The 72089-nt window shown below is 37.0% G+C and overlaps 3 protein-coding genes across 8 annotated transcripts; 1 reads left to right on the top strand and 2 right to left on the bottom strand.

Moving 5' to 3' along the window:
- Positions 1-21725: 21725 nt before the first annotated feature.
- Positions 21726-43325, top strand: LOC107796618 (uncharacterized). 6 transcript variants are annotated; one of them, XR_012709698.1, is made up of 7 exons: positions 21726-21894; positions 25358-25535; positions 34229-34383; positions 34485-34641; positions 38409-38625; positions 39794-39884; positions 43201-43325. XR_012709698.1 is itself a non-coding variant. In XM_075253916.1 (6 exons), the coding sequence occupies exons 2-5, from the start codon at positions 25508-25510 to the stop codon at positions 38606-38608; spliced, it is 540 nt and encodes a 179-aa protein (XP_075110017.1). In that variant the 5' UTR covers positions 21726-21894; positions 25358-25507; the 3' UTR covers positions 38609-38625; positions 39794-40163. The 6 variants fall into 6 exon arrangements, 5 of the variants coding, with proteins under 5 accessions (XP_075110017.1, XP_075110016.1, XP_075110018.1 ...); XM_075253916.1 differs by lacking the exon at positions 43201-43325 and having other exon boundaries at positions 39794-40163; XM_075253915.1 differs by lacking the exons at positions 39794-39884; positions 43201-43325 and having other exon boundaries at positions 21729-21894; positions 38409-38940.
- LOC142181300 (uncharacterized) lies at positions 31873-34221 on the bottom strand. The gene is made up of 2 exons (XM_075254312.1): positions 32484-34221; positions 31873-32414 (listed from the first exon to the last, which is right to left on the bottom strand). Exons 1-2 carry the CDS (start codon positions 32986-32988, stop codon positions 31873-31875), a joined length of 1047 nt encoding a protein of 348 aa, XP_075110413.1. The 5' UTR covers positions 32989-34221.
- Positions 40559-51070, bottom strand: LOC107796617 (B3 domain-containing protein At2g36080-like). The gene is made up of 3 exons (XM_016619412.2): positions 50365-51070; positions 48801-49072; positions 40559-41168 (listed from the first exon to the last, which is right to left on the bottom strand). Exons 1-3 carry the CDS (start codon positions 51017-51019, stop codon positions 41118-41120), a joined length of 978 nt encoding a protein of 325 aa, XP_016474898.1. The 5' UTR covers positions 51020-51070; the 3' UTR covers positions 40559-41117.
- Between the last annotated feature and the right edge of the window lie 21019 nt (positions 51071-72089).

The following is a 72089-nucleotide window of genomic DNA, read 5'->3' as shown; positions in this document are numbered from 1 at the left end:
CAGAATTTTGAGGAGGATCCTCAAAATTCCGAAGTAATTTCAGCCGATCATCGCAAGAAATAGTCAGAAGCGTCAACCCATCAAACTGGGGTAGAATTTTGAGGAGGACCCTCAAAATTCCGTAGCAAGAGAGGTTGCAATGTCCTGAACCACGTCACCGTCGTCGGTTCATCTAAAAATTATTTTAATTATGCACTTATGTTATATTTTTACAAAATCGTGCATGTTTATTATCGAGACTTCTTTGTTTAGCAACTCTACCGCAATGATACATACAGTGTCACCAGATCAAAGACGAACGAGTCAAGCAAAGCTAGTGGGGATACGAACTAACATCCCCCTTTAAAAAACTGACGATTTTTCTTTGGATGCAGGCATTAGGATTGCAAAGTCATTAAACATACTGAACGCCCACGGAACGAACACTGTTCAAAGATACGACTCTCCGAACTGTTGCACTTGCAAACATTCGCTATCAGCATATACCAGTGATGTCCCGTACGTCACAATGCTCCCAGTAATCACAACACCACGATCTGCTATCAGTTAAGAAAACTCTACTTCCATTGGTTATCTTATTTTCCTGCATAAGGCTACTATTCTGCCTTTCGAGGCTAAACGTTGTCTCCATCTGCATTCCTACATAAGGCTACCATTCTGCCTTCTGAGACTAAACACTGTCTCCATCTGCATTGCATAAGGCTACTATTCTGCCTTCCGAGACTAAGCATTGTCTCTATTTGCATCTGCATTCTTGCATAAGACTACTATTCTGCCTTCCGAGACTAAACGATGTCTCCATTTGCACTTCTGCATAAGACTACCATTCTGCCTTCGAGGTTAAGCTCTACCTCCATCCGCATTCGCTTTTTTTGCATAAGGCTATCACTCTGCCTTCCGAGGCTAAGTTCTGCCTCTATTTTTCTTCAATGCTAAGCACTATCTCAAGCATAGTTTATTTTATTTCTTTTACGGGCTAAGCTCCACCTTTCAATTCGCAAGACTAAGCTCTATCTTGTCTGCATCTACTGTACCTTTCATGGGCTGAAATATCGCCAACTCATCCAAAGGCGTCATCGTTCGAAGGCACCATCCTCATAGCCCGAGAACATCATGTCATGGCCTGAGGATCTCTTTCAATCTTTTGCATATCATTATTCAAAGGCATCATGGTTCAGAGGCACCATCCTCATAGCCCGAGAGCAGCATTTCATGGACTGCGAATCCTTTATCATACGCTTCACGGCCTAGGACGTCATGGTCTAAGGACATCATCCTAACCATCCAAAGACGACATTCATGGTCCGACGGGAATTTGCATCATGTTTAAATTTATGCACAGAATACGCTTGTATTGTTTCATTGCAGGTAAACTGGCGAGCAACGGCCATCCCGGCATGAGCGACCGCTCCAGTTCCCGCAGCCATATCAAGCCTTAACCATTCCCATAAACCTGCCACTCACCCGACCTTAGATATTGCGTCCGTTCTTGAAAAGTCTTAATCGGCATACTCCGCCGACGGATCCTGAACTACATATGGCCTGATTCCTATAAAATCAGGGATATGTAGGTAGCTCAGAAGCTAGGGTGCGGCCTAAACCTCTTCAAACCGTTTCGCTCGGTCAAAATTGGCCATCATATCTTTACCCGAGAACTCTTTCATCCTTCCCGGGTAAAGAGGGGCAGCTGTTGATACCCAATTTTTCCCATATATTTTCAATATACAAAATACCTTCAAAATAGCATATATACGCATATATAAGCATGTCCAAATGTTTTATTATTTTTCCATAATTTTTAAAGGCTTTTTATTTCCCCTTTTTATCCATAAAATCCCAATAATTAGTTCCAAATTATTATTTTTAGTAATTCATCTATTGGATTTTCATATTTATGCCAAAATATGGCTAAAAGAATTTTTACAATTTTATTTAGTATTTTTCAAAAGCTAATTGCATATAATTGCAATATTAGCCTTTTAAGGTTTAATTGTGTTTTATATTCATAAAATTAAGTCCTGTATTTTAAATTTTTAATTATATATTATAAATCATTTTAGTGCTTTCAATTTATTTCCAGAAATTTATTTACTATTTTTTATAATTCAAAAAGGGGGAAATTGGCTATTTAAATAACAGCCCATTTGTGTTTAAATTTTAGCCTAAATTGAACCCCAAATCAGACCCAATTTCCCAACCCAATTTCCATTTTAACCTGACCCCTAACCCGATTAAACCAACCCAACCCGGATTCCCCACCTACCCTTTTAAATCTAGGCCGTTGATCATTCAGATCAACGGCCACCATTACCCCTTACCATTTTTAACCCTGAACGACCCCTAAACCTAACTCATTTTCCACCACCCACCATCTCTGAATCCCTTCCCTCTCAATTCTCTCTGCAACCTCACATGAACCCTAGCCGTCGCCGTCTAATTCCACCCTAATCCACCTCAATCCTTGCCTTGTCCATGGACTCTCATGGCCATTTGAGATATGTATCGGCCTCCTATGGCTCCTGGGTGTTGATTTCCGTGATTTCATGACCGAATCTCAAAGAGATCTGGTCCAGTCCTTGCTCAACCTTTGTCTCTGGTCTTTCTCCGGCCATCCATGGTCGCTCAAGGAAGATCTTTGACCTTTCCAGCTAGATCGGTAACTTTTCAACGTCTCTCTCACCTTTTCTGGGTTCTTTAAAACCCTAGCTTTAAGGTCTTTTGATTTTCTTTCAGATCTATCTTAGATCTGTGCTTACTGTGAACTTCTTAAGTGTTTTCTTGAAGGTTCTTCGACTTTCTTTCAAAATAACTCTTCATTTTTCACGATTAGGGTTTCTGTTAACCTCTTTTTGAAGATCTCTTCTCTGATTTTTGGTGTTGTTTCATGATTTTACTATGTTCAAACAACTTGTTTATGCTTTCCTTTTATTCGATTCAGCATATTGAAAACCCTAGTTCTTTTGGTCTTATCCGAGTTCTGAACTTGTCCTTGTTTGTCTGAACTTGTCTTTGTTTCTGATTCTCTTTTCTTTGTGTGACTTATTTGATTCTTGGTTCTTATCATCTCTTAAACTCGACTACTGTTGTTAAAACCCTAATTTCTTAAAAAAGTTTTCCTCACTTGTTTGTTTCTGACTCTCTTTACATGTTACTATGTTTTCTTCACTTTTGATTCTGCATAACTACATGACCTTGTTGACTACTGTGCTTCCAATAGATCTCTTTTACTACTAAATCCTAGCTTATTCCTGCTATTGCTGAATGTTTGTGTTATCTCTTTTGCCAATGTGTTTGGCCCTGCATGTCTGATGCTTCTGTTCACTCTATTTATACATTGAAGTGCAGAATTATGTTTCTCTCTTGATTGATTCTGACTCCCTCAATGTTGCGACTGACTGCAAAAGTTTTCTTGTAAACCCTAACTTTTTACTCATTTGTTTAAAATTAATTGATTCATTTCCTTTACTGTGATGTTTGATCTTGCTGAATCCTTTCCCAAAACTAAGCATATTTTGAACTTAATCTCAATTATTTACTTCATACTTTTACTGCCCCTTATATGGCAATAATCAATTTGTCCCCAAACTGATTTCTTTCCTTAATTAAACCTGTTAGTATCTGTTAAGCAGCGATTCCTTAATTAAAAGGAGTCACTTGGGTTAATTGATTCTGATTGTGATTGTTTCCATGTTTATGTTAATACTTTACTTATTACCTTATTCTTCACTCGTTTTCAAAACTATAAATACCCACCCTCTTTTCTTTCAAAGACTCGAACAATTTGAGTTTAGAACACACACATACACTCAAAAACTCTCTCTTTCTTTACTACTACTTGCGCTACTGCATTGTCTAGCCGACTGAAAGCCAAGGCTAGACTGTGGAATCTTGCTTACTTTTTCTTTCTGCTCTTTGCTTCTCTACTAGTACGTCCTAGTTAATTTTTAAAGTCTCAACAACAACATTTTTCTTTGATTGTTCCAATTTATCTCATTCTTGTCTACTCCTGCTTATGTTCCTGCAGTTAAGTTATTTACTAGCATGTTGTAATATGTTCCCTTCCCCTTTAAATTAATGTTTCCCTATGTGTGTACTCTGTCAGTCACTTGTTATGTGTTTTCTGGCTTATGAATCCCAAACCCCCATATCCCCTCTATGTGTTTGTGTTCTCTAGTTGGTTTGTGACCATACCAGCATCAGCTATTGCTGTGCATGGCCAAACAAGACCCCTGCTGGGGTCATGTGCTTACAGATAGTGTATTCCCAAAATCCCTTGCCCCTTTGAATGACTATTGATTCTGTGTCGTTTGAGTTTTACTACAACTGTTTTCAAATCACCCTTACCACTTATTATTTTCAACCCAGATTTAAATAAATCTCTTTCAACAAAGGTTCTACACTTCCACTATATTCTTAGAAATTAGGTTCTGCCCCCCTTGTGTGAGCCTTGCCTTAGGACCCTTGAGCTCCCTCTGAACTGGGACACATAAGGGCTGGCCCTTCCACAGTACACTCATTTCTGTATGGTTATGCAAACCTGGGTGTGAGTATCGCCCGGGATCCCAAGAGGTCCTTAGAGAACTCTGACACACCCAGATATGAGAAAGGCTTTGAAACAATAACGGCATTTGAGGTGGTTTATTCCATAACTCAAAGATGAAGTCAGAATCAGGCTTCCTATGGTTGTAACTTCTTGTTTTACACTTTTTCTGATGTAATTCAGTTATTTGGTCTGTAATAATTTGTAACAAATATAGGGGCTGTCTAGTGAAAAGGATGGGGTGATTATACATGCTTTAGCTGTTAGAAGGATAGATAATATGTCTATAGGGTGTATCTCGATATGATCTGTTAGAGAACATGCCTATAGGATCTGCTTTGGTTTAATAAAATCCTGCATGCTTTACCTTCACAAATAGAGATCATGCCTATCGGATTAAAATCAATTCTAATAGAAGTCATGCCTATAGGAATTTCACTTTGATCAAATAAATCCTGCCTACTTCACTGCATGTTCAATTAGATACCATGCTTATAGGACCAAAATTAGCCTTTAAATACTTAGATACCATATCTATAGGAATTAAAATCAGCTATAATAGAGATCACGCCTGTAGGATCTAAAATCAGTTTGGTTAAAATCAATTTGATTCATGCCTGTCTAAATCGTATTAAATAACTCACTCTTTTCGTGTTAATTAATACGATTTAGAAAGCATGCCTATAGGATCTGAATCGCCTGTTTAAAATTAACCACTGCTCTATTGCATTCCTAATCAGTAATAGACATCATGCACATAGGACATCACTATCACACCTAGGCAAGCCTTAGGTAATAATGATAAAACTGAACTCGCCTTTGTTTAATTAGCATTGCTACAACCAGCAGGCAAGCCTGATTCGGACTTCTTATCTGAGTTATGTAATAAATATGTGCTTCAACAATTTAAACACTCTGCTTTAGTGTCTTATAATTCAGACCCTAATTGTGTTTAACTCATGTTATTTATATGCATTGTCTGCGGAGGTATATATGAGCCCTTTAATTGTTTATATGTTCCCCTTAAAAATGCAGTCCTACGTGTTTTTGTTTGTTGCCTTAGCCTTTTACCTTTAAAACCTAAGAGTTAGCCTAAAATCCTCCCCCTTATAGGAATAGTAGTCCTAAATTCCTCCGGAACTGATAGGAATGGGACGGGTAATAGCATGCAATAGAGGTCGAGACCAATCCGCGCTTTAATACCTTAACGGGGTGGGAAGGGTAGATATGGATATGATGACTGGTGCGCTAATACCATGTGTATCCCCTCTTCTAAGGAGTGTCATACCGGGTATCGCATTGATGTGATCCATATTATAAACAAGCCTAGGACCCCCCTCCCTTTTACATTCTCAAGTATTTGTAAAACTGTAACTCTTTTTTTCAAAATTCGCCTTTTAATAATTGTTTTAAACTCTTATGTGTTTAAACTTAAACCCCTACTATTTGAGCCTATACTTGTCTATTTGCTAATTGTAAAAATTCACAAAACTGTCTTGCCAGGAACCACACTAGTGGATCCTGAGGGGTGCCTAACACCTTCCCCTTAGGATAATTTCAAGCCCTTACCCTATCTCTGGTTATCAAACAAACTCAGAAATGAACCCTATAGGTGTCCTAATGCACCTTAAATCATTAGGTGACGACCCTTCAAATGCAAACACAGTTCCCAAAAGGAATGAGTTGTCCCATACCCAAAATGTCATAAACCCGATTTTTCTATGTGAAGGGGGAAAAAAGGGGCGCGACAGTTTGTTGACTCGGCAGTTGGTTATAAACTTCTACACATCTCTTCCATCGTGGCGATATTGCGATAGTTGGAACAAGACTTATATATATCATGAGGTGCATTGTGAGCGTCAGATTCGGGGAATGTTGGTTATTATGATCAGAGAATCTTATTATGGTCCTACGAATGATGCGGTGCATGGTAAGGATTTAACAAAGGTATGCAGTCATGTTCTAGTACCTCATGTAGTGATTAATACGGTGTTCATATATTAGAAGTAGGCCTGGCAGAGAATTCCGGATGTTGGAATTGGGCTCTAAGCTTATTTGCTTGAATAAAAGGTAATATCTTCAGAATTGATCGAGCTAATGTGCTCAACTAGGTTGCAGTAACACAGGTAGGTGTACGAGGTGTTAAACAGTGATTTCAGACAACTCCAGTGCAGTTCTTAGCACGTTCGAGGACGAACATATGTTTAAGTGGGAGAGAATGTAACAACCCAACCTGTCGTTGTGAGCTCTAGCACATCGTTCAGCAGTTTGGGGCCATGAGCAGCTTCACTTCAGGTATTATGCCTTGTACGCATGGTCGAAATTGAATTTTGGGAAGTTTGGAGTTTATTTGGAAAGAGAATTCTCATTTCGAAAGCTTCAAGTTGAAAGAATTGACTAAGGTTGGATTTTTTGAGTAAACGACCTCGTAATCGGGATTTAAAGGTTCCAGCATGTTCGTATGATGATTTTGGACTTGGGCATATGTTCGGATCAGGTTTTGGAAGACCCGGGAACATTTCAGCACCTATTGTGGAAGTTATCATTTTTGAAGAATTTTATAAGTTTGGGGTTGAAGTACATTTCAATGTTATCGATGTCCATTTGGGATTCCAAGTCTGGGAATAGCTCCGTATAATGATTCTGGTATTGGGGGACGAATTCGAAAGTGGATTCAGAGGTCCGTAAGTCATTTTAAAGTCACTTGGCTAAGGTTAGAAATTTGAAGGTTTTCGAGAAGTTTGACCGGAAGTGGATTTTTTGATATCGAGGTAAAAATCCGATTTTGGAAGTTGGAGTAGGTCTGTAATGTCGAATATGCATTGTGTTCAAAATTTGAAGTCAATCGGATGTGATTTGACAGGTTTCAGCATCGAATGAAGAAATTCGAAGTTCTAAAAAGTTCATAAAGGTTGAATTGAGTTGTGATTAGTGATTTCGGCATTATTTGATGTGATTTGAGGCCTCGAGCAGGTCCGTGTTATGTTATAGGACTGGTTGGTGTGATTAGACGGGGTCCTAAGGGCCTCGGGTGTGTTTCGGGATGGTTTCGGAGCATTTCGGGCTGTTATGGAACTACTGATTGCTGGTGTCTGGATTCTTTCTTCGCGAACGGGAAGTAAGTCCCGCGTTCGCGAAGAGGGGTTTATGGGGCAGCTGAGTTTGGCCTTCACGAATGCAAGATAGTATACGCGAACGCGAGGCAGTAGTTGGTTAAGCCTTCGCGAACGCAGCTAAGGCTACGCGAACGCGAAGAAGGTAAGGGAGAGCTAGGCCCAAGGCCATTTGGCCTACGCGAATGCGTAGAGGATAACGCGAACGCGATGGGTCTGGAAAGCTGGCTTTTGCAAAGGCGGAGAAGGATTTTCTGGGCATGAGATTTCTGAGCTTCGCGAACGCGAGGGATGTTCTGCGTTCGCGATGAAGGGTCGCCTGGGCAGTGTTCTTTTAAAATCGGAGTTTTGGCTCATTTTCATTTCATTTCTTCCATGAGAGCCGATTTTGGAGCAACTTTGGAGTGTCATTTTCATCACCAAGCATGAGGTAAGGGATTTCTACTAGTTTTGAGTAAATACAAAGTTTATATATGGATTTAGACAAGAAAATTTGTAGAAATTTGGGATTTTGAGGAAAACCTAGAAATTTGGTATTCTTGGTTTTGACCACGATTTTGGGCATGAAATTGAGAGAAAATTATATATTTGAGTTTGTGAGGTTATGGGAAGCGTTATCTCCGAAATTTTTTGGAATCCGGGCATGTGGGCCTGAGAGCGATTTTGTCAACTTTTCAATCGGGGTTAGAAATTGTTATAAATTGGATTATTATGAGTAATTTAACATATATTTATAGGTTTACATAATTGTTGGCTAGTATTGGAACATTGTGCATCGATTTGAGTCTTCGGAAGGGCGTGGAATGTCGATTATAGAACTTTGGAGCTAGGTGAGTTTCCTTTCTAACCTTGTAAGAGGGAATTATCCCCATAGGTGAATTAATTGGATATGTGCTCCTATTTGTGGGGGCTACGTATGCACGAGGTGATGAGAGTTCGTGCATAGCTATTATTATGCCTATATCCGGGTAGTTTTAGGCTACATCATGCCTTGTTGAGATTGTTGTTGATTTATGTGTATTGTTTGCCTTGGGAAGAAATAAGATTGAGGTTGCGTAATAATTATGTTGAAAGGGATTGAAATTGAGGAATTTAAGAATTTAAGTATTTCCATTAAACTTATAATTTTCGGAAAGAAGTGAGAAATCTTATAATAACTTAAGAAATCTGTGTGTAACCGCGTCGCAGGTATGATTCGCGAGCAAGGAAGAATTACCTTAAAAGATTCACGTAGAATTGTCTTTATTTTTAAACGAAGCAAGAAAAGGATTATGATTTATTAATAAATTTATATTTGACTGCGTTGAATGTATGATCCGCAAGCGGGGAACTTACCTTAAATCTATTTTTGACCGCATCGCACGTATGATTCGTGAGCGGGGTATTTCTATCACGACCCAAACTGGAGGGTCATGACTAGCACCCGGGCCATATTTGCCGAGCACCAACATACATTTTATCTAACCTTCCTTATTATCTTTAAGGTCCGACGAGATCAATATAAATGTAGACATGGATTATGAACAACCAAAAATGAAAGATAATGGCATAAACATACATAACATGGGATGACCAGACAGTCAAGAAACTATATATAAGGTACAAGCTACCACGCTGCCATAAAAGACTATACAACAAAAAATCAGCCGACAAGGCATACCAAACTACACAAGAGTCGACACCTATCTATGAGCCTCTAAAGGAACATAAGTGCTGCAACATTGCCGGAACAGGGCCCCGACATACCCATGATATCTATAACAAAAATGCATACCAAGACCAAGCAAATCCGGAGAAGGGATCTTGACAATAACCGCTGAACTGGCAGCCTACTGTGGTCGGGGATCTGTGTCTACTAGTCTGTCAGGACATGCAGCACGACATGTAGCATCCACAAATAAAAAGGACGTCAGTACGAATAAAGTACCGAGTATGTAAGGCAGGGAACCATAAGTACGAATAGTAATGTAAGCAGGGATAGAGAATATACAACCTGTAACGTCTGGGTACCTCTGAGGGCTACTGACATGTAATGCATGATACATATGTATATATACATAAACTTTTTAAAACATTTGCCTCTGTGGGCATCATCATCATCATATCATACCCGGCCTCAAAGAGGACTCGGTAAAAACGTACCCAGCCATCATAAGGCTCGGTAGAATCGTACCCGACCACGTGGAGCTCGGTAAAACCCAACTGATCAGTGGTTGCACAATAGGTGTCTTACCCCGCCGACTATAGCGCTTTCTGAACTTCGGAGTGACATAAGGTCGGTATCCTCCATACATATTATTAGGATTAACTCTTCATCATGAATCTTATAAGAATCAGGAAGTACCAACAATATTGATAACATAAGAATAAGAGAAGCAACATCAACATCAAACGTTCCATAAGAAGGGAAACAATGTAAGTATTGCTAGCTTCTAAGAGTGGAGTATATTTGGAAGCTCGTTCATTACATTATGTACAATCGGAGTCGTGAAAAAGAAGAAAAGGGATAGCCTCACATACCTTGTATATACTGCCCAACCTCAAGCTATGTAAATTTCACGACTCCTTAGTCTACAATAAGAGAAATGACATTATCATTATCGTTTAGGCATCGTAACTATTATGTATCACCCACAACCTATTTTACGAGAAAACGGACAGAACATCCCCCATATATATGACTTCTCACAAGCCAAAACAATCACCAAACAGCCCAAACAACATCAATAATAATCAAATTGAGCCTCCCAAAATAGTCTACCAACCAACAACACTACTACCAAGCCTTTCGATATATATATCACAAGTTCTAGCTTCAACGACTTAGCCGCCACTTGGATAATCTTAAATACATGTAGAGTAAGAGGTTCCTTACCTTTAAATAGAAAGAAAAACTCCAATTTGACCTTAATTTTCCACGAAATATCCCTCCAATGCTGCCACAAGAACAAGGAAGCGAAACTAGCAATCAATTAGGGGTTTTCGACACTAGAATCACTTTAGAAGACTTGAAATCACCTAGGGTAGATCTTAAAAACTTGAAGGAGTATTTACAGAACATAAACCACTTAAAGCAACCTCCCACACGAGCTGGAACAACACAAAAATGAGCAACAACAAGAAGAACAAGAAACTTACTAGCGCCACGGGATTCCCGACACTTGATTTGTGTTGTTTGCCCTTTGTTTGGGTCTTGGATCATGAGAGAAACTTGAGAGGATATTTTTAGCATTCTAAGTTCTGAATATACGGAAAAGTAATGACTAAAAACGGGGTTGAGGCATCTCATTTATATCCATATGTCTTAAACCGCCTATGTGGGTTCCATAGAGAGCTGCTAGGCGCAGTCTCGCGAAAACGAGAATATCTCTCTACTCTAAGATCGTATTGACAAACGGTTTAATGCGTTGGAAACTAGACTCATAGATCTTCAATTTGGTCGATAGATCATCCCATAATTCCAAGTAATTTTGGAGAAAAGCTTAGTAATATTTGACCTAAAGTTTAAGTAAAATTATGAACATAACTTGCGACTACTTTTGTCGACTTTTGTTTCATAACTCGTTTGACTTCAAGACTTACGATACGGATATTATATGATTAAATACCATAAAACACGACCTTTTGAATCTATTAATCACCTCTAGGTTTACCCAAAAATATGGTTTACAATATCCTTGATTCATTTAACTTCTAATACTTATTAACCACCCTTATACACCCTTGTATCATACAAGAACAATAGGATTAACTTCTTATCATCTTAAAGATAATCTCTTCATGCATTTACGTCAACTACCTTATGGCATGAACTAAAGTACATGAATATGGGTTGTAATACCCTCCCCCCTTAGGAACATTCGTCCTCGAATGTAAGGGTTTATGGGGAGTCTAAATCATTGTGGCTTCGAACGAAAATTTCCGATCGAGTTTCCCCTATAATATGGACACTAGCCAAACTTGCAAGCAGTCAAACCCAACGTATTGCCTCACAATGATACACAAAGCATTATGGATATGTACATTATCTGCATATCACCATTTGTATTAAGGAAGAGTATTCTCAAGTAGAGTCGTTTCACCTTCTAATGTATCCTGCGTTCCACCGGCATCCTTATTATCTTCATTCTGGAATAGGTAAGGGTATTTAGACTTCATCTCCTCTTCTTCTTCCCATGTCATTTCCTCCATATTCTTGTTCCTCCACAATACTTTGACGAAAGCTACATCTTTTGTTCTCAGCTTACGGACTTGTCAATCTAATATAGTCATTGGCACTTCTTCATATGATAGATCCTCTGTAACTTATACATCTTTGATAGGGACAACCCAAGAAGGGTCTCCAATACATTTCCTCAACATAGATACATGGAATACCGGGTGGACAAATTCCAATTCGGACGGCAATTCTAACTCATAAGCAACCTATCCAATTCGTTCAGGAATTTTATACGGCCCGATATACCATGGACTTAGCTTACCTTTCTTCCCAAAATGCATAACACCCTTCATCGGTGAGATCCTCAGGAAAACCCAATCACCAACCTCAAATTCTAGATCACAATGTCAAACATTGGAATAAGACTTTTGCCTGCTTTGTGCCGTCCTCAATCGCTCCTGTATCACTTTCACCTTCTTAATGGCTCTGTGAATCAAATCTGGCCCATATAATTCTGTTTTACCGACTTCGAATCATCCAACTAGTGATCTACATCTCCTCCCGTATAGTGCCTCATATGGGGCCATTTTAATACTGGAATGGTAGCTATTATTGTATGCAAATTCTATGAGTGGAAGATGGTAATCCCAATTCCCCTTGAAATCTAGAACACATGCTCGTAGTATATCTTCAAGTGTCTGAATGGTACATTCAGCCTGTCAGTTAGTTTGCGGATGAAATGCAGTGCCGAGATTCACTTGTGTGCCTAAACCCTTCTGAAAAGACCTCCAAAAGTTAGCCATAAATTGATCTCCTCGGTCTGATATAATAGATACCGGCACACTATGAAGCCTAACAATCTCCTTGATATACAACTTCGCATAATCTTCAACCGTGTAAGTTGTCTTAACTGGCAGAAAATGGGCACATTTTGTAAGTCGATCAACTATCACCCAGATAGAGTCAAACTTATGATAGGAGCGAGGTAATCCAATAATGAAGTCCATATTAATCACCTCACATTTCCAAGTCGGAATCTCTATATTCTAAAGCAATCCACTGGGTTTCTGATGTTCGATCTTTGTTGACAATTAGGACACTGGGATATAAATTCTGCAATAGACTTCTTCATGTTATCCCACCAATACTGCTCCTTGACATCATGATACATCTTTGTCGAGCGGGATGGATGGAATATCGGGATTGATGAATCTCATTCATAATCTTCTCTCGCAACCCTGCCACATTAGGCACACATAATCGGCCCTGGTATCTCAATATCACATCTCCTCCAATCTCAAAAGCCATAATTTTACACTGTTGAATGCTCTCTCTCAATCGTACTAAGATAGGATCTTCATATTGTCGTGCTTTTACCTCGGCTACCAAAGATGATTTTGATGTATTCTGTACAGTAACACCTCCGTCATCAGAATCTAACAATCTGATTTTCATATTAGTTAGTTGATAAAGCTCTTTAGTCAACCCCTATCTACCTGCCTCAATGTGTACTAAGCTTCCCATTGACTTACGACTGAGATCGGTTGCCACAACATTGGCTTTACCTGGATGGTACAATATCTCGGCATCGTAATCTTTCAGTAATTCAAGCCACCTACGCTGCCTCAAATTCAACTCCTTCTGCTTGAAGATGTATTGTAAACTCTTGTGATATGTGTAGATGTCAACATGGACGCCGTATAAGTAGTGTCGACATATCTTCAAAGCATATATTACTGCAACCAATTCCAAATCATGGGTCGGGTAATTCTTTTCATGCTTCTTCAATTGTCTTGATGCATAAGCAATCACCTTCCCACGTTGCATCAGTACTCACCCCAAACCTATACCTGAGGCATCACAATATACCACATAACCTTCTGTTCCTTCTGGGAGAGTGAGCACTGGCGCGGATGTCAATCGATTCTTTAGCTCCTGAAAACTTCATTCACAAGCGTCAGACCACTGGAACTTAGTAGCTTTCTATGTTAACTTAGTCAATGGTTTTGATATAGAGGAAAACCCTTCTACAAATCGCATATAATATCCTGCTAGCCTCAGGAAGCTGTGGACTTCTGATGGTGTTGTAGGTCTCAGCCAATTCTTTATTGCAACGATCTTCTGAGTGTCGACACTAATACCCTTGTCAGATATCACATGGCCAAGGAATGCTATTGAGTTCAGCCAGTATTCACATTTGGAGAGCTTAGCATATAACTTACGATCCTGAAGCGTCGGTAATACTATCCGCAAGTGGCCTGCATGTTCCGCCTCCGAACGAGAATACACCAGAAAGTCATTAATGAATACGATCACGAACACATCAAGATATGGCCTAAATACAGTATTCGTGAGATCCATAAAAGCTGCTGGGGCATTTGTTAGCCCGAACGTCACCAAGAACTCAAAGTGCCCATATCTTGTCTGGAAGGCCGTCTTTGGAATATACTTCTCCTTAACCCTCACCTGATGATACTCTGAACGTAAGTCAATCTTGGAGAAATACTTGGCACCCTGGAGTTGGTCAAACAGGTCGTCAATCCTTAGAAATGGATTCTTGTTCTTTATAGTAAACTTATTCAACTGTCGATAATCGATACACATCCTTAACGACCCGTCTTTCTTCCACACGAACAAGACTGGCGCACCCTAAGGTGAAGTGTTAGGCCTAATGAAGCCCTTATCCAGCAAGTCCTTTAACTGCACCTTCAACTCTCGTAACTCTGTCGGCGCCATTCTATATGGAGGAATAGATATGAGTTGAGTTTCTGGCAACACATCAATGCTAAACTCAATCTCCCTTTCAGGAGGAAGGCCTGGGAGTTCATCTGGGAAAATATCTGGAAATTCATTGACCACAGGGATTGATTGTAGAGTAGGTGGCTTCGCCTTCGCATCCCTAACGCGAACAAGATGATAAATATTACCTTTTGAGATCATCTTCCTTGCCTTAAGATAGGAAATAAACCTACCTTTCGGTGTAGCAATGTACCTCTTCCATTCAATAACGAGTTCACCAGGAAACTAAAACCTAACCATCTTCGTACGACAGTCAACATTTGCATAGCATGAGGCCAACCAGTCCATCCCCATTATCACATCGAAATCAACCATTTCTAGCTCAAATAAATTTGCCGAGGTTTGACGACTACAAATCATCGTTGTGCAACCTCTATATACCCTTCTACCAATCATAGAATCTCCTATCGGAGTAGATACCGCAAGTGGTTCACTTATCAATTCAGGTTCAATGCCAAACCTATTAGCCACAAAGGGTACAACATATGATAATGTAGATCCCGGATCAATTAGTGCATATACATTGTAAGAAGACACAGATAATATACCTGTAACAACATCCAAAGGCAACTCAAGATCATGTCGACCTACTAGAGCATAGGTTCGATTTTGAGCACCACTCGAACTCAGCACTGCACCTCTACCACGACCTGTCGACTGCTGAAAACCCCGTACTGGAGGTCGAACTGATAAGGAAAAACCAGACACAGATCTAGTCAGCTGAGCCATACCACCACCTCATCTGTTAGGACAATCTCGCATCATATAGCCAGGCTGTCCGCAAGAATAGCACGCATCAGAACCTCGATGGCAAAGTCCAAAGTAGGCCTTGCCGCACTAATCACAACGTGGTGTTGGGGGTCTCGTCTGACTAGTATCCATGTGATATTGCGAGCCTGAAGCCCACGAACTCTAAAATGGACTAGAATAGGTAAATCGATCATATTGAGGACTCTGAAATATTGGAGGAGCACTAGCTACAGGTGGCGCCGAACTCCTCGAAGACTGGGGCTTGACACTGCCTCTAAAGTCATCAGAATACCCTGCAAATCTCGCCCTCTTATGCTGGCCCCTATCCTGCTCCCTAGCTGCCCTTTGCTGGCGCTTACGATCCTCTATGGTCTGGGCATAAGCCAAAATACGGGAAATATCCATGCCCTCCACCAAGGAGGCTGTTGTGCACTCATTTATCAGATGTGGTCCAAACCCGTTCATGAACAGATGCACCCTATCGCTCATCTCGGACACCATATGGGGAGCATACCTTGCTAAAGAATCATACTGCATACTATACTCTCGCACACTCATATTACCTTGTCGAAGGTTCAAGAACTTATCAGCTCTAGCTCGTCGTATCTCAATTAGCAAGTAGTGATGAAGAAACGCCTCAGAAAATTCCTTCCAAACAGCTAGAGGAGCGTTAGGAGCCCTAGATCTCTCCCAACTATCATACCAGAAAATTGCTAAATCTTGTAGCCGATAAGAAGCCAACTCTACTGCCTCTGTATCACTAGTATGCATAACCCGTAGTGTATGATGAACCTGATTAATAAAAGTCTGCAGGTCCTCCTTGGGGTCTGATCTGGTAAACACTGGAGGGTCTAGATTAATAAAATCATGAACTCTCGTACTAACCGGTTTAGCAACATCACCGGTATTCTTCCTCCGAGACTGAGCAACTACCAAGCTAGTCAACAACTGCACCGCATTCCGCATATCCTAGTCTATAGTGCCAGACGAAGGAATTGGTGGTGATGGGTGCCTCTTAATATCCTCTAGAGGAGACGGAGTAGATGAGGTATGAGACGGCATATCACTCTGAGCCTCACTTTGGCTTGCTCTGTCTTGGGGCACATGACTGGTACCCTCTCCCACAGTTGTATCAAGCCGTCTACTAATCGTTTGCTTCCTAGTCGAAGGCATCACTAAAAGAAAACAAGGTGAATATTAGAGACGAACACTTACGACTCAACTCTACGCACGATCTAGATTCAGGAAGAAGGTAACAACCCTAGATGTCATGTAGCCTCCTGATTATAAATGTGGCGCGCTACACATCCATAATCAAGACTCTACTAGACACGACTCATAGACAACCCCTAGGACAGAATTGCTCTGATACCAAGTTTGTCACGACCTAAACTAGAGGGTCATGACTAGCACTCGGGCCATATTTGTCGAGCACCAACGTACATTTTATCTAACCTTCTTTATTATCTTTAAGGGCCGACGAGATCAATATAAATGGGAGACATGGATCATGAACAACCAACAATAAAAGATAATGGCATGAACATACATAACATGGGATGACCAGACAGTCAAGAAACTATATATAAGGTACGAGCTACCACGCTGCCATAAAAGACTATACAACAAAAAATCAGCCGACAAGGCATACCAAACTATACATGAGTCGACACCTGTCTATGAGCCTCTAAAGGAACATAAGTGCTGCAACATTGCCGGAACAGGGCCCCGACATACCCATGATGTCTATAACAAAAATGCATAACAAGACGATGGCAAGTCCGGAGAAGGGATCTCGCCAATATCGCTGAACTGGGCAGCCTACTGTGGTGGGGGAGCTGTGTCTACCAGTCTATCAAGACCTGCAGCATCCACAAATAAAAAGTATGTCAGTACGAATAAAGTACTGAGTATGTAAGGTAGGGAACCATAAGTACGAATAATAATGTAAGCAGGGATAGAAAATATACAACCTGTAACATCTGGATACCTTTGAGGGCTACTGACATGTAATGCATGATACATATGTATATATACATAAACTTTTAAAACATACGCTTCTGTGGGCATCATCATCATCATATCATACCCGGCCATAATAGGCTCGGTAAAAACGTACCCGGCCATCATAAGGCTCGGTAGAATCGTACCTGGCCACGTGGAGCTTGGTAAAACCCAACTGATCAGTGGTTGCATAATAAGTGTCATACCCGGCCGACTATAGCGTGGCTCGGTAGAGTAAAATAGGCACATATATATAATGTGTGTTGGACTCAAGAGAATCACATTCTAAACTTCGGAGTGATGTAAGGTCGGTATCCTCCATACACATTATTAGGACTAACTCTTCATCATGAATCTTATAAGAATCAGGAAGTACCAACAATATTGATAACATAAGAATAAGAGAAGCAAAATCAATATCAATCATTCCATAAGAAGGGAAACAATGTAAGTATTGCTAGCTTCTAAGAGTGGAGTATCTTTGGAAGCTCGTTCATTACATTATGTACAATCGGAGTCGTGCAAAAGAAGGAAAGGGATAGCCTCGCATACCTTGTATATACTTCCCAACCTCAAGTTATGCAATTTCACGACTCCTTAGTCTACAATAAGAGAAATGACACTATCGTTATCGTTTAGGTGTCGTAACTATTATGTATCATCCACAACCTATTTTACGAGGAAACGGACAATACCTCCCTTATTTATATGACTTATCATAAGTCAAAACAATCACCAAACAGCCCAAACAATATCAATAATAATCATATTGAGCCTCCCAAAATAATCTACCAACCAACAACACTACTACCAAGCCTTTCGATATATATATCACAAGTTCTAGCTTCAACGACTTAGCCGCAACTTGGATAATCTTAAATACATGTAGAGTAAGAGTTTTCTTACCTTTAAACAGAAAGAAAAACTCCAATTTGACCTTAATTTTCCACGAAATATCCCTCCAAAGGTGCCACAAGAACAAGGAAGCGAAACTAGCAATCAATTAGGGGTTTTCGGCACTAGAATCACTTTAGAAAACTTGAAATCACCTAGGGTTGATATTAAAAACTTGAGGGAGTATTTACAGAATATAAACCACTTAAAACAACCTCCCACATAAGCTGGAACAACACAAAAAATGAGCAACAACAAGAAGAACAAGAAACTTACTAGTGCCACGGGATTCCCGGCACTTGATTTGTGTTGTTTGCCCTTTGTTTGGGTCTTGGATCATGAGAGAAAATTGAGAGAATATTTTTAGGGTTCTAAGTTCTGAATATAATAAAAATGAATGACTAAAAATGGGGTTTAGGCATCTCATTTATATCCATATATCTCAAACCGCCTATGTGGGCCCTATTGAGAGCTGCTTGGCATAGTCTCGCAAAAACAAGAATATCTCTCTACTCCGAGATCGTATTGATAAACGGTTTAATGCATTGGAAACTAGACTCATAGATCTTCAATTTGGTAGATAGATCATCTCGTAATTCCAAGTAATTTGGGAGAAAAGCTTAGTAACATTTGACCTAATGTTTAAGTAAAATTATGAACGTAAGTTGCGACTACTTTTGTCGACTTTTGTTTCATAACTCATTTGACTTCAAAACTTATGATACGGATATTATATGATTCAAATACCTTAAAACACAACCTTTTGAGTATATTAATCACTTCTAGGTTTACCCGAAAATATGGCTTACAACATCCTTGATTCGTTTAACTTTTAATACTTGTTAACCACCCTTATACACCCTTGTATCATCCAAGACCAATAGGATTAACTTCTTATCATCTTAAAGATAATTTCTTCATGGATTTACGTCGACTACCGTATGGCATGAACTAAAGTACGTGAATATGGGTTGTAACAATTTCCTTCTACTACTCTTATGGGATCGGGTCGTTCGCCTCGGCAGGATTTATGTACCACACTGTCATGGAAGCGGGCCGTTCGTCTCGACAGGTTAATAGTTGCATCTATGGTTTGCGTCGTTCGACCCTTGGCAGTGCATAGTTTACTTTTATGTTGGATCGGGCCGTACGCCTCGGCATATATATATATACACTATTCTCATGGAATTGTGCATGATATTTGGCCAGAAGCCAGTGAATCTGGGAGATCTTTTCCTGATTTGAATCATGATAACTTCCTTAATGAAATCCACCATACCTATGTATATGCTCCAGTTATGGAGGGAACTTGTTGGTTGAAAGCTCGAGTAAAATTATAAAGAGGGGAATTGTATCATGTGTTTATACTTGTTTATTTCATATATTTTCTCTGTTTCATGTTTATTCACCCCTTTACTGTACCCGATATTGGACCATTAGTAAGTGTGGAAGTCGATCTCTCGTCTCTACTTCTTCGAGATTAGACGGGATACTCATTGGGTACACGTTGTTTTCGTACTCATGCTACACTTGTTGTGCAGCTTTTGTTGCACAGGCACATGAATGTCTAGTGGCCTAGCTTGGCGCAGCGGCATGGTTGATACGGGGACTTAGGTGAGCTGCATTTCTCGAGACGACCCGCAGCCAGCAGAGTCTCCTTCAAAGTATTGTATTGTATTTTTTTCTCTACTGTCCAACTTTTATTCCGGACGGTTATTGTATTACATTGTTTCCTAGAGATTGCTCATGCACTTGTGACACCGGGTTCTGGGATGATTATGGGATTATTCAATATTTAGTTTGTTAAAGACATCATTATTTATACAGTAAAATTTTAATATTTATTGTTTAATGTATAAAAGAAATAATTTTAATAAATACTAAAATAGGAATATAATTAATTTCTTAGTGTTGGCTTGCCTGACAGTGGTGTCCGGTGCCATCATTACCCTTGGTGAATTTTGGGTTGTGACAGGTCACTTGGATGTACATAAATAGGCAAGGATTACTATTAGAGTTTTATCAATTTCAGCAAAATAATAGTAAGAGGCAAAAGATTTATATTCTTACCGTTTCAGCTAAATAATGACATCCATGTGAAAATGATACACAAAGATACACATGCATTGAACACACTACTTCGACAGAATTAAGCAACAAAATCTCTAAAAAGAAGGGGACTACTAATAAATGACCATCAAACTCTCATAAGCAACAAATATAGCAATAAAGAAAGAAACAAAAGAGAAACATTGACAAAGAGAAGAAATTGCAAATGCAAACCATGAAGTGGAGGGCGAAAGAGATCAATGATGAGAGAGAAGAAGGAAAAAATAGTAAAACAGAAAGAGTTCTCCGCTTCTTATCTGCTATCTTACCAGTCAACCCAAAGTAATCATAAAAATTTGATTTGAGCCACCACCCAAAGATCACTATCGAGTAGATCCTATGTTGAAGTCATCACCAGTTTTTTTCCCTTGAACTCCAAGAAATCGGATGCACAGTAAGAGACCTTTCAATTATTTGGTCCATCTCTAGAAGAAAAGCTCCATTCTCAAATTACTAATTTTAAACCCTAAGTTAAATGTCAAATTGCTTCCCGAAAAGGATTAAATAAAATAAATTACCTGCATAATTGCATGCAACACTTCAGGAAGTAAGAATAACTACAGAAGACATTCTGAGACGGTCATAGAAGTTGGAACAACAAAGGAAGAAAAGCTAAGAAAAATTAGAGAAAGAGAGAGGTGGAATGGAGCAAAGGTAAAATAAAAAAAGTAAATTAGACGTGTGTCTGTCAAGGAGAAGGACACGTTTTTTATATGTAGTATATGAAATTACACCTAACTTAATGACCAATTTATCCCTAAAGTGATTTTTAATTTCAAAAATAGCCCTGTTCGTACACCCAAAATTCTGTTCGTACACCAGAGTCTCACTTCTATATAATAGTAAAATACATTACATCAGTTCCGTCACTACTAATATCCCTTCTAATATTGATTTTTTTTTAGGTTAAGCTTTAAAAGGTTGCTTTTAGAAAGTAAAGATCACGCTCTTTTAAATTTTTTCAAATCATAGAATAATTGGCAACACTTATTCACCTACATTATAACACTTCTAAATCGTTGCTATTTTTTAATCCTAAAAGCTACACTTCCTAAGTGTGGTCTAAGGCCCCGTTTGTCCATAATTCTTTTAAAAAAATATGTTTGTCCATGAAATTTTGCAAGTTTTTGAAAAAAAATTAAAAATGAGTTTTTCAAAAATTTCAGAAAACTTTTTTCTCCAGTCACAAAACTACAACAAATATTAAATTTTTTCAAAAATTATAATTTTTATGTCCAAACGCCTACTAAAAATTTTCACCAAAAATTTCCTTCCCAACCTCTTAATAAAATATTTTCGCCCATTTTGAAAAGGCAAATAAGGGTACCCGCTATTTCGCTAATTTCTATATTAATTTTTCATTCCCAATTCCTCCTGCCCCCAATTCATCTATATTCTTTCCCCAAATTCATTCTCTTCCTAATTACAGAGGCATCCCAGAGACAGAGAGAGTCAACTTAGTCAGTTGCTGCTTCTAATCGTCGAAAACCCTAGCCAAATTTTAGGGCTATGGTAGTTTAATCTCTGTGAGTACTTTCTTCTCTTCTCTCTTCGATTTTCTACTTCTCTCTCTCTACTAATATATGTTTTATGTATTGTACGTTTATGTCACGACCCAATTCTTTTACAAGCCGTGATGGCACCCAGTACCACCGCTAGGAAAGCCAACAGTGAACTAACCACGTGATTTCCCTTTTTAATGAATTTCCAAGTAATTAAACTTTTCTTAATTAAAAGATTTAAGAAACAACAGGTTAAATAAATAAAACGGAAGTAGTTGAGTGCAATCATAACCATAGTAATAATCACAAACCATAAGTCTACTAGTGTGAGTGCCAAGACCTGGTGTCACAAGTGTATGGGCACTAATAGATTATACAAAACTCTAGCTACTGCCTGAAATAAAAATAGACAGAAATGAAGGTAAAGGAGATACTCTAGGTGCTGCTGAACGGCTCAGGAAAGCAGCTAACCACTAGGCCTTTGGGTAATGGGGATGTGTGCTGGTGTGTTCGCCAGATGCACCTGCCTCAGATCCTGCACGATCAGTGCAGAAGTGTAGCATGAGTATATAAACAACATGTACCCAGTAAGTATCAAGTCTAACCTCGAAGAAGTGGTGACGAGGGGTCGACTTCGACACTTACTATTGGCTGACAATATAAATACAGAAATTCTAATTAAGCATGGGTTATGTAAATGATAACAATAACTCATTATCAAGCAGAAACAAATAATTCTTTCATAAATTAATAACCTCCACGTAAATTCTGTCATTAAATGATTTTTACCCACAAGCCACAAAATAATATCAAGTATGATTAGGCTCCGAGTATTATTAAGCACGCTTTATGCCGAGGTCGTACGGCCCGATTCAGAATAACGTGTACACTGTCGAGGGATGTGCGGCACGATCCATAGATGCATCTATTCTACTGTCGAGGAATTCGGCCCGTTCCACAAGAAGAGAGGATACTTTATAAGCATTTGACTTAAACGTTATCACAAAGGTAATACCCGATATAATACAATTTTCATTAACGGTGAAGTAATCCGCTTATAATTCTAGCAAGTGAGATTCGGTCCTTTACAATTCCTCTAACAACTTATAATATAATTTAGGCACCTTAATTAACAAGTAGGGTACAAACATTATATGTAATTCATGACTTGGGTCATAAGTTACCCGGACATAAGCATAAGTAGTAGCTACGCACAGACTATCGTCACCTCGTGCGTACGTAACCCCAACAATTAGAAGCAAATATTAATTTAAAGCACTTATGGGGTAATTTCCCTTTTACAAGGTCAGACACGAGACTTAACTCATCTCAAAGCCCACTTTCCGGTCACAAATTTTGCTCTAAGGCCTCAACTCAATGTCGAACAATCCGAAACAAGTCAAATATTATATAAATTAATCAATACATGTTCAAAAGTTCATATTCTAACTATTAGAGTGATTACCCAACCCCAATTGAAAGGTTCCTAAAATTTGCCCCCGGGCCCACGTACCCGGATTCCGAAAATTTTCGAAGATATATGTTACCTATAACCTCACGAACTCAAATATAAAAATTTTACGCCATTTCATGATCATTTTTCATGGTTAAATCCCATTTTTATTAAAACCTAGGTTTTTTATCTAAACCTATAAATTCCACAATTTTACATGTTAAAATCTACCCATAATCTATATATTAAACTAATATTGGGTAGGAATAACTTACCTTCAAAATATAGGTTGAAATCCCCCTCTCTAAAGCTCCAAAATCGTCCAAGAGTGTATTAAATAAGCTCAAAATAGCCTAAGTCCTGATTTAAAACAAGACACTTCCCAGCAGCCCCTTCTTCGCGAACACGGAAAAGGCCTTGCATTCGCGAAGGCAAACGGCCCAGGCCCAAAAAACTTGACCATCACAAACGCGACCAGGGCCTCGCGAACGCGGAGGCTTACCTGCGCTACCCTGCCCTACGCGAACGCGAAGGCACCTTCGCAAACGCGAAGAACAACGGTGCCACCCCTATCCAGCTCGCCTTACCCTTCGCGAACGCGGACCCCATCACACGAACGCGAAGCACGAAAATTCCCCCAGCCCAATTCCTTCCTCGCAAACGCGAGAGTCCTACCACATTCACGAAGAAGGAAACCAGAACTGAAAATTTGGTTTTTCCAACTCAGCTCCGGGTGGTCCGAAACACACCCGAGCCCCTCGATCCCCCGTCCAAATGCACCAACAAGTCTATAAACATAATATGGAACCCCTCGAACTCTCGAAATGCGTAAAATAATAACGAAACTAAAGATCGCACCCCAAAACTAAATTAAATCAAATTATGAACTTCAAGTTTCCAATTCGCTCCGAACGCGCCGAATTATACTTAGAATACTCGAAATGACTTCAAATTTTGTGTGCAAGTCTTAAATCACCATACGGGACTGTTCCCATGCTCGGAATCCCAAACGGACCTCGATAACACCAAAACCTACTCCAAAGAAAATTTAAAGAACTTTAAAACCTTCCATGAGCCAACTTTCACTATTAAGCGCTGAAATGCTCCCGTGTCATCCAAAACCCGATCCAAACATACGCCCAAGTCCGAAATCATCATATGAAACTATTGCAACCGTCAAATCTTGATTCCGAGGTCGTTTACTTAAAACGTTGACTTAAGTGAAACTTAGCCTTATTTAGCCTAAATTAAGAAACCAAGTATTCCGATTTCAATCCGAACCTTTTCAAATTCCGAACTAATCATCCCCGCAAGTCATAAAATAGCTAGAGCACATACGGGAGTCTTATTTAGGGGAATGGGGATCTAAAAAGCAAAACAACCTATCGGATCGTTAAAGTTTAGTTGTTGCATTGTATGCTTCTTATTTTGCTCTATTGTGTAGAATTTATGTTCTTACCTCGTTCATTCTAGCATTCTCTTTTTGATTTTGCTCTATTCTGTCGTATTCTTGTTGTCATCTTGCTATTTTCGGTTAGGCTTACTGCTCCAATAAAATTGGTAAACTTAGTCTTTGGTGAACTCAATTTAGACCGGAAACTATAACCGACTCAACAACTCTATATAAAGGAGCTAATTAAGATCTATTGATATTCCCAAAAAATCTCAACTACACTATCCATATATCAGCTTGAAGGCTATTCAAACTTATTAAAATTTGTTGTCTTCTCTGTCTGATGAATAATCTGATGAAAATTTAGATCCCACAAATAAAAAATAAAGTTGATAAGATATGGAATATGAAGAAAAAGAAAATAGCAAGTAGATGACAATGTAGAAGGCATTCTAATTAGTGAACTCGTAGGTTTATTCTCATTTTGTTCTTAATATCACATGCAGAGTGAAAGGTGATATTCCAGAAAACTTGTCATACTTTTTAATAATATAAATCGCTTTCAGTATTTTTTTGGAAAGCTTCTGCTTATTGTCTCTCATATGTACATATAGAAATAATTTTAGTGATGGTGCTTGCAGATTGCTGCTGGTTTGTTTTCTATGTGCACGTGATGAGTAAATTAAAAAGTGGCGATGAGTGAAGGAGGAAAAGTAAACTGGCAGTTAAACTAGTTAGTATGATCTACAATCTACAGAGCACCTGAATATTTTCATCTGGATCTGCACCTTATGATCTCATATAAGGCAACAGTAGTAAGTTAGTTCAGGCGAAAATCTTTTATTTATACTTCTGAATTATATTCTGATAAATGAAATGGTTGAATTAATTTATAAGTATTTCTCCAGTAGCCATGTTTCTATTTATTTTAAGAGTTTGTTTGTCAAGTACTTCAACGATTTTTTTCCACTAAGAGTGTTGATTTCTAGGGATGGCAAGTTATGCGGGGCAAACCCACATAAACCCACGAACATTTTAACACGTCCCGCCCCGCCCCACCTCGCATATTCATCCGCATTCATCGGCCCCGTACATACACCCGCATCCACCCGCACCGTATAAGTATTTTCTTTTTTTCCATTTTGTTTGCTTATTTCTTTTTTATAGTTTGACCGAAATTTTCAATTTAATCAACCAAAAAATTGAAAGTTTTTTTTTTGTTGCTTATGTACTGAATTCTACAATTAAAAAAAAACGATATTTGTTGCTCATTGTGAAAAACGCAAATGACTCCTTATGTATTAATTTAATATTCATTGTAAAATAGTATTTACATTCCTATAATACTATTTCTAATACTCCTTAATGGCTTGTGTATAATCTAATAATAAAACTAATTTGTTTGAGTCATTGTTTTGACTTTGAAGGAAGTTTAACAGAAAAGTTAAAAAAAGGTCAACTTTGATCAAAAAAATATTAAGCACAGAATATTATATTTGTCTTTCCAAAACAAAAGTCTATAAAAGACCATAAATTGAAGTTATTATCGAACTTAGGAAGAATAAGAAGAAAATTTACACCCGATTAACCTGCAACCCAAGATTGCTAGGTGTAACAGTCTAGCCCACTAGTGATATTGTCAGCTCTGGGCCTAGACCCTCACGGGTTTAAAATGCGTCACTAGGGTCTAAGACTTGTTAATTTATATACCCAGCATTTCTATTGTGTTTTGCTGATGTGGGACTCTATCTAAAGTCTGAGGTGTTACATATACCCTATTATGGACTCAGCGTCCTCGCTGAATTTGATGACATAAAAACAATTTAGATTTGATTGCATAAAATTTCCTTTGGATTTGACTCTGTTCTAGTTCTTTTATCAACTTTTATTTATTCTCTGAAATATTAGAAATCGGAATGAATTTTGTAAAATACTTTTATTTCAACTGGTGATGGCAATGCTAGCAATCTAAATTTATTGAACTTTTTCGTAGTATTCTAAAACTTTTATTGTATGCTTTGCCCCTTTGTAATAATGTTAAATTAGTGCGACCAATTTAAAAAAAGAAAAAGAATGAATATCAAGAATAGAACGAGTTATAAATAATCAAATATTGTTGCCTTGCCTTTATTTTGAAGAAAACGGTCGAGCATAGAGCAATCAAATTGTGATCCCCCAGCCCCAGGTACGAGGCCTTATTTGGAATATATTAAAAGTTTTACACTTTACACTGGCAGTAAAAGAAATTAAAATTCCAAAGTTTGTTAGTTTACATTTCTACAAAATAAAAAGTGCGCAAATCTCTTTTTGCGGAGCCGCTTTCTATTGGTGAGTTATCTCGCGCATCCCATTCTTCATTTTCATTTCATTCCAATTTCCAATGACAAACCACAATCGGTGGTAATAATGAATGTAGGAATTCATATTCTGTAGATTTTATTGTGCTTACAAAGTGTTTGATAAATTGCCCGAAAGAGGAACTCACAGAAGGATAGATGAATAGACATGAACTAAACGTGATACTTTAGGTTGAACTCTTCAAGAAGTAGTAGTCTCTTTTGCTGATGAAGGTATCTGGGGTAAAGAAAACAGATGAATTGAACAGGCAAAGTGGCACTCTTGTTGTAGTTCCATTTGCAATCTTTTCAATGGTAACATGTAATGATTTCTTCATTAGTAGACTGTAAACATCTAACAATGGATTAATAGGTCTCATACATGACTTTAGGATGTTAATTAGAACTTATTTTCGCAATAAACATAAAAAGGAGGCTTTAATCAAGGAGACATAATTTTGATCCATCATGATTATTGCTATACGTTGATTCAACAGTTAAAATGAGTTTCTCTGCCTTGCACCCTTTCGTCAGTTATATTCTTTTTAAGGAAAGTAGGTAGTTCTTGGGTCAGAAAGAGAACCAGTTTCTGAAGACCTTTTATTTCTCACATTCCATCCCGTGAACAGTTATTTGACCATTATATCAGAAAATAATTCCTCTAGTTTTAGTACATATATTGTTAAAGTGACTGAGTTAAAACAAAATTCAGGAAACTGTTAGAAGAATAAAGAAATATATCAAATAGTAAAGAATCAGAAATATTCCGAGTCCACAATTTTCTTGTGCGTCCTTAAGGAATTTTAACCCCCTCACACGTTGCCAAGGTAATGGATTAAATCCTCCCAGGACAAACGGAATAAACCTTTCCTGCAACAGTGGCAATACAAACTGCAGGATACCAACGAACTCAAAGAACGGAGCAAAATCACACTTACGAATTTGAGAGAGAGAGACTGCGAATTAGGATGCAGTATATTCAGAAAGAAAGAAGTTCTAGAGTCTTTTTCGTATATGGAAGATGCAGCCTTGCCTCAGAATTTATAGGCAAATATCAGAAGAGGTGTCTGGAAAGGTGCCTTTTCAGAAAATACGCGGCATGCCGCGGTTCTACCGCGATCGCGGCCGAACCGCGGCCAGAGAGCTTCTCTGAATCTGACTGTCGCGATTCTACCGCGGTCGCGGCAGAACCGCGGCCAGTGAGGCCCTCTGAACGTTCAGCAGTGATTTGGCATTTAATTAATTATTAAATAATTAAATAAATTTTGTCCAAAAATAATCTTATCGATCGATCATTTGACAAATCCAAAGCCAAAGCCAAAGCCAAAGCCGAGCCGAGCGAGCGACGACGACGGCGCGAGGGTTCATTCTCTTCAACTCCTTTTAAGAGCTTTAAGAAGTGAATCTATATATAAGCACATAAATGTGATTGTCCCTCACCAATAAGGGACAAAGTGCAAGACAAAAGTTCACTTCTTCAAATTTTCATTTTCCCTCCATTTTATTTTCCTCCATTTCCAATTCACACTTCTTCTCTTTTAAAGCCCAATGGCTTAAAGTCCAACAATCCCCACATGAATGGGAATGGCTGTATCAAGAAAGATCATAGATGAAAGCTATGTGATTTTGCAAGTAAGGATTAATTGCATCTGGATAAGTAGGTTTCCCTTTGAACTTTCCGTAGTGAACATATGTCGGATATACTCGGTCAATCGGTAGATTTGATATCTTTGAACCGTCGAACTTTTAGTGTATACCTAGACAGCCATATGTCACACAACCAACCCTTAACCGTCTTTTGGTTCTCATTGTTGTGTTCGTTTCAGCCATGAACACCGCCTGGTTTCATAAGTGCGTAGAGAATTGGCCTTACAGAATTCTCATTGAAGCGGCTTCTTCTTCACACTTACATAAGTGATTCCTAAACGTGTAATCCTTTAGATTGACATTATTTGATAAATACCTCATCAAACTTAGGTAATCATTAAAGAACGTGTAAAGTTCTATCCTTGTTACTGAACATTGTCTTCATCACGAGAATGGACCAAAGATTTTGTTTTGACAATGTTGAACCGGTCAATCACAACTTTGTTTGAGCTCCTTGAACCTAGATCTCGGAACATCCAAAATTTTAGGTAGAGTTACCGCCATGTTGACTTGTCCTCGGCCATAGTCCCATTCCCTTAGATGATTTCTCAACTCCCTCTCTAGTTAAGCCTTTTGTAAGTGGATCCGTAACATTATCCTTTGATCTTACATAATCAATAGTGATAATTCCACTAGAAAGTAGTTGTCTAACGGTATTATGTCTTCGTCGTATATGACGAGACTTTCCGTTATACATAACGCTCCCTGCCCGTCCTATTGCAGCCTCACTATCGGAATGTATGCAAATAGGAGCCAAAGGTTTTGGCCAGAACGGAATGTCTTCTAAAAATTCCGAAGCCATTCAGCTTCTTCACCGGCTTTATCCAATGCTATAAACTCTGATTCCATTGTAGAGCGAGCGATACATGTCTGTTTGGAAGACTTCCAAGATACTGCTCCTCCACCAACAGTAAACACGTATCCACTTGTGGACTTTGTTTCTGATGAGCCGGTTATCCAATTAGCATCACTATATCCTTCAATAACCGCAGGATATTTATTGTAGTGCAAAGCGTAGTCTTGGGTATACTCCAAATATCCCAGAACTCGTTTCATAGCCACCCAGTGATGCTTGTTGGGATTACTTGTGAATCAACTAAGTTTACTTATTGCACAAGCTATATCGGGTCGTGTACAGTTCATGATGTACATTAGACTTCCCAACACACGAGCATACTCCAATTGAGACGTACTTTCGCCTTTATTCTTCATAAGATGATGGTTTAAGTCAATTGGAGTCCTTGCACTTCTAAATTCCAAGTGTTTGAATTTTTCAAGTACCATTTTCACGTAATGTGATTGAGACAAAGCTAGACCTTGAGGAGTCCTCTGGATTTTAATTCCTAGAATTACATCGGCAACTCCTAAGTCTTTCATATCAAACTTACTAGCAAGCATACGCTTAGTAGCTTGAATGTTGGCAATGTCTTTGCTCATTATTAGCATATCATCAACATATAAGCAAACAATGACTACATGATTTTGAACGTTCTTAATGTAAACACACTTATCATATTCATTAATCTTAAAACCATTTGACAACATTGTTTGGTCAAATTTCGCATGCCATTGTTTGGGTGCTTGTTTTAATCCATAAAGAGACTTAACAAGTCTACACACCTTCTTTTCTTTTCCCGGAACCACAAACCCTTCAGGTTGGTTCATGTAAATTTCTTCCTCAAGATCACCATTTAAGAAGGATGTTTTTACATCCATTTGATGGATTTGAAGACCATACAAGGCGGCTAACGCTATTAGCATCCGAATAGATGTAATTCTTGTTACCGGCGAGTATGTGTCAAAATAGTCAAGACCTTCTCGTTGTCTAAATCCTTTGACAACAAGTCTTGCCTTGTATTTGTCAATAGTACCATCGTCTTTCATTTTCTTCTTGAAAATCCATTTAGAACCCAACGTTTTGTTACCCGGAGGAAGATCAACCAATTCCCAGGTATGGTTGCTCAATATAGATTCTATTTCACTGTTGACAGCTTCTTTCCAATATTGTGCTTCTGAGGAAGACATTGCTTCCTTGAAGGTACGAGGCTCATTTTCTAACAGAAAAGTCAGAAAATCTGAACCAAATGAAGTAGATATCCTTTGACGTTTACTTCTTCTTGGATTTTCTTCATTAGGCATACCATCTGTTATTTCCTCCCGAGGTCGTTTTGACTTTTGGCAGGTCACTTCACTTTCCTTTTTATACGGATAAATAGTTTCAAAGAATTCAGCATTATCTGATTCTATTATCGTATTAATGTGAATCTCAGAGTTTTCTGATTTATGAACCAGAAAACGATATGCCTTGCTATTGGTTACATATCCAATAAACACACAATCAACCGTTTTTGGACCTATCTTAACTCTTTTAGGTTTAGGAACTTGTACCTTAGCTAAACACCCCCACACTTTGAAGTATTTCAAGCTAGGCTTCCTTCCTTTCCACTTTTCATAAGGAATGGACTGTGTTTTACTATGAGGTACACGATTGATTATCCGGTTAGTTGTAAGTATAGCTTCCCCCCACAAGTTCGGTGGTAAGCCAGAACTTATTAGCAATGCATTCATCATCTCCTTCAATGTTCGATTCTTCCTCTCCGCATTTCCATTAGATTGTGGAGAGTAAAGGGCAGTTGTTTGGTGAATAATGCCATTTTCCAAACAAATTTCTTCAAAAGGAGATTCATATTCGCCACCCCTATCACTTCTTATCATTTTGATCTTTTTGTTTAGTTGCGTTTCAACTTCACTCTTGTATTGCTTGAAAGCATTAATTGCCTCATCTTTACTATTAAGTAAATAAACATAGCAGTATCTCGTGCTATCGTCAATAAAAGTAATAAAATACTTTTTCCCACCGCGTGATGGTGTTGACTTCATGTCGCAAATATCTGTGTGAATTAAGTCTAAAGGACTTGAATTCCTTTCAACGGACTTATAAGGATGCTTAACATACTTTGATTCCACACATATTTGACATTTGGAATTAATGCAATCAAATTTTGGCAATACTTCTAGATTTATCATCTTCCGCAATGTTTTGAAGTTTACGTGACCTAAACGCGAATGCCATAAAGTGTTTGACTCAAGTAAGTAAGAAGAAACATTCACTTTATTGATAGGAACTGCTATTACATTTAGCTTAAAAAGGCCCTCATTTAGGTAACATTTTCCTACATAAAGATTGTCTCGTCGGGTCCTGCGGGGGCATAAGAAGAAAATAACTCCTTGTTAGCACAAACATGGCGGGTGGCTCCAGAATCTATCCACCATTCTTTTGGATTTCCTACCAAATTGCATTCAGACAACATGGCACATAAGTCCTCCATTTCATCTTCAACCATGTTAGCTTGATTCTTTTTCTTCTTATCATTCTTGGGCGCACGACAATCCACGGCTTTATGCCCAGATCTTCCACAGTTGTGGCAATTACCCTTGAACTTTTTCCTGCTTGGGTAATTCTTTGGTCCAGAAGCCTTCTTCCTCTTCTTATTTTGTGGCGCCTCCTCAACAACGTTTGCCCCCATTATTGTCGAGTTTCCACGTGACTTCTTTTCAGCATTTTTGTTGTCTTCTTCTATCCTCAGACGAACAATCAAGTCTTCTAGTGTCATCTCCTTCCGCTTGTGTTTAAGATAGTTCTTAAAATCCTTCCACAACGGAGGTAACTTTTCAATGAAAGCAGCGACTTGAAAGGCCTCATTTATGACCATACCTTCAATAACAAATTCATAATTAATAATAAGATAAATCTTATTAATAAAATTATTGATTCGGGTCATACCTTCAGCAAGGAGGTCATGCACAATGACTTGTAATTCTTGGACTTGAGTTATGACGGACCTAGTGTCAATCATCTTGAAATCCAAAAACCTTGCAGCCACGAATTTCTTAAGTCCGGCATCCTCAGTCTTGTACTTCTTCTCTAGTGCATTCCATAATGCTTTTGAAGTTTCCATGACACTATAGACATTGTACAAGCCATCTTCCAAACAACTCAATATGTAGTTTTTGCACAAGAAATCAGAATGTTTCCATGCTTCAGTTACAACAAGTCGTTCATCATTCGGAGTATTTTCAGCCATGACCGGAGGATCCTCCTTGATGAAACGTTGCAAACTCAACGTAGTAAGATAGAAGAGCATCTTCATTTGCCAACGTTTGAAGTCAATCCCAGAAAACTTTCCGGGTTTTTCTGCCGGTGCCATAGCATGAGCAGGAGTAGAACGGCTTGTAACAGCAGCAACCGTTCCCGCAACACTTCCATTAGTTTGGTTTTCATTCGTCATATTTCTGTAAAGTTGAAAACAATACAGAACTTGTTAATCAGTGAAGTTTTTGATATCTTCAAACTGAATACCAAACTAACCATACAACACGTAACAATGGTGAAGTTTTTATATACTTCAAACCCGTACGTTTATTATTCCGGCAAAGTTTTTATGTACTTTAAACCGGACATAAACAATTATAGGAGTAGAAAGCAACAAGGCTTTAGTCTCCAACAAAGTATAAAGAAAATAATTTAATAATCAACACAGAAACATTAGTAAATAAAATTCCTTAAGCTTATTAAAGTGACTGAGTTAAAACAAAATTCAGGAAACTGTTAGAAGAATAAAGAAATATATCAAATAGTAAAGAATCAGAAATATTCCGAGTCCACAATTTTCTTGTGCGTCCTTAAGGAATTTTAACCCCCTCACACGTTGTCAAGGTAATGGATTAAATCCTCCCAGGATAAAACGGAATAAACCTTTCCTGCAACAGTGGCAATACAAACTGCAGGATACCAACGAACTCAAAGAACGGAGCAAAATCACACTTACGAATTTGAGAGAGAGAGACTGCGAATTAGGATGCAGTATATTCAGAAAGAAAGAAGTTCTAGAGTCTTTTTCGTATATGGAAGATGCAGCCTTGCATCAGAATTTATAGGTAAATATCAGAAGAGGTGTCTGGAAAGGTGCCTTTTCAGAAAATACGCGGCATGCCGCGGTTCTACCGCGATCGCGGCCGAACCGCGGCCAGAGAGCTTCTCTGAATCTGACTGCCGCGATTCTACCGCGGTCGCGGCAGAACCGCGGCCAGTGAGGCCCTCTGAACGTTCAGCAGTGATTTGGCATTTAATTAATTATTAAATAATTAAATAAATTTTGTCCAAAAATAATCTTATCGATCATTTGCCAAAGCCAAAGCCAAAACCAAAGCCGAGTCGAGCGAGCGACGACGACGGCGCGAGGGTTCATTCTCTTCAACTCCTTTTAAGAGCTTTAAGAAGTGAATCTATATATAAGCACATAAATGTGATTGTCCCTCACCAATAAGGGACAAAGTGCAAGACAAAAGTTCACTTCTTCAAATTTTCATTTTCCCTCCATTTTATTTCCCTCCATTTCCAATTCACACTTCTTCTCTTTTAAAGCCCAATGGCTTAAAGTCCAACATATATATGCATGCACACGTGTATGTAGGTATTTATATTGTTTGATCATGAACTAACTTGGAGTTTATGCATTATATGTAAAGGTAATTCAAGATTCAAAATGAAGCTGAAGACAGTCTGGAGGAAAGTATCTGATTATGTTCGATATGATTTGAAGGAGATTGCTTTTCCTTCATCTTTACCGGACCCTCCCCACTTCAAAAAACGCAGGAAACTATCTTTGAAGGAGCGCTATCTTGTGAGTGTTCTCTTTATTCTTTCTGGTAAGATCTTGTGGTAATGAATTATGATGATGCATTTATCAGTAATTACCTTTTGTTCTTGGTAACTTTGGTTCAGGTGCTGAAGGAAGCATCTAGACTTTATGCTGCAAGTAGGGTTAGGGACATTGGTCCAGAACTTCGGCCCAATGATTACAAAAAGAAGCGTGAGATTCTCGTGGACGAAGAATATGGTAGCAGAAAGCATAAGGAACCGTCAACATTAGAGGATCTAGGTAAAATACCTGACCAATTGTCTTTCATATATGATTGCTCTTCTCTTACTTTTTTATACACGGAAACTTTACCAGAGATATGCTGGATGAATAGCAATACTTTTCATCCAATTTATTGTACTAAAAAGATATGTCCATTTATACATTCTAGGACAATCCCCCTACTTCTTTCTGGTAAGAATGATATCTTTATATGAATGGTGGGAGTGTTTCTAAGAACATAAGAGCGGCAAATATTTTCATAAATATGTACAGTATAAAAGTTAGATATTTTTTTGGTTACATGCCCTTTTATTTAAAAAGCCATAGGACAGCCAAAAAAAAAGGAAGTCAGCAAGCCCTTGTCAGTCTGAGTAGGCAGAACCATTCTGTCAATCTTTTTTGTCCTCCTTATCGAAAAAGATTGGATGTCATGTTTACTCGATTAATCTATTCATAAAAAGTTAGTCACCAGGAAACACCTTCCTGTTACCAGGTTGTTCTGCCCGTAATCTGGGCCTCTGGCTGTTTTCCTTAGTAGAACTGAGCTGCAAAATGACACTCTAGATCCGAGCTAGTTGAAAGTTCTAAAACATCAACTGGAGGCTGTTTCTATCCCTGGAAGATGTTCATTTCATAAATTCTTTCTTCTAGTTGGAATTTGGAAGTAGTTTGCACTTTGCAACTGTTTTGATTTTGGGTCTTTTTTCCCCCGGAAATGGTATTTATAAGGATTCTGGATTCTTGAGAAAAAAGGGTAACAGAGACAACCTCTGTAACTATTTAACAATAGAGCTTGTTACTGTAGAGGTTGCTGAGTTATAAAGTTTCAACGAAGTGTTGCTGAGATTCCCGTTATGACTGAAGTCTAGAAGGTCAAAAGCACCAGGTCTTCGATATATGCTCGTAAAAGCTCTGTATAGTGCTGAATAGTTTGCGGCTCACGACATTCCCAAAAAAAGTTTGTGGCTCGCTACACATTTTTCTTTTCCTTCTGAAGATACCTTAGATTCAATCCAGGATTATATAGAAGCTGACTTCAGTCTCGGTAGGTTCTCTATCCTTATTAGATTGGTTAATTACGTATTTGGTCAAGGAGTCACATTTAGTTGTTTTTTTTGTTCTTGTTGTGATGAAATAAACAGTATTTGCTCTGAGTTTCCGCTAGAATGATAATATGAGCAGCACTTCATTTCTTCTACATGTTAAATTTTGCAACTAGGACTTTAGCTATTCTAAATGCACTTTTCCATGCTAGTTGTAAAAATCCGCTTTAAGTTCTGAAGCTAGGTGCAGCAACGGTTGGGTGTTTTACCTCGCTTAGGTGGCACTTCAGTGCAAGCATCAAAACACACAGGAGTGTGCCTCAACACCCACGGGCTCTATCATGCAACACTAAACAATAAATATAGTTGGTAAAATGATATACTTAGTAATTATTAAGGGTAGTGAATGACCGTGTTACTGATGCAATCAATCAACTAACATCAATCCCGAATCAGTTCAGGTTGGCTGCAAGGAGCGTCTATATCCGTTACACTCTGTTTAAGTTCATTTCATTTTTCAGAGGACTCATCATAGTTTGACTATTTTTACATTAGCCATCTACCTAACATATACCTTTATTCTTTATCTGGAAATGGGAACTGCTGTGCTTTGCTCATATTTTCGGGGTTATGAGAAAGCTAATCACTCGTCTAAATTAGAAACCTATAACTGCATTTTTAATCAGACTATCAGAGATTTAAATTGGTCTCTGAACTTGATTAACGTGGTTTTACTTCAGCTATATTAATTTACCTGTTTCTTTAATATCGTGGTCCATATAATTGTTGTTTGTGATTATAGTAATATTGTCTTGCATTACTTATATGATTTTTAGTTTCTTTTTTCATTTTTATCTTTGTTTACCGAAGAGCACCTTAATTGCCCTTTGCACTTAAAGCCCTAATTGACACTTGACACATTTCTTTCACCTGTGGCAATACTGCATTGGCGTAGGAAGCCTTTGTCTGATTAGATCTAGTGAAATTTTCTGCCTATTTAAGAAAGAGATTGAGAAAGTTAACTGCCAGTAGAAATTGCCTATCTCGTGATGAGTCTCTTGAATAAATTGTTTTTCACCATTTTGGCTTTCTTGGGATTATACTGGGTTGTTGTTGTTGTTGTTGTTGTTGTTCGCTTTCTTGGGATTGTGTAAGTCTTTCTTAGAGTTTTCCTTTGAATTTACTTCCCCTTTATTACTCTACCTTCCCAAAAGCTTAATATGATCCTAGATAGTTACAGTTATGAGCCTGAACCACGATAATTCAATGAAAAACTTGTCATACTATCTTGATACTCTGATGACTGTTTGATGTTAAACTCCATGTGGTTGAATGTAGGCAGCTAATTGAATTATCATTGTTCGGCTCATATTGGTAAAGTATTTTTAAATGGGAGGATTATGTGAAGCTTTTGGTATATTAAATTGTGGAAAAAATAACCAAAGATTTCTTGTCATGCTTTTTGATGCTCCGATGATCTTTTGATGTTCAAACACCTGATGGTTGACTTGATGCAACCAATTTTTTCTCAGGTTTAGACAATTATCTAAGAATCCGTTTAATTCGTTTAGTTCTGTCAATACCCATGTCAATCACTAATCTATTCAGAGGCGAATGCAGTGTAGAAGCTATGGGTTTAACTGAACACATAGCTTTCGCTCATACCCTGTATTTTTGCCTAAAAAATCATTAAACATGTACAAATAATTAAAGTTTGAACCCATTAAATTAGATGAGATGTGGTCAAAATTGGGAATCTGAACCCATAAAATTTAAATCCTGAATCCGCCTCTGAATCTATTTGTTCATTTTCTGTTTTGAAAACCTCTTTCCATATCAAATATCGGTAATCCTAATTCTAATTAATAATAATTGTAAAGTTGCATTGTAACATCATAATCTAATTTCTGTTTACATGTTTTTGTTTTTGTTAATTATGTGTGGCATATCTTACTACTTTATCATGTATCCATCTCAAAATTCTGAATCAACCATGCTTATTTTATGGCATGTGTTGCTTTACTGTTTGACATGCTCTAGTTTTAGGCCAGAAGCCACATGGATTCTTCTGTTAAGCTCTATATATTTTTCTTCGCAACTTCATATTATTCAAAACTTCTAGCCACTTAACTCTTATCCTATTTCTAGTGAAATTTCCAGTGGCATCTGTTGTCCTGTATTTTAATTTCAAGACCTGAATTTCTACTAGTCACCTTGTTTTCTGGACTCTCCAGTCTTCTTGAATGAAATCATAAATGGTGCTAAGCATTCATCAATAAGTGCATTCTATTTTGATCCTGTGAATCTTTGATCCTATTCTCTAAAGTCCTAAGTTTTGAAACTCAGAATGAGTTTTAAGATTATGTTCTCCAAAAATAACATATAACTATAGTTTGTATATTTCCAACAATATCATCCATAACAAGTCTAAGAAGTGAACCCTTAAAGCTGAAAGCTTGGGTAACTTTTGAGGACATATTCCTGGATAAACTTAAGCTTTGTTCTTTTGAATTTTGTTCATTATTGTAGGTGTTAACAATCAAGTAGCTTCTTGAGAATTTACTCATAAGAGTTAATTTTCCAGATAAAGTTTTTCATTTAACTGTATAACCGATTGTGTGACATTTTCAATATTGTCATTGTATATTTCTTGTAGTTTCTTCATTAGTAAATAAACGCTTTCAGCCGTGTTCAAATCGTTTCTAAATTGAGGTATGACACGTTTGCACATTTTATCCCTAGCTGTGGCTGCAAGAGGCGGAATGGAGACACTACGACCAGCACTGCAACGAGTCTACATGACAAGAGCTTCTGCATATAAAGATGCACTTAAAAGTTTCATACAAGGATATCAAGAAGGTATTCAACAAACCATGGAGAAAATTAAAGACTCGAAATCTTCTGAAGACACTGATGCATCCAGTTCCAAAGGACCAACTTGAGTTCCAACGGAAAATTTGTGAGTTATCTTTCGCAATACCAGCTGCAAGAACAGTGTCCTCCCTTGTTCTCTTGAGATGATCATGTTAATGAGTATCACAATTCCCCCCCTTCCCCCCCCCCCCTTTTTTTACATAACCAGAATGGTGTAGGTACAAGGGGTGATATTACATGAACGATACTTGGGTATTTGCTAACAGTTTCTGGGACTGCTGTATTTTTCTATATTCGTTGTACTGTTGTTGGAAGTTAGAGTGGCAATGTTCTGGCTTTATCTCACGCCCCAAATTTTCTTAAAGTTTTGCTAGTGGCTATGTATAGATGCATTGCTCAATCTAACAGTGCTGTTGATGTATTACTTGATACAATAAGGGAACTCCATCTCTATGCTTTACAACATTGTATATGTTTGAATTTAATATATTCATCGAGGGTATGTGGTCTGAATTTAGAGAGGGCAAAAATGGGATTCATCACAGTTGTTAAATTATTCTATTGTCAAAGGGCCTTTCTCCAAGCTGCAGAAACTCCTTCATAAAGCTTGTACATTCTAAAAAGTTCATGCCATCTTGAGGAAGTGGCTATTGGTTTCTCCATTAAGATAGATCTCTGTTAACTCGGCCCATCTGTCACTGTCTGTGGCATCTTTATTAGCTTATTCTGCCTGGGTCATGGATGGCTGCTTAACTGAAATCCCTCAAGTACATCAGTTTTTATTTTAGCAAATTCTACTATGTCCTTGGAATCATAATTTATCTTTGATATTGCTCCTCCATAGGGAGGCATTAAGAGTTGTTCTAATAGTCCCTGTTCTCCAATTAGCGCTAGTTACGTTAGTCGTTATTTTGTTCATAACAATTGATATTACTTTGTTTGTAACGTATATTGCATCTTCATGTGAATATCGTTATCCTTTCCAGGATTAAAGGTTTTCTGATCCAGAGTTATTAACGTGACTTAAACCTTTAATCTGTCTAAATGAAAAAACACCATTTGCTTGCAAGGAAGTTGCTATAAAAGCATAAAGCTGAAGGAAATTGAAGTAAAGGCAACAAAAATACTTCACTTCTCTTAGATTTATTCCTGTACATCGTTTGATGATTGACTTAGTGCTACCAGAGGAGTCGAATTTGTAATTGGTCCTCAGGTCCAAATTCTAATATGCATCTGGTGACCTCCCACTGCAGGAGCACCAGATTTCGTGAGACTCCTATGTCAAAAGTCAATGGTGGTAATCTTCCAGTCTTCATTCTTAATTACTGGTTGATTTTGACAGAGGTAATGCTACCTTGCTTTGCATCTTTGTTTTTTTGTCAATACTGTTGAACTCTATAAACACATTGCAACTTATGTTGGACTCGGAACATGTGACCAGGATGAATAGGCTATAGCCTGTATCATACCTTAAGTAGGAGTAGTTGAGGTGCTTCAGGAGTTGTTTTCATTTTTATATGCTGGTGCATTTTTTGGTTTGTGAATATAAAGTTTACCTGGTAATTGACTTGTCAAGGTCTACCGCTTTCGATTTTCGAATAATCAGCCTGGACCTAGTTAAGTATGCTCTTATTACCATCAACCTCTTCCACCATTGTCCAGTAAGATCCCCCGATACATCTCAAGTGGTTTGTTATAAGTGCTTTGCTTGGTCTGAATCATAAACCAATACAAGTGTGTTTGACTATCAAAATTGATACTATATAACATTATTTATTAAAAATAATCACTTTCACTCACTAATAGTTTGTTATTAACTAGTATAATCCCAATAACAAACAATGATTTTGCTTAACAGAATTGTTAGACTACTGCACTTGTCACTCATCTCTTATATCAAGTTTCCAAAGAGGTTTCAATGGTTGGTCCTGTCACTCCAAAGTTTTGGTTAGATACTCAGATAATCTGAAGCATGTGCGAGCACTATTTGTCAACTAATTTGAGAAGCATGCGTAAGGTTTGATGCAAAAGGTCTTGTTGATATTGTATTCTGTCATTTTTACTTTGACTGACTTCTTGAGAATTGAACTTACAGTTTCACAGGTTAGATTGACGAGTCTTTTCATCAGTTTTTCATTTGAATCATCAATACATAGAGTACATTGACCACAGTACTGTCGAACTAAAAGAATTCTGCCATTGAATTATGATCGAAATGTGTAAAAAAGGATGTTAATAACCGTCAGTTTTTAGATTCTTGAAAACAAACAACTCATATTCTTTCATTTGGGTCTTTACTTACGTCAATCTGTACTTGGGTGACGCACCTACAATCTTAGTCTATCCACCTTTGCTCCACTGCCCAACGCCCCATAGCTCAAACACCCTGATGTCTCTTTCAAAATTCCTGGACATGGGAATTCAGAGGTGTGGAAGTTGATATACACCACCTTTTCTCAGGAGAGCAAGTTGCCAGAAAATCTGGGATTTTCAAGTTTTCTTTCCCTTTTTTTTTGTGCTTGTTTTTGACATTTCAAGTGGCCCATAAAGGTCAATTCTTATGTCACATCTCAGATCTTATCCCTGATGATATCTCATCTGGTTGACATCTCTTGAGTAATCCACATCCTGTTACAACCATACAGCATAATTATTAGCAATTCCATCATAAAGGTTTGATATTTCAAAAAGAATAAAAGGAAAAATAGAAGTAATTATTGTAGTGTGTGCATATGGTCCACTGGTTATTTGGTGATAGAAATAGCTAAACTTTTCTTGACTGAGTGTCTACCAGAAACAAGTGTTCTTATCTTCGGAAGATAGGTAGGGATAAGGCTGTATACACATTAGTCTCTCCTTGACTTCACTTGTGAGATTATACTAGGTTTATTGTTGTTGTTTAGAGATAGCTAAACTTATACTTTTCAAGTATCGAAATGGATACACCACTTTTGAAAGAATCAAAAGTTGTAGCATAGTTGCTTCATGTTAAAGGGTTGAAATCGTCATGCACTTGACTTTACTCATGCATCATTAAATGGTATATAATAAAGATTTTTATCTGAAGCAATACATGTGTTTTCTATTGACTATAAAACTTTGACAATCCTTGGACCTCTTAATCCTACTCCTGTTACTGATCTTTAGTCAAAATGACCCCATCAAGTCTTTCTTTTAATAGTGGGAAAGTTGGCCGAGTTTATAATTAGAAGATTTACCTAGGCATGAAAAGATTACTATGACTATATATAGGATTTCTTTAGTTGACAAAAGGGTAAGAAATGTCTATTTCTCTTACAAAAAGTTGTTTGCTGTCACTTCCCAAAGTTAAAATAGCACTTCCTCCGTTTCATTTTCTTTTATATGAATATACTTGAGAAACGAAATTTTCCGAAACTTATGGTTTTAAACATATCATGATATTTGTGTAGCTATAAAATTATGTCACTAAAAGTAAAATACGAAGTTTAAACTTAATTATTTTTAAATATAAAAATATATTATTATTTTTTGAAATAAATTAAAAGGAAATAATATCAAACAAAAGAACAAAAAGTTTAGTAAACTAGCTTAATAGCCTGTTTAGCCAAGCTTCTTAGGGCTAAAAGTGCTTCCTCTTTTTTTTCACCAAAAAATACTTTTTTCTCATAAGTTTTTGATATGTTAGGTGTGATTTCTATTTATTCTTGAGGAAGAAGAGAGTTTGATTTGATTGTAAATAGAGGTCGACCAGCAAAGTTGACTATATAGTATGCCTTTTTTCAAAAGATAGCTGGCCAAAGCTAATTCATTTGACTCATCAATCTAAATATCTTTTGGGTCGGGTCCACGGAGCAGACCCAAGTCGGTCTTCTGCAACTGCAAGGGTTGATGTGTTAACACACTATTTAAAGATATGACACTCTTAGCAATCATTCTATTGATGTTATTCCCAAGGTGTACGATTCCAGACATGTGGAAAACACAGAAAGTAGATGGTAAGAAGACAAGGAACGCGAAAGAAGAAAAGAAAATTTTCCTTTTATTTCTGCTAAAACGGAAGGAAAGAAATAGAGAGAGTGAAGGAGAGTATTATTTTCTAGAGATCCCACAAGAGAAAAGAGAATTTCACCTTAAACCAAACAGGGGAATTAATGTATTAACAAATGTTATTTTAAAAATAAACTAAGGAAAAATATCATATAAAATAGAATGCAGGAGTAATATCTACAATGCTGTTCATTTAACAGCTTAATCATTGTAGTTCAAGATGTTTATCTCTCGCGAGTCGAAATTTCTGTTGTATTAAAAATTTCCACTCCTCATTTAACATTCCAGTTCGGTACTATTTTCTCAAATAAACTTATCTGTCGTTAGGTTTGAAGATAAGTTAGGTTGGATTAGCCATGCAAAAATTAGTTATCCCAGTATTATTATTATTTTTTATTGACTGTTTGATATGTTTATTAATTTTGAAATTATCAATTTTATTGTTTTATCGTGGGATAACTTATCCTAAGTTATCCTAGAATTATTGTTCCACCCCCTGATCGGTATATATTATCCTGATACTATTTTTAATCATGCCTTTATCTCAATATTAATAACCAAACAAGAGATAAAACGATACTAAATTTTTATCCCATGAATATTTTTACTTATCCATCATTAATTTCTACAGGCGTGGAACTAAAAGTAGGGAGGAGAAAATAGCTCACTACAAGTTCCAAAACAGCTTACTTGATTTCAAATAGTAGCAAATTTGATTTCTATGACGAAAGAAATTACTTGTTCAACTAGACTACTTATAAATTGTGAGATATTTATATATGTTATGAATAAAATTGTAATCAGAGTGAATGTCTTTTGTAGAGAATTTTACTTTGTGGTTAAGTTATTTTTTTCCTATAAATAGAGGGGTTTTACCCCGTTGTAAATCATCCCAAAATTCAATAAGAATTACTCTCTCTTTCTCTGCAATATTGTTCTTCTTCTTTATTATTTTATTACACGTTATCAGCGCGAAACTCTACCGTCTCAAGAAGCTTTTTGAGAAGATTAAGGTATAAGATTTCTCCTCTTTTTAATTATGACTGACATTATGAAAAGAAAGTTCGTTGCCCTTGAAATTTCGGGCAAGAACTATATGACATGGGTGTTGGATGCTGAAATCCATTTAGATGCAATGGGTCTTGGAGACGTCATTAAAGACAAAAATAAAGCATCCACCCAAGATTGTGCTAAGGCCTTGATTTTCTTGCGTCATCACCTTGATAAAGGGTTGAAAATAGAATATATCTCACAGCCAAAGATCCACTTGTTCTGTGGAACAGCTTAAATGAAAGATATGACAACTTAAAGTTGGTCTAGACATTTAATTTGCTATGAATCTGTCACTATGGACTGTTCCGTTAACTGATAATTACCTAACCATGGAAAGCCATTATAAATTCAATATCATACTTGGAATGAATATTTTTAAGATTCTGCACTAGACTCTTATCAATCCCATCATCACTTGTAAGTGGAGTTTAATTTTCTTCTCCAGAAAATTGAAGGTATGTAGTCTCCATATCTATGTGTTGAATATACATTGACAGAAGCGTAAAATTGTCTAGTGGTTCAAAATCATAATTTTTAGTGAAGGTATAAGTGCATATGTTGACAGCATATTGAACTACTAACGAGATTCACCTATTTGCACATAGCAAACCTTTAGTAGTGTTTCATGTTTGGTTAAGACTCTACTAGTTCACAATTGTAGTATTTTCCAAAAGTATTACTACCATATTAGGAATCCAGAAAAGGCAATAAGCAGCCAACTAATTTCTTTACTCAGTTTTACAATCCAATCATACATGCTTTGATTAATAGTGATTGGTGAACCGTGTGATATTCTGAAGTGGTCTCTTCATTTCTCATATTAAAGGAATTTTACATTTGTACTAACTTGTATTTTAATAAATAATAAGTTATGAAACTTAACAAAACAAATTGTACTAATTTCAGTATATATAAAAATTCATTTTCTGACATCAGTATCTTCCACAATTTAACCTTGGCATGATGAAACTAATGATGCATGAGATTTAATTATGAATTGTTGGTTCGTTTAATTATTGAGAAGATTAAGAAAATATGGATATCTCTCAAAACAAACTTGGATCAAAGTTTAATTGTAAAAATATTTGTGTAGTTGATTCATATACGACACATACAATATTAAAAGAAGAAATATTTCTCTCATTTAAGTATGTGTAAGGCAGATGTTACTACAGTTTCTGGTAGTAGTAATTAATTGAAAACTCTGGAAGAGCTACTATAACTCTGCCTACGGGAACAATACTTATCAGAAAGAATGCAATGTTCTCCTCCAAGTTCAAGAGGAACTTGTTGAGTTTTAAAGATATCCACCGAAATGGATATCATATTGAAACAATAGATAAGAATAATTTTGAATATCTCATCATTACCAAGAATGTCTCTGGCCAGAAAAGGGTTATTGAGAAATTCTCATCTTTATCTTGTGGCCTGTATTGGACAAGAATTAGTGCAATTGAGGCACATTCTACCGTAAACTAAAAGGTTACTGATTCCAATACTTTTGTAGTTTGGCATGACCGATTGGGACATCCTGGATCAATTATGATGAGACGAATTATAGAAAACTCAAATGGGCATCCATTAAAGAATTTAAAAATTCTTTCAAATAATGAATTTTCTTGCACTTCTTGTTATCAAGACAAGTTAATTATTAGACCATCACCAACAAAGGTTGGGATTGAATCCCCTGCGTTTTTGGAACGTATACAAGGGGACATTTGTGGACCTATTCACTCACCTAGTGGGTCGTTTAGATATTTTATGGTCTTAATAAATGCATCTTCTAGATGGTCTCATGTGTGCCTATTGTCATCTCGCAACCTTGCTTTTCCAAAATTAATGGCACAAATAATTCGATTACGGGCACAATTTCTTGATAATCCAATTAAGTCTATTAGACTTGATAATGCTGCTGAGTTTTCATCCCAAGCATTTAATGATTATTGCTTATCAATTGGGATAAAAGTGGAACATCCTGTAGCTCATGTTCACACTCAAAATGGCCTTGCAGAGTCTTTAATTAAACATCTGCAATTGATAGCAAGACCGGTACTCATGAAAACGAGGTTGCCCACTTCTGTTTGGGGTCACGCCATTTTGCATGCAGCAATGCTAGTTCGTCTCAGATCGACAAATTATCATAAATATTCTCCGTTGCAATTAATTTTGGGTCATGAACCTAATATATTCCATTTAAGAATTTTTAGATGCGCAGTATATGTGCCTGTAACACCGCCATATCGCACCAAAATGGGTCCCCAAAGAAGGTTAGGTATATATGTTGGGTTTGAATCGCCCTCCATTATTCTCTACCTCGAAACACTAACGGGGGATTTGTTTACTGCACGATTTGCAGACTGTCGATTCGATGAGACACTTTCCCCAAAATTAGGGGAGAAGTTGGTGAAACCAAATGGAAAATTTTGTGAAAAAATCCATCATTGTCTCATCTTGATCCACGTGCCTCTATTTGTGAAAAAGAGATACAAAAGATTATCCATTTGCAGAGAATAACAAATCAAATGTCAGACGTATTTACGGATCTGAAAAGGATAACAAAATCACATATCCCTACAGAGAATGTTCCAATCCGTATTGATGTCCCTGTTGGACAATCTTCTAGTGTCATAGCTAATGAGTCAAAAGCACGCCTAAAACGTGGCAGACCATTGGGTTCTAAGGATAGACATCCTAGAAAAAGGAAAACAAATTATCAAAATGACACAACGAAAGAGCCTTATGAAGAAATCCACGATTTAACCAGTCCTGATATTCATGAGGAAATCACTGAGCCTGAGACTCAAGAAAATAAGGAACTATCAATAAATCCAAACGATATTAAGACAAATTTGAATCGATTGGATATAGTGGTGGATTATGTCTTTGCTTATAATGTTGCATCTAGCATTATGCAAGATAGTGAGGATCTTGAACCTCAATCTATTGGAGAATGTCGACAAAGATGTGATTGGCCAAAATGGCAAGAACCAATCCAATCAGAGTTGAGTTCACTTGCGAAACGTGAAGTTTTTGGCCCTGTAGTCCAAACACCTAATAGTGTTAAGCCTGGTGATTATAAATGGGTCTTTGTACGCAAGATGAATGAGAAAAATGAGGTACAAAGATATAAAACACACCTTGTTGCACAAGAATTTTCACAAAGGCCTGGTGTCGATTATGAAGAGACATATTCACATGTTATGGACGCTATAACGTTCCGTTATCTCATTAGTTTTGTTGTCCATAAAAAGCTTGACATGCATTTAATGGATGTGGTTACCGCTTACCTTTATGGCTCACTTGATAATGAGATATACACGAAAATTCTCGAAGAATTTAAAATGCCTAACACAAATAATTCAAAGTCCCGGAAAATATTTTCAATCAAATTGCAAAGATCTTTGTATGGTCTAAAACCAATCAGGACGAATGTGATATAATCGTCTTAGTGAGTATTTATTAAAGGAATGCTATATAAATGATCTCATTTGCCCATGTGTTTTTATAAAGAAAACATCGGAATTTGTTGTACTTGCCGTATATGTCGATGACATAAACCAAATTGGAACTCCTACAGAACTCCAAAAGGCAATTGATTATTTAAAAAAATAATTCGAGATGAAAGATCTCGGAAAGACAAAATTATGTCTCGGTTTGCAAATTGAACATTTGGCAAACGGAATTTTTGTCCATCAATCTGCTGACATAGAAAAGGTATTGAAACGTTTTTACATGGATAGAGCACATCCATTAAGTACTCTGATGGTTGTTCGATCACTTGATATGAATAAGGATCCATTCCAACCTCAAGAAGAGAATGAAGAGCTACTTGGTCCTGAAGTACCATATCTTAGTGCAATTGGTGCACAAATGTATCTTACTAATACTACAAGGCATGACATGACTTTTTTAGTTAATGTCTTAGCAAGATATAGCTTTACTCCTACAAGGAGACGTTGGAATGGAATCAAACACATATTACGGTATCTAAAAGGAACTAGCGATATGGGCTTATTTTATGGCAATAATTGCAGTCCCGATTTTGTTGGTTATGCTGAGCTGGGTATTTATCTTCCACACAAGGCTCGATCTCAAACAGGTTATGTATTTACCTGTGGAAGCACTGTCATATCTTGGCGAACGACTAAGCAATCAATTGTAGCTACTCCATCTAATCATGCTGAGATAATTGTTATTCATGAAGCAAGTCGAGAATATGTGTGGTTGAGGTCTATAATACATCTTATTCGAGACAAATGTGGTTTGAAATGTGACAAATTACCCACGATTTTATATTAAGACAATACAGCATGCATAGCCCAATTGAAGGGAGGATTCATAAAAGGAGATAGGACAAAATACATTTCACCAAAGTTATTTTTTACTCATGATCTTCAAAAGAATGGTGATATCAATGTGCAACAGATTCGTTCAAGTGATAATATAGCTGATTTGTTCATCAAGTCTCTATCGACGTCAACCTTCAAGAAGCTAGTGTACAAGATCGGGATGCGAAGGCTCAAGAATGTGAAATGATGCTCTCATTAGGGGAGTTTAATATGCGTTGCACTCTTTTTTTTCTTACAAGGTTTTGTCCCACTGGGTTTTCCTTGCAAGGTTTTTAACGAGGTAACCAAAAGGCGTATTGTTAGATATGTGTACTCTTTTTCCTTTTCTAGAATTTTTTTTCCCATTGGGTTTTATTTTAGTTAATGTTTTAACGAGGCACGTTACTTATTGAGTAGACATTCAAGGGGGGTGTTATGAATAGAATTGTAAATAGAGTGAATGTCTATCTTGTAGAGAGTTTTACTTTGTGGCTAAGTCATTTTTCCCCTCCCCTATAAATAGAGGGGTTTTACCCCATTGTAAATCATCCCAAAGTTCAATAAGAATTACTCTCTTTCTCTGCAATATTGTTCTTCTTCTTTATTGTTTTATTTCAATATATGTTTCTTGACCTTTAGTCCTTTACTATGACCTATTTCCGATTTAACTACAATACACATATTAGCTAGGTGCATTGTATTTTCAGAATTAAATATTATGTGGGGGGACTGTAGAGTTGTGTATACATCTGTCTCACCAAAGGAAACAGGAAAATCAAAGTGGGAAATTAGTCATATCTATAATTCCCATAGAAAAGTTAAAGTTTAAATAATAAAATAAAGAGCGTACCATGTTATTGTGATGGTTATTTTTAGCATAGGAAGAGGCAGCAGGAGGATTGGGACAATGGACTTGATATTGGTAATACGGCTGGCCAGCTTGACCCTGATACTCATGACTCTGTTGGTGGTGGCTCGGTGTCGACGAACCATCTGAGGTCGATGGTTCGGACCAGGAAGACTCATCTACCTCGCACTCTGCTAGGTTCACCCCAAACAACCTTACTTGTCTCCTTGTGTTGTTTCCATTTGCTGCTGTTTGTTTGTGCATTACTCTACTTCCTATATATTTATCACGGAAAAAATCAATAAATAATAAACAAAACAAAAAACCATTTTTCAAATGTGAATTTGCACATGTATATAGGCATTATATGAATTATGTGCCTAAATGCAAACCGTATATCAAAGGTATATAAGGCTAGGGGTCGTTTGGTACGGTAGGATGTATGTACATGTACTTGGTAATTAATCCCTTTGTTTGGTAGAGTTTTTTAACTTATTAGTTATACACCTTATTTAGTATTATTCTTATAAACCTGGCATTAGCAATACCATGACTTTTTAATACACGGATAAGCATGTAATAAAACAGAATTGGCCTTTCAAAACCTTTAATACACCAAACCAAACAGATAGGAAATAATCACAGCAGAACTAATTACAGCATTACTAATACACCTTACAATTCTTATACACCCTACCAAACGACCCATTGGGGTATTAGTTAAGATCAAATATTGTGTGCCCAAGTTATTCGTGGAAGAAAAGTTAGTGTGTTAAGATGAAATAGACCTGATTGGTTGTTGGTTGGTGTATATATCAGGCACACACTCTATTTTATAGTCTATACCCATAATAAAAGAACATAAAAGCAGTTTTTGTTTATTTATGTGGCTAGCTAGCAAGTTGCAGTAAAGTTCTTCCACCTTTAATGAGAGGTCTTATGATTTGAGTTTTATAAATGAAGACCTTTTGGTAGGGAGCACAAAAACTCTCAAAGTGTGCTTTTTACAAAGCTAAATCTAAATTAGTTGAGTCAATAGATTAATTCTGAATATCGAATGGTTGGAACAAAAAAGAAGCAAATGGAGTTGAAACAGATGGGGAAAAAAACAAAAGCAAGTAGCATGCCGCTTGTTGTTATTAACTAAACTACATGTTATAAACAACCTGCAAAGATTATTTATACAATGTGTCAAAAATGTACAACTCTTCACAACAAGGCCACAAAAAGAAAGAAAAGAAATGTTTCCACTCCCTAAGACAAGTTGAATTTTGATGAAAATTCTTAATTTACTAACTTTACTCCAATAAAATCGCCTATTATAAAAAGTATTATTATTATTATTATTGTTGTCACGTATTATTTTTGGTTGTTGTTAAATTTATTCATTTATGTAAAGTATTTCTTTACACAGAAAAATTAAATATATACATACTGGAAAATAATATAACTATACCAGCAATACGGAAAAGATAGAAACGTGTAGTATTTGTCTGCATGTAGGTACAGTACTACATCGAAAATGAAGAAAAAAATAAAAAAGAAGATAAGTAAAAGAAAATAATACCTGCATGAAGACAGTCAGGTTGGTATGGAACACCTGCCGACGGATAAGGATGCCCAGACCCACCGTAGTACACCTGGCCCCACCCACCACCACCGCCTCCCGGCGGAGCAACCCCACTTTCTTGCTCCAAAACGGTGGCTCCAGCGGCGGTATTCCTCCTCCTCCACCCAATAAATGTCCGGTCGCCGTCTAACCGGTGGCGCTCAAACAAAATAAAATCACCAGCGTCTAATTTTTTCTCCTTCACAAAACGGCTCCATCCTTTAGTTAATACATAACTTTGACTACTATTCCAATATGAATATCTAAAAGTCCATAATTTCCCTAACTCGTCCTCGAAATTCAGTAAAAATCCCTTTTCGCCCGAGTCATTTTGGGTACCATTAATAGGGAAGTATTTTTCCGCGTGTTGTTTTGGGATGACTAATCTGTTGAGCTTCCCTACATCGCTTGGTGTTAATGGCTTTTCAAACAAGTGTTCTTTTGGGATTTCATTTTCTTCTAATTGGTTGCTATTAGGACAGAGAGAAGTAGGTGTAGTTTGGTTTTGGTGATTTGGAGATGAGGATTTTCTAGTTGATTCCATGATATAATGTTGTTTTGTTTTACACCAGAATGGTTCTGTAAGTTGTGAAGGACAATGGTTTATGGACATCTCTGGAAAGAGAGAGAGCAATGGGTTATAAATGGAGCTTCACATATTTGCTCCAAATATTTATACAATTAAATCACTTAAAAGATAATTATAATACTATTATACTACCTCAGTTTCAATTTAGATGAGGTAGTTAAAGTTTAAGAGAAAAAAAGAATTTTGAAATTTGTGGTCTTAAAAGTTTAAAGAATAAAAGTTTTGTGGGACTATGACATTTGCATTGTTATAAAAGCTTCTCATTAAGGATAAAATGAAGAGTTTAAAGTTGAATTATTTTCAATTATATAAATGTGTCATTCTTTTTGGAACGAACTAATAAAGAAAGTGTGTCATCTAACTTGAAACAGAGGGAGTACTAAAGGTTTGTTTGGTAAACAAGTTATCACAAGATTAATTATCCTGGGATTGTTATCTCACTTAGCTACCTTCCCATAGGGATTAAAATAACACTACTATCTTGGGATACCTAATCACAGGATTAGTTAGGCCATCTCCAACCTTGCCCCCATCCCCCATAATGGGGGAAATTTTTGGGGGAATTTAGCTCCAACTCTCCCCCATTTTTGTCCCCAAAATGGAGGATGAATAGTGTTCCCTCAAATATGGGGTACACTATTCATCTCCCTCATTACTATTCATCAATTTTTATTATTATTTAATCTTTTAATTTATCTCTTATATATATCTAATTATGTTTATGTAATGTCTTTATAATATTAATATTATATCTTAACTTTGGTGTATAATTTTGATAAATTAACTTTCGTGCATTTATTATTTTTATGTAAAATTATAAGTTAATTTTATTGTAGAATTGTTTTAATTATGGAAATTACAAATTAAATAAAAATAAAATATGGAATTTGTTTAATGGAAATTAACAAATGAAATTGAAATGAAAGATAATAATATAATATAGAAGAGAGAGAAGAATATAAAAAAGTTTGGGGAAAAAATGGGGGAATGATTGGAATAAGTTGTCCCCAAAATGGGGATTTCCCCATTGTGGGGACCAAAAATAGGGAAATCTCTATTTTGGGGACCAAAAATGGGGTAAAGGTTGGAGATGCCCTTATACCATAATTTTATTCCTACCAAACATGGAATAAATTAATCTCAAATTTAATTTTGAGATTAATTTTTCCTTATCCCTGTACTACGAGGTTTAATAATGTAAAAAAATTACACACTAACTTAAATACTTATAAATTACCTATGCAGTGATGTAGGAACGTGGAAGGGGCAGGTAGGAGGGATGTATTTGAATAGCGGGTGTGTGATTATGGTTTTTAGGTGTGGAGATAAGCAAAATCAATCATTTGTATTCGGTGCAATTTACTGCTTGGCAAGTACAAAAACATAGGTAAATACATATGGACATATAATTAAGTAATTAAAAGTCTGTTATTTTTAACAAAAGTTCGTACAGTTCAATATAATATAAGAGCGGGTAAAGATCTGAGGATCAAAATTATATCCACGTACGTGCTTGGTCCATTAGACAAGAGGGGTTGCTCTTATGTTAAGCAACCTCCACTTCCAACCAAGAGGTTGTGAGTTTGAGTCTCCCCAAGAACAAGGTGGGAAGTTTTTGGAGTGAAGGATACCGGAGGTCTATTTGAAAACAGCCTCTTTACTCCAGGGTAGGGGTTATTGTTGTTGTTGTTGTTGTTATACGTGCTTGGTCCACATATTATAATACATACACAACAAGGTGAAAATTATAGGTTCACTCTCTTAGATACACAATTTGGTGAAAATTACAGGTTCACTCATAGATATTATCAGACCCTTTGATTAATTATGAAAATAAACAATGGACAGAAATTGTAGATAGTATTTCTTTTAGATTCTACGTGAACCCAACTGATGATTCGAGTATATGACATTATGATTAATAGTGGCGAAACCAGAAAATTCAATAAGGGTGTTTAAAGTTTATTTTTTACTTAATAAAATATTTTACTTTATTCATAATATAATTTTTCGATGAAGGATGTTCAGTTAACCATCTTTGGCCGTACATAGATTCGCCCCTGATAACTAAGGTTCGTGAATTCGAACTATACACGTTTTCTGGTGGCATTGGAATTGACATAACATGTATAAATCTTTATAAATATGAGACTTAAGATTGTTCTAACAACAACGGAAATTTATATTGCTGGGATCCTTTGAAAATCATCGGGCATCCTCTAAAAGTAATATATTTCTGAAAAATTCAACACAAATATAAATGAATCATTTTAGAGAGTTCGCTCGATGAGTGACGGATTGCCAATGAGTGGCTCCGCCACTGGAGGTTGCTAGTTCAATTCCTATTAGTCACACTTAAGGATCGTGAATTCGAACTACACACGTTTTCTGGTGGCATTGAAATTGGGCAAAACAAGTATTTTTACGAATATGAGATTTTAGATTTCTTTTAGCAGCAGCAGAAATTTTATTGCTCGGATTCTTCGAAGAGCGTGCTAAATCCTCCAAAAGCAATGTATTTTTGGAGGATCCGATAAAAATATTTTCATGCAGAATGGGTAAAAATAGTGAAATACAAGGATAGAATATCAGAGTAAATTCTTTGGCAAAGAAACAGGACCATGTTACTATGTTTGCTGGCTGGCATAAGGCTTTGTTCTTTAAACCAAACAAACAGATGATGGAAGTGGGTAGGGACTGCCAGCTGACACTATACCAAATCCTACTACTATTATCCATCGGCAGGGCAAGGCTGGGGGCATACCCAGAAGCAGAGGGGGCCTCCTGAGGTTGCGTGTGTGTTCTTTTTTTCTATAGTTTATTCCATCACATAGGGGTCGTTTGGTTGGAGGTATTAGAAAAAGGTAATGCAAGCATTAACTCTATGCATTACTAATATTTTGCTTTTTACATTTTTTCAACATGTGTATTAGTTATACATCATACTTGGTATTATCCTATTCATTAGTAATGCATAGAAAATCATGGCATTAGTAATACCAAGGCTATTAATGCATGCATTAGTATGTTTAAAGACAAAATTGTCCTTAAAGTCCTTTAAAGTTAGAGAATATGGAGAGAATTTTTGTAAACAACTATTTTTTTTAAAATTATGCAATGCATTATAATTTTAATACACCATACCAAACAGTAGATAAGAAATAATATATGCACAACTAATGCTTGCATTACTAACACATGCATTACTAATCCATGCATTACTAATACACCTTACTCTACATTATTCTTATACATCCTACCAAACCAGCACATAGGAGATTGAAGAAAGACAAAAGAGCAGTGAAAATTGAACATGCTTTCCCTGCTTACACAATGGACCACTTATAAAAGTTATAATAGACCGATCGAAGTCGGTGTGCATAATTATTCCAAGTTTTTGGGCTTCATATTATTGTGTTACATTTGATATTTTAGAGGATTGCATAACTACACTTAGTGCTAGTTGTGGAACCATGTTCCATAATTAAAACATGAAATATTGTAGAATAAGTAGTGCACAATTCACGAATTGCCATTTCAATGTGTTCTACCATTTCTTCTAGGGGAATTTTCAGTAACCATTATTATTTAGTGGCTATTAACTTCTTATAGCTATTATATACATAATTATTTCCTGTAGTTACTATTCAGTTGTTACGGTAGTGTATTCGCTGTATTTGTGCTGTTATATTCATGAATACAGCAGCAAAAAGCGCCTAAAATTAGGGCAGTCCAGTTGTACGCCCATGTTTCAAATGTATTCGCGCCATGTGTTCATGAATATATTAACGACAATCACCTTAAAAATAGGTATGTTCGCGTGTCTAATAACGGAAATAATATCAATTAGCGTGATACACTCTTAATATAACTCAACAAAATCTATTCTAACATGTCTCATTATCAACCCAATTAATTAGAATAATTTTTCAGTTGTATATAACTGTTGTATTTAACTTTTGTATTTAGTGTGTTTCACTATTCTTTATTTATTGTTGCATTCATTATATTCAACGTTTGTATTTACTGTATTCACTATTTTATATTCAATATATTCAAATGTATTTGTATTAACAGTATTTTAGTTATTCCTAATACATGTTATTACTGTTGTACTCAATATATTTCATTGATTGTATTCACTGTATTTCTATTTGTATTTAATGTATTTTACTGTATTTCACTATTTTAAAATTAAATGTATTCACTGTTTATATTCTGTTCTATTTTAATGTTAGTATTCAGTGTGTTTGGATGTTTGTACGTTGTATTCATGTATATTGTATATAGTATGCATGAATACATGTGTATTCAGTTGTATTGAAAAAATACAGATCTTCGAAATACATAAATACAAGCAAAAAAATATATTTATATAAAAAAAATGTGTTTGAGTGAATTTGTACAGAATACAATGTATTTGTATCATTGTATGTGACTAAATAGCAAAAAAGAGAATAAAGTTCGTCGGAGATGGCGTTTTCCGTCCAAGAAGAGACGAAAGTTCGCCGGATATGTACAACAATTTTATGATAAGAGTTCATCACATTGCTTCTTCCGTTCGAAATATTCACTATTTTCTGTTTTCTAACTGCCTTTTACTCTATTCTAATGTCTCGTCGGCCATCGATACTAGGGCGTGTATCTTGAGTTGCTTAAAGAGAGAGAGATTCTTCTTTCTCGTCGGCCATCAATATTAGGGCTTGAGTTGCTCGGAGAGAGAGAAGGAAGAGAGAAAGAAAGAAGAAAAAATCTGAGAGATAATCTTGTGTTAATTGAAAGAAAGAGAGAGGAAGAACATAAATAGCGTTATTCATGCTTCAATGGTAGTATATACAATAAATACCTATTTTGCTATAAAATATAAAAGGTAGTTATAGAAAATAATATTTTAAAATAATTTTGGTTTATAATAAAAAGGGTATATACTTTTGCTATAAGAGGTAAAATTTTCCTTTTTTAATATATAGTCATAGCCCATCAACCACCTAAAAGGGTTTTTTTCTCTTTTAGCCCCCGCTAAAATTATTTTTATTTGATAGTCAAAAAAGTATATAAAATTTGTATAATTTATATAATATATATATATATATTTGGAGAGCAGCTTTACTTGAGTGAATAAACTTATTTGGGCAGGTAGATTCCAAAATGCCCTTTTCTTGGTAGGATGACCTATTACTATTAGCAAACAAAAGTAGGAGAACTTCAAGAAAGATGGTGCTGTCATATATGCCATAAATAATCATAAGACTGATTCAAAAATACAGGCGTCAATCATAAAGCAACAACTTGTATGTTTTTTTTTCAGTAGATCTACTTGTAGAAACAAATTTTGCTATTTCCCTGCAGAAATATAATAGTACCACTTGCTCAACAATTTCAAAGTTAGATAAAGAAAGTGCTAAAACAGAAAGGGAAAAAAAAGTACTAACATGTAAAAGGGTAAAAAGAAATTCCACAAATTTTATCAAGGATGAAAAATTGGAATACTAGTGGTAAATTTTGCCACGTGCATGACAGCAACATCATTGACATTTGGACTTTCCTGGTTCTATAATTAATGTTATGAGATATGATAGGATGAGGAAAATAACAAAAAGGAGGCAAAAAGAGACGAAAAATTAAATAGAGAAATCCCCAGATCTACTTCACTTTCCAATAAGCACAAGGAAATTTAATAAAGAGATAAGATTTGTCCAATGGTAGACTGCATATTTCCTTTTTGCTTTCGTGTTTCAATTTCCTCCACTTGTCTTTTCGTCATGTTATCACACTCACTTGTTTCAGTTTCCTGTTTTTTTTTTTTTTTTTAAAATTCCGTTATTTGCTTGACATTTCTTTATATTTGGTTTAGGAGGTATTGAATTTATGAAATTTAGATTTGGAGAATTGTACGAGCTTGATACATAAGGTAAAATGAGTTTGATTACACTGGTTTGATTCACAGGATAAATTAGGAGATGACGACTTATCTTGCAGCTTTGAGCTTTGTACGACTTAACTTACATCTTCAGCTTTGTTTCTTTAAGAAGGAGCGGAGCCAGTATTTAAATTTTATGGTTCGAGATTATAGTATATTTAAATTACTAGGTTTTAAATTAAAATTTATACATATGTAATAGAATTTTTAAAACAAATGCAGAGTTTGGACCAAATAAGATACTGAGTTCGATCGAACCCGTATCTCACCAAGACATAAGGCAGATCTCACATAATCTTCTTTGTCTTACATAAAAAGGCAACCTGTTGCACTAAGCTTCCACTATCCACAGAGTCCAGAAAAAGGCCGGACCACAAAGGTTCATTGTACGCAACCTTATCCTTCTTTATGCCATACCTAGAGAATAAAGTGATCGCATCCTTCTTTTAAATATAAATCCACTCTCTAACTCTTATAATGTTGGATTGAAATGAATTTAAATTGAATGATATGAACAATTAAGATTTAAATAATCGACCTCAACTTACTTGGCTAGCGTTTGGCCATACATTCCCAAATTTATTTTAAAAAATCTGATTTGGGTGAAATTTAGTTTGAAGATGAGTGTGTTTGGACATACATTTTCAAAACATATTTCCCAAATTTATTTTGGAAAAACATGTATTATTAGGGATTTGGCCCAAAACCAGCTATTGAGTTGGTTTTGGGATTTGGGATTTGAGATTTTGCCAAAATATAGGCAAAATCTATGGCCAAACATGTATTTGTCAAATAAAATTCAAATTTATCTTGGCAAAATTTATGGCCAAACGGGTCCTTAGTTTGAGGCGTAAAAATCTATTCCTGTCATCAAACACCGTTGACATGTACTATAGTTGGAAATTTTTGTTCCCGTTTTAAGAATTTTCCAGTTAATTTTGCTATGCAAGTTTGAGACAAATCGTGTCACGACCCAAAACCGATGTGCCGCGACGGGCACCTGGTACCGTACTCAATCGAGTACCAACAAAACGTATCATACTATCGTAGATAACTGAGCTGGAAGGCTGCCGTGATATAAGTAGAATATAATGTGAGATACCAACTTATGCATAAGACATACGGGCCTATAAAACCAAATATCCACTTGTATACTGAACATAGGCCGACAAGGCCATACAATCTTTTACGTACATGATATCTATCTACAAGCCTCTAAGAATACATAATATCATAAAGGTCGGGACATGGTCCCACCATACCAATCTGATGTACTAATCATACTAACCAAAGAAGCAACTCTGGAGCAAATGGAGCGCACCAACACCTTCCGCTGAGCTAATAGCCTACTTGGAGGACTCTCGACCTGTTTATCAGGACCTGCGGGCATGAAACGCATTGTCCCCAGGGAAAAGGGACGTCAGTACAAGCAATGTACCGAGTATGTAAGGAATAAAAATTAGTAACTAGTAGACAAGAGAGAAACATGGAGTAAAAGACTCAACATGTATATCTGAATAACTCTGTAAATTATTTAATATTATAATATCGTGCATATGCTTATAAATTTCATACTATGTAGGGGTATATGCGTTCATAACATCATCAAGCCTCTGAGGGCATCCCATCATATCATCTCCGCCACTGTACGCAAATCATCAACGTATACCAGCTGATCAGGTGGTGGTGCGTATATAACGCCATAACCTTTTCTCATATCCCACGTATATAACATCACCTGGTCATGGATCAATGTACATGAATGCAATGCATGAGAAGTACGTCAATCAAATCTCTTGGAATGTCATAAGACCATTATGCCTTCGAGTAATATTATGAAATAAACTTTATCAACTTACGTATTTGCTGAGACTCATGAACAGATGATATAATAATATGACACATGGGGAATCAAGAACATAAGCATCTCTAGTATTTCTATGAATAGATTCATTTATGGAAACTGTGTATTTGCTTATTTCGTTCGTGTCGTATAGATCATGCCAAAAGAAAGAAGGGATAGCCTTAACATACCTGAACCGATTCTCTTGACAATCCCTTTAACACCTGTTAATTCCGACAACACGTATCGGCAGATCGAAGTTGGGGGAAATCCATATGATATTCTTGAGAAAGATTGCACCGTACTCCTTTAGAATCGCAAAATCCCGTCGCTATAACATAACGTAGTGTCATGTGATTTTTGTAGCAAAACTCATGTTGCTAACATGTTGATTGAGTTGCTGAAGCTTTCATGTCATTGTAGAGACTAGAAAATGAATTTGGAAAGGTTTTCTTAACCTTTAGGAGTGGACCCCACTTTATGGCTTAGTTGGCCAATAATTTCTCCCATCTTTGGCACCTTTCATATGAAATTAAGAGTCATCATTCAAGACCTCTATGGCTGCCACATAAATGGTTATAAGGCTTATTTAAAAATCATCCGCCTAATTCCTTAATTAACTCATTAATCCCCACTAATTCAGTAATTAACTAATTATCCACATAATTAAGAATTATCTCGAATTACTTAAAATATTACTCACTTTTAACAAACCTTATACACCTCACTATCATGGTCATGTGGTACCTTGCATGGTACTAGTCCATAAATATCGGGTATTTTAGCTCGGATCGTATTTTATCCCAAAATGTCAAATTTCGACGAGATTCATTTCTTTTGATTTGCTTACCCTTTCTCCTTCACGAATTTACTCATCACGTGTTTAAAATAGCATAATGCTTATAATCTCAAAATAATCTCATTCCCGAACTTACGTCGATAACTTAAGACAAAACCTTATCGTATGAAAAATGCGGGATGCAACATCTCATTTCCGAAATTCCATCACTTTATTTATGGCGTATTTTCACATATAAAAACATGAGGTGTAACAAATCACACCTCAAATTCCAGGTAGATTCAGAATCCCAACCTTTCCTGGAGTCCGGAACCAAAATGTGATTCTTTTGGACAAGTAGCACCTTAATAGGTGTAAAAAAAAGATGACATTTTTATATATAGCGCCCAAATACTGGGCGCTATACATTAATGTTAACTGTGCCGTTAATGTATAGCGCCCAGTATTTGGGCGCTATACAAAGAAAGCTGACACTAATAGGTATAACGCCCAAATACTGGACGTTATACATAAAACTTTATGTATAGCGTCCAGTATTTGGGCGCTATGCACCTTTTTCCTGGCCCCACCAATAATTCATGACTTCAATAATTCAAAAGCGTATAGTGCTCACTTTTTGGGCGCTATATAAAAAAAATCCGGGCTAGCCATTTCCTATATAAAGAGGTTAGGATTGTATAGAAATTCATTCAAAAGATGTATAGCGTAGAAATTTCCCGGCTAGCCATTTCCATACTCTTTTTGAAACGTTTATTGTTGTTAATTTCTCTAGCATTTTTTCATTATGTCTGAAAAGCGTAGAATAAGAGTTTCATTATATTGGGGGGTGAGATTATGATGGAGAATAACTCTGTGGGCTACGTTTACCTGCTCAGTGTCATGTTAAATTGCCACTTACAATGGAGTACGATAAATTGATATCGTTGTTATGCAAAAAAATGAGTCTGAGGAAACGTTCAGTGATACTTAAAGTAACCGGAAGATATTCGTATTCTGTCACTCCGCAAGGGGTTGCTTTTTACTCGGAGTTTAACATCGACGATGATGAAACTTTGAGTGATTTTCTGAGGACTCCGGATGAATGCTGGAAATTTCTTGTAATCACAATGTTGGAGATGTACGTGAAGGTCGAAGACGTTCTAAAAAATGAGGTTGTGCGTAGTAGAGATAACCCCCAGTCATCGGGTGGTTATTCTAGAGCAGTTTTTGCCGGACAGGTTCCGGATGAAAGAGTTTTCCTTGATTTAAACTTATCACTGCCGGCGAATGAGCAGCGAGAAAATAATTTATACCCTGCTTTCCATAATTCACAAGACGAGTGGTAAACTTCAATTTTCATTTGTGTTAATTATGTGTATTTTTTGGTGTATTGAATTTGTATTAACGCTCATATATTTAATAGGGGGTACTGGCCGGATATGAATTTTACAAATGGCTCATCCGGTAGTCATCACCTAATTGAAAACGTCTATCATGGAATTTCATCACATTACGACTTGTAAGTGAAGTGATATAGCCATATGGAAAGCATTTATTAATTCAGTAGGTTATATTTTTGTTGGTTGTGCAGTGAAAACAAGCAAGTTGAACCACCCGTACTCACTTAATTGCCCAAAAACAATGTATTTCATCGGGATCTGGCAGATGTACAGAGTGAGGAACGGAACAGTGATTACGATAACAATGCCGATGAATCCGGAGATGAGACACCCTTTCCTCGTGAGGATGGTGATGCGCAGGATGAGGAGGAAGGACCTGATTTGAAGAGAGACCCCCCTAGACGAAGAGTGTACGAGTCTGAAGTGCCTTTTCATTCAAGGGAGATTCCTTACATTGATAACTTGCCAACCGTGCCGGATGTGGAAGCTATCACAAGGGATTTTGATGAAATCCGGACAGCAATGTGGGATGAGTCTAAACCAACGGTGCTTGCAAAAGGAATGCTTTTTCATGATAAAGCGTGCATAAGTAGGGCTTGTAAAATGCACAACGTAAAAGAGTGTAGTGAGATGCAGGTATGGGAGTCAAGTCCAATGGTATACAAGGCTGTTTGCCGTAGGTGGTTTTGGCCATGTAATTGGATGTTGCGTGCTACCAAGAAGAACACAGGTATGTGGAAAGTGGGTAAATACATTCCCATCCACACATGCGAAATGGACACATTCAACGGGAATCACTTCAACTTGGATATTGACTTGATTTCTCTTGTACTTATTCTGCACCTCGAAGCGTCCATAAGGTATAAAATCAAAGAGTGCATTACATCAGTCCACCAGGAATATGGCCATACCATTACGAAAAGAAAGGCATTTCTCGGGCGCAAACGAGCGTTTGAAATTGTCTACGGTAATTGGGATAAGTCATTTGTATCTCTACCAAAGTACATGGTCGCACTGTAGCACTTTAACCCCGGGACAGTTGTTGAATGGAAGCTTGAGCGGAGTCTGGGAACACCAGAATACATATTCAATTACGTGTTCTGGTCATTTAAGCCAGCAATTGATGGTTTTTTGCATTGCCGGCCCGCAATATCCGTAGACGGAACTCATGTCTATGGAAAGTACGATATCAAGCTATTGATAGCGGTGGCAGTGGATGCTAATGGACAGATATTTCTTCTAGCTTTTGCTGTTTGTGCCAATGAAAGCACAGAGACGTGGACGCTATTTTTGAACCACCTGAAAGAGCACGTTGTCAAACAGCGTTTAGGTATTTGTCTAATATCTTATCAGCACAGTGGTATATTAAGTTCTGTGGAGAACTTGCCTGCATGGCAAGAACCTTATGCATACCACTGTTACTGTGTGAGGCACTTTAAGGCCAATTTCTAGAAGGCACATCCTAACAAGGATCTACATGATTTGATGTGGATAGCAGTAACAGACCACCAACAGCATAAATTCCGGAGGCATATGGATTCTATCAGGCAAGAAGACGAGGCAGCCTATTGTTGGTTAATGTGACATCACTCGGAAAAGTGGTCTTTGCATGCGGATGGTGGCAGACGATGGGGAATTCTTACTACAAACTTGTCAGAGTCCTTCAACGGGTTATTGAAGTCGGCAAGAGGATTGCTCGTCACAGCCATAGTGCGGATGTCGTTCAAGCAGATGGCGGAGATGTTTGTTGAACGGTCTGCAGTTGCAACGGAATTGATAGAAAGGGGTGTTAAATTTATGCCAGTGTCGATGCAGAGATTTGAGAAATACAGACGGCGAGCACATTGGCATTTATTTTGCAGTATGATAACGAAAGAGGTGTTTTTGAAGTTCGCACCGCTATCCATAATAATCGGGGTAATAATGTACATACTATAAATGAATCTGCAAGGTTATGCTCCAGTGGGAAATGGTCCATCTACCACATGCCTTGCTCACATGCCATCAAGTGTTTTCAACGTGTTGGTTATGCGGAGACCAACTATGTTGATCAACAATATAGTATTTCCAAGTACCTAAACACATATAGTGGTCAGTTGCAGTTAGTGGGTGCTGAGCATTATTGGCCTCCGGAACCATTTAAAATGGTGTATAACAAGTCCTATTTGTGTAAAATACAGGTGCAGAAGAAAACACATATACGGAACCAAATGGATGTTAGTGATACCGTTTATGCGCGCAAATGTGGTATATGTTCGCAAACAGGACATGACCGTCATAAATGTCCTTCAGCTGGTTTGGGTGGCAAAACTAATCAAGCTCGTGGTGGGTGTTCTTCTAGTATACCTAACTACCCATGAGTTAATGTTGTAATAATTAGTTGTTATGTCTATGTTGCAAGATTTATGAAATAAAATTATGCTTGTTAATTATGATTTGTACTTTCCCATTTTACCTATTTAAATAATAATTTAATAAAATTATCTGTATATTTAGCGCGGTTAAATATACAGTTTTGTGTGTGTTGTCTTGTCGAACTGAAAAAGCTGACCACCTGACATAAAGTTCTCTTGTCAACATCATGATATTTAACACGAAAAATATAGCGCCATTAGATAGTACGTTATGTATTTAGCGCGGTTGAACACTATATTATGTGTGTGTTGTCTTGTCGAACTGAAAAAGCTGACCAACTGATATAAAGTTGTCTTGTCAACATCATGATATTTAACACGCAAAATATAGCGCCATTAGATAGTACGTTATGCATTTAGCGCGGTTAAACACTACGTTATGTGTGTGTTGTCTTGTCAAACTGAAAAAGCTGACCAACTGACATAAAATTGTCTTGTCAACATTATGATATTTAACACACAAAATATAGCGCCATTACATAGTACGTTATGTATTTAGCCCGGTTAAACACTACATTATGTGGGTGTTGTCTCGTCTATAAATAACGGGCTCATTGTAGTTATTTTGTGTGCTCAAAATTTACTAAAAGCAAATATTTCATTAAAAATAAGGTTTTTTTACTAAAAGCAAATATTTCACAAATGGCTCAACCTCTTCGTCCACCAAAGTGAAAGTGTGGAAAAGCATGCTTGATGCAAAATTATTGGGACGGTGGTGAAGTTGGACACCGCTACTGGCACTATATGAACCAGTTTTACAAGGTTCCCGGCGAACCTATTTGTGATTTTGAGGAATGGGTTGATGAACCATGTTATCAGGAATGCTACAGAGAACAACTGCAATATCTTCATAATGTGTGTTTAAGACAACGGAACATGAAAATGAAAGCAATAAAATTAATGCAGACTTGAGGGCGAAACTGAAGGAGTGAGAAAAGAAAAATGGAAAACACAATGGAATTGTGAAGCACAAAAGGAACGTAAAAAAAATATAAACGGGAACTTGCAGAGGTGAAGGCGAAACTGAAAGAGGTAGAAGAAGAAAAAGAACAACTGGTAGAACGATTTAAGTGGTTGGAGCGGAGAATAAATGGCAACCGGGGCTAAACATTGGCATGTATGTGTTTAGTGTATTTTTCATATTTCATGTATTTTTATTATGTTGGCCTGCTATGTTTGTGTTTGTGCTTGTAGTAATGTTTTTCTTGTTTGTCGTACTAAATTTTATTTTAATTGAAGTGAAAGTTAAGTTTAAGTGCTTGTGTTGTTATATGAAACTATCAAACGAATGGGGAACTAAAAAAAGTAATGGGTATATTCAATTAAATATTGCTGTTAATGTATACAAAAATATTATTTACACCAACTAAAAAAAAGGAAGGCCGAATCAATGTGTCCCGCATTCAGTGTGTCTCAATGCAGCCGCTGGCCTGAGGCGCATCCCCTCCCACCCGGGTGCGCTATCAGGATCATCACTATCAAGTCGTCTCCTTATAGCCGGATGCGGCGCAGGATGACATGTATCGGTGGTGTTGTCAGGTCCAATAGAAGGCTACATAATAATATGAAACTTAGTACAGAAAACTACAGAACAATTCACAACAATTTATATTTTCTTACCATCATCATGTCTGGATCCTGAATGTAGTCATCTGTCGCAGCATCGGATGAAGCCTTAAAAAGAAAATTAATAAAGTTAAAGAAAATAAATAAGTTACAGTTAAAACAAATTCAAATTCAATACTAATAAACTCATACCTGCGCATGTGATGTGGAGCCATAACTCAGTCGGCGCCCACTGATAACTGCGATTTCTGCATGTTTTTTATACCCATTCTTACCTGAGCTTTGTGCATTTATTGCCATATATAGTCCCAAAATGCTTACAAATGACACTTGATTGCAGGTTTGAGCGACAAGATGACAAATACTAAAGATCAGCTCAAAAAGGAGTGAAATCTGTCGAGTGTCAAGAGACAACTGAAAGGGGGGATAAAAAGGCCCTGCGCGGTCCGCACTGTTCTGTCACGCGGCCGCGCAGGAGAGTTCAGAAGCTGGGCATATCCAAGTTCAACCTGCGCGGACCGCACTATTTTGCCACGCGGCCGCGCAGGAAAGTTCAGAGGCCATGATATTTTTAAGATAAGCTGTGCGGTCCGCGCCTCTTCTCGCGCGGTCCGCACCCAGTTCCAATGCGGTCCGCGTCCCTTTTTGTGCGGTCCGCACCTAAGAGAATCAGAGAAGCAATCACTCGAGACAAAAGATCATGCGGCCGCGCACCTAATCAGTGCGGTCCGCGTGGATGAAGTTCATGCGGCCGCACGTCATTTTTGTGCGGTCCGCGCCCCCCAGTACCAGTTGCAAGTAATGAAGACCCAGAGCCCTACGCGATCGCGCGTCATTTGTGTGCGGTCCGCGCCAGACCCTCAGGGGTATTTTTGTCCGGTTTTTCCTGTGAAGTATAAATAGAACATTTTACTTTTTAGTATGGGTTTTTTTGGGGAAAAAGGCAGTTCGAGAGTAGAGAGCAGCTGAACTCGTGTTACCCTATTATCAGCCTATTTTGGGCCATTTCTTCTAGTTTTAAAGGGGAATCAAGTAGATTAACATTGTAGTTAACTATTATGTCAATTTCATCTATTATTTCTTTGATTTTTGTTACTACTATGTCTAGCTAAACCCATTAGCTAGGGTTGTGGCTCAACCCTAGTGTGGGAAATTGATGGGTGTGATTGTTTAGTGCATGAATGATGTGGGTGTTTGCTATTTGGATTAATCTTAAGTTTTCACTAAGATTTGGTGGTTGCAAACACTAAGTCTAGCTTAGTGGGTCTTGACTCTCCTTGAGAAAGAGAGTCTATGACCTCAAGATTAACTCCAACAAGGAATCCGGGATGGACCCATGAGAATGGTAGTCCCAATTAACGGGTTAGACCTCGAGAGAGTAATTACCCAACTTGAACCATAAGTTGCTTGGGCAAATTAGCCTACCCGATTGGTCTCGAGAGAGTCAATTGGGCAAAATCACTCTCTCTACCGAGAGGTGTGAGAGTGTGTAAAAGGTGCAACGGTTATAACATAAGCCCCATATTTGTCATTCTTGCATTAGAAATTTCTACCCGTTAGTGGACCACCTAGGTAAATGCTGCATCCCTAGTGTTTTTATCTATCTTGCATACAATTTAGAATCATAATTTTAGCATAACCTAGTTTTACAACTGTAGTTGATAAATTGTAGCTCTTAAACAAAAGAAAACCAAAAATGTTAGAAGATCAATTATGAGCTAAAATACTATCCTAGACCATACAAATACTCGACTCCAATTTGAAGTTCCCTGTGGAAAATCGACCCCGATATCGCTATTGGGTAAAGGTATTAGCGCCCACTCATCCTTAGGTTGAGTCTGCTGTGATCACCCACTATAAAATTCTCGGGTCGGTCGATCCTCATCAGTGGTAGACGGGTCTGGAAAGTATCTACCCCAATCCACTCCTTGAATATCCGAGCCCATGATCAATAATTGACCCGATGGGGTCACCTGCGATGGCACTGGAGTGCGATAAATTCCAAGGTTGTAAGACGGCATGTCCGTCTCATGCATGCCACTTGCCATATCAGCAGCAACATCATCAGCAGGAGCCTCAACTACGAGTGTTTATCGGGCCGGGCTGACTCGTTTTTAGCCCGCTTCAACCCGGGTTAGCCCGGTTCAGCCCGCTACTGTTCACGTTGGGACGGGTTGGGACGAGGGCCGGGTTGTGTATGTTCACGTTTAGACTAACGGTGCCCTGAAACCGTTAAACCCGAATTTCCTTAACGGGCTGAACACGGGCTGCAGCCCGTTAGCAGCCCGGTTTCCGTTTGAATTTTTTTTTTAATTATATTGGACCGTTCCCAACGGTCAAATTCAGAAATGACCGTTGGGGAACGGCCAGAAATTGCAGAAATGGCCAATTTCGGCCCCCTCATTAATAATATAGCCCTCCCACCCCAAAATCTATAAATAGCCCCCCTTCTTCTTCATTTTTTCTCACAAATTCACTCTCTTATTACTCTAATTCTCTCTCAAGTATCAAATTCTCAATTATTTATTATTTCAAGTTTCATCAATTATTTATTTTAGTCATTACAAAATTATTATTATCAAATATTAATTATTCAAGTGAAGTGAGGTATCAATTATCAAGTATTCAAGTATTATCAACTATCAAGTTTCGGTCTATCAATTGAAGTTTGAATTTTGATATCAAAAATTCAAAATTAGTGCGGCATAAGGAATCCCGGTACACTCGTTCCATCTCTTTCTCTTATTTGGTGTACACTTATTTTATTAATTAGTTTCTTAATTTAGTTTCTTAATTTAATTTCTTACTTGAATTTCTTAATTTAATTTCTTACTTTAATTTCTTACTTTAATTTATATAATAGATTTACTTAGAGCGGCCAAAAAAGCGTGCACTAGAGGTGGTAGTAAGAAAACTTCAAAAAGAACAAGAGGTGGTGTTGGTTCTTCTAGTAGTTTTACACATATTTCTGAAAGTTCACCTGAAAATTTAAATGTAGATTATGAGCGAATGCAAGAAAATTATGGTGTAGATGATGATTTAGATGCTTTGTTAGATGATATTCAATCACCCGATAATCTTGACACACCACCACCTACACCTGGTAATGCTAGTTAAACTCAAAATGTTAGGGGTGCAAGTGCAACAAGTAGGCCTCCTCTCCCTATTAAGAAGAATCGACGATTAAGAAGTAAGTGTTGGATGTTTTTTGAAAGACTAGAAGATCAAAAAAAATATGTAAAATGTAAAATTTGAAGTGAACATTATAAACATGAGCCCGGTAAAGGAGGGGGAATGGGTCAACTTCGTAGGCATATGGAAGAGAAACACCCTCTTGAATGGGGAGTAGATGAGTTATCTGGGCAACAAAGACTTAACCCGAGTACTGGTAGGTTATTTGGGAAATACGATATTAAGAAAGATCGAGAAGAATTAGCTAAAATGATTGTTTTAGGTTGTTTACCTTTTAGTTTTGCTTCTTCACCGTATCTTGTTACTTATATTCAAAGAATTTATAACCCTATGTTTAAAGGTATTCCTAGAAGTACTTGTAGAGCTGATATCTTTAGGCTTTTTGGACAATATCAGACATATATACGTTATTTGTTCGCAAGTCTTCCTTCTAAAGTTTCTCTTACTTCTGATATTGGTCGTGTTGTGAATGGAAATGATTATTTGACTGTTACATGCCATTGGATAGATGATAATTTTTGTATGAAAAAATGTATTATTGTTTTTAAATATGATGAAGATCAAAGTCATACTGGTGCATTTATAAGTAATACTATACATGAAGTTGCTATATTTTATAATCTTGCAGAAAAAGTTTTGTGTATGTCATTTGATAATGCTTCTAACAACATTGCTACTATTACAATATTAAAATTGCATCTACACCCACCAATTCCTGAAATATTTCATGTTAGATGTGCATGTCATATTTATAACTTGATTGTGAAGAGTGGCCTTGAATTATTTAGAGATGAAATTACTTTAGTTAGGAGAGTTGTTGGTGTAATTCAAGGAAATAATAGAAGTGCTAAATTAAATGCATTTAAGGAAAAATGTGTACACTATGGACTAAAACCAAGACTCATGCCTGAAGAAATAGTTACTAGGTGGAATTATACTTATTTGTTCTTAAGATGTTGTTATAAATATAGAATGCCTATAACTGAAGTTGCTAATTCTCATTGTACCAATCCTAACCGTTTGTTAACATCTAGAACTTGGGAAGTCATTCATGATGTTATACAATTTTTACAAAAATTTTATGTGGCTACACTTGAGTTTTCTGGAGCTTATTATCCTACCATTTCAAATGGTTTAGTTAATATTGCTGAAATTTCTCTTTTACTACATAATTTGAAGCAGAAAGAAGGATATGCTACTGTTGTTGAATCTATGCTAGATAAGTTTAAAAAGTATTTCTACCTAATTTCCTATATTTACCTAATTGGTGCTATTTTAAACCCTACTGTCAAAATGATAAAGTGTCGCCAATTAATTAGAGATTTATATACTTATATGGATGTTGGCCCAACTGAAACTCTTGATATTGACACTTGTATTTCGGAGCTACACACACATTTACAAACTTTATATAATTATTATGCTAACATTGTTGATGCTTCTTCGGTCGTAGATGCAAATATTCCTTCAACTAATCCTTCAATATCTGGAACAACTATGGATGATGATGATTGTGTTCAAGATTATCAGATTTGGTCTACACTAGGAGAGCATCAACAAACCAGTAGCAGAAATATTGATGAACTACAATTCTACTTGCAAAAGTCGCCAGAGCCCCTCACAAAGGATTTTTTACCGCTGAGTTGGTGGAGGAGCAACTCAAATCAATTTCCTGTTCTTTCGGCCATGGCTCGAGACGTGCTAAATGTGCCGATTTCAACAGTCGCATCAGAGAGTGCATTTAGCCAAGCAAGGTAGCAGCTAGGAGATACCCGTCATTCATTGGGTAGCAACGCTTTGGAAATTCTAGCGTGCTTCAGAGATTGGATAAGATTGTAAGCACGTGATTTTTTCCCTATGAAAGAATTACTCCCAAAAATTTCAAAATAAAGTGATTTTCCTTGGTGTGCAATTTTTTGAATTTTTGTGGTATTTTTGTGTAATTATTTGTATATTTGTCTGTGCATGTTTATTTGTTAAATTAATAAAAATACAAAAATATGTCGCATTTTGCATGTAGGATTTAATTCTACAACTTAGTAATTAAGTTTGTCTTACAAAAATTGAAAATTACAAAAATAGGCATCTTTTGCATTTTTAGCATTTAATGTCCAAAATATACAATTTTATGCTTAATTTAGTCCTTAATAATAATTTAAGGATTTTTAGAATTTAGTTTTGGAAAAATAAAAGAAGAAAAGAGAGCAAAAATACAAAAAAACGGAATTGGGCCACTTCTTCAGTTGTAAACCACAAGCCCAAAAATGCCCAACCTTCCCCTCGACCCGGTCCATCTCCACACGGGTCGACCCGGTCCGCCCCATAACCCCAATACCTAACCCCTCTTCATTTTTCATTTTTTCAAAACACAAAAGAAAAACAAAAGAAACCCAAACCCTAAAAAAACCTAAACTACCCGCCCTCATCCCCTCTCTTCTTCTTCACTTCTGCTCCAAAATAACGAGCTCACATGGCTGCCCGTACCAGCTTCCTTCTGCTACGTCCAGACCCAGCTGCTTCTTCTTCATCTTCTCCGCCCTCATGACCACTGGATCAACACCACGACCACGTCGAAGGCAGCACCTCACCATGAACAACCCCTCAAGCTCTAGCTTCAAACGACGACTGCCCCGTCTTCCTCCTTCAACCAAACCACCACCATCACCTTCCCCCGTCGTCACTGCCCCTCGACCCTACTGTCACTCACCAGCAAACGCCACCGAAAAACCACGACCACTGCTCCAGTCAAGCGAGCAGTTGTTGCTGCATTACGGCGTTGTCGAGCAGCTGTTCCCAGCCACTGTCGCTCCGCCATGAACGACCTTCGACGAGCAGCTGCTCCCAGCCAAACGACCCTACTATGCACGTCGAGCAGCTGAGGCTAAAACAAACCTCCACTGCTGCGTCGTCTGCTTCATCTCCTTCGTTTCGTCTAAGCTCAAGTTGAGTGGTCGAGTTCCCGAGCTCCGGTCATGGACGTGGGGCTTCGCTTCACTTGTCTCCGTCCAAACAGACCCCATCGTTGTTGCTTCACGTTTGCTTCACCTCTTTCAATTGCTTCTTAGGATCGTCTCCGACGTTTGTTTGAGTTTTGGTTGGGCTCGTCAAAACAGTCCATACCTAGTTCGAGTTCGTCGTTTCGATCCGGTTAGTGGGTTTGGAGTTTTATTTTTGTCCGTATTTTGTTTTGATATTCTCGAATCTAAAATCGGTAAATGTTTGATTTTTGTTTTGTTCATGTTCATTGTTTTGTTAATTTTTCAGTTTGTTCATGTGAAGTTGTTAGTTTAATGTTCAAATTTAAATTTAATTAATTATTTCTTCAATTTGTTTCATGTGTTTTATGTATTTTTCAGAAATTGTTAATGTTGTTAGATTCAAGTTTAATTTCATAATTGTTTCTTCTTCGATTTTGTTTTGTTATTTGTCTAAAAGAATTTAGTTGTAATAGGGAAATATGTTGGTTTAATCATTTGAATCTGTCATGTTTGTTGTTAAAATAGATTTAATTCATGTTCATCTTTGTTTGAAGTTCGTTCATCCAGTAATTTAATTTGAGTTTGTTTTGGTTTTTGATTTGTTGATTTAGTTGGAATCATGTATTGTGTTGTTAGTATTGTTGTTTCCTTGATCATCCATTTTTGGTCTAAGTTAACCAGGATTGGTTCCCAATGTGGTTAATTCATTCACATTAATTTGATGTTGTTCACCTGTGTTCATATGAGTTGTTGTTGAATTTGTTGAGAAATTGGTCATATTGGCTATATTTTGGTTGAGATTGATTAGGTGAATTGGTTATAGCTGATGGGGTAGTTTGGTAAATTGCAGTACGTTCAGGGGTAAAATGGTAATTGCAATAAGGTCGGAGGGGTAGTTTGGTAATTGAACATTTTGAATAATTCTTTATATAAGCATGAGGGACAAAATGTAATGGGGTGGGGTTTGATATAATTGTTTAATATAATGGGGGACAAGACATAA

This window comes from Nicotiana tabacum, chromosome 5 (genome assembly GCF_000715075.1).
Source record: "Nicotiana tabacum cultivar K326 chromosome 5, ASM71507v2, whole genome shotgun sequence".
NCBI classification, from domain to species: Eukaryota; Viridiplantae; Streptophyta; class Magnoliopsida; order Solanales; family Solanaceae; genus Nicotiana; species Nicotiana tabacum.
The sequence above is the reverse complement of the archived record's forward strand: the minus strand, read 5'-3'. Positions and strand labels throughout refer to the sequence as shown.

Excerpts from the sequence above, each read along its gene's own strand:
- LOC107796618 (XM_075253916.1), top strand. The coding sequence starts at position 25,508 with ATGATCTCATATAAGGCAACAGTAGTAA. Across the intron at positions 25,536-34,228 it reads ATATAAGGCAACAGTAGTAA|GTAATTCAAGATTCAAAATG; the intron begins GTTAGTTCAGGC and ends TTATATGTAAAG. Across the intron at positions 34,384-34,484 it reads CTTTGAAGGAGCGCTATCTT|GTGCTGAAGGAAGCATCTAG; the intron begins GTGAGTGTTCTC and ends ACTTTGGTTCAG.
- LOC142181300 (XM_075254312.1), bottom strand. The coding sequence starts at position 32,988 with ATGACGAATGAAAACCAAACTAATGGAAGTGTTGCGGGAACGGTTGCT. Across the intron at positions 32,415-32,483 it reads GCATGACCTCCTTGCTGAAG|GTATGGTCATAAATGAGGCC; the intron begins GTATGACCCGAA and ends TTGTTATTGAAG.
- LOC107796617 (XM_016619412.2), bottom strand. The coding sequence starts at position 51,019 with ATGTCCATAAACCATTGTCCTTCACAACTTACAGAACCATTCTGGTGT. Across the intron at positions 49,073-50,364 it reads ACCTGACTGTCTTCATGCAG|GAAGTAGAGTAATGCACAAA; the intron begins GTATTATTTTCT and ends ATAAATATATAG. Across the intron at positions 41,169-48,800 it reads ATAACCATCACAATAACATG|GATGTGGATTACTCAAGAGA; the intron begins GTACGCTCTTTA and ends TGGTTGTAACAG.